Raw genomic sequence first — 69,671 nt, 5'->3', positions numbered from 1 at the left:
ATCTCATCCACTCCCTGAGGAAATACAATCCAAGGCCCAGTTTTATTAAACAAGTCAGATCACTGATCTCTGGCCCAAAGTTTTCAAATAAAAACGCACAATTTATTCCGAGGAACCATTTAGTGGTTTTCTTTTAGTTTTCTTTTAATAGTTTGCAGCAATAGATTAAAATGTTGAGTTTTCTAAGATGAAAAGATGGAGAAACCAGTGTGTAATTGGCCACATGTTTAGTTTAGGGCTGAACGATTTTGGAAAATAATCGAATTGCGATTTCTTTTCTTAATATTGTGATTTAATGCAATTTTTTTTTGTTCAGTTTAATTTATCACGTGTTTTAAAATATATACAAACAACAAATCAATTTGTTTCTTCACCATGTGGATTAGTTGCTAAAAGACCCACAGCATCAAAACGCAGAAATGATTGCGTTCTGCCTACAATATATTTCAACCAAAATTGCAATTTTGACTTTTCTCTGCATTAACCACAAGCAACAAAAATGGCCTCTAAATAAAAGATGTTTGTAAACAAGGGCTATTTAAAACAAGAACTTTTAATGTTTCTATTGATCAGAATATTATTCAAGAGAACAGCTTTTAATTTAATTGGACATCAATCCTTGTTGAACATAAAGTGCAACCAACAAGCAAGTCTATGTATTAAACTGATTGACCTGTACTTAATGCTATGTATGATTACATAAACTCTAAAACAAGTAATACAATTAGATTATCTCACTGCTGCAACTGTCTTCCCTTCCATGTGGAGGCAAACCCACTTTAAACATTTTACTGACACCTAAATAATACGTCTGATTCCCTAATTGTTACAAAGCTAAAAATTGCAGACCTCTGCTATTTGGAAATTGCGTTTTTTTAAATCACGATTATATTGAAAATGCGATTAATTGTTCAGCCCTAGTTTAGTTTCTTTTCTCTGCTTAGGTACCAAGCTAAAACACAGCACGGCCACCGTTATTATGGACTACAAAGCCATGTAAAAATGTGGAAGTTGGCCAATTTTAAAGAATCATCTTGGAGAACTTCAACATGCTTTAAGCCTGAACGCTGAGGCAAAGTGTTGCTGTGTTTTCGTTCCAAGTTATTCACACAGATTTTCTGAGAGGATTCTCAGATTCTTTGAATGTGGGCTGCGGTCCCTCATGTTCAACGCAAAAACTTTAAAACAGAAAAATCCTGGATCGGGCTAAATGATCCAAGATGCCCTGAATAATCAAAAGAATCCATTTCTCACCAGTTTTCTTTGTCTTTAGCAGCTTGGTTTTCCTCGTCGTCGCTGAAGTTCAGTTTCTCGGTGTAGTCGACCTCCATCTGAGCTCCTGAGCAGCAAACGGGACATGATTCATGTGAAAACTCAAAATGGTTTTTAAATCTAAAAAATATTTTTCCCAGTAAAGCTACAGACCTGCCCAGCCTTCATCAGTATCCGTGTCTAAATTGTCGAGCTCCTTCAGCTCTGTTGCACTGATGATGGAGGGTCTGTCGGGGTCTTGGAGCCAGGCCTGGGGGGGCGGCTGCTGGGGCCGTGCCGGACGGGAACCCCTGAGGATCCAACGGAGCGGAAAGCAGAAACAAGCTTATAAATATTTTTGCTCAGGTTAAGTTTTATGCCATTGGGTAGATGCTGGTGAATAAAACTCACTTCCCCCCCTCCTGAGGCACGGGGTATCTGAAGTTGCCCTGGCCTGGGGCAAACGACATCTGTGGGTAGGCGTGGAACATCTACAACACAAACCACCACCGTCACGCAGAGTAAAACAAACACAAAGCTGCTCATGGCATCTCTGTCACATGCGACTTACATAAGGTGGCATCATGCTCCTGAATGCCGGGTCAAAGTGGGTTGGCACCCCTGCAGGAGGCTGCTGCCCCCCGTTAAGTTTAGGCTGAGGGGGGGCAGCGGCGGGGGGGCACCTCTCTCGCCCATCCCTTTTCTCCCGTTGGACTTCGGTTGTAGTGTTTCGGCCGGCTTCCTCGGCTTCAACGGGAGGAGTGGAGGTACCGAGGCTTGTGCTGCCCTCCTCCTGAGGCTTGGTGTCCATCTCAGGGGGGCTGGATGCAGTGTTCAAATTCCTGCCTCCGCCTTCACGCCAACTGCCAACATCTAGAAAACAAAACGAGGGAGGTGTCGATTATTTTACTTTTGGTGAACGTGTCTAAACTGAGCTCAAGTTGGAGTGGTTAAAATAGAAATACACGTATGATTCAACTGAAAGCGTGAGCAGATCTTCTCGTCAGGGTTTTCAGACTTCCCAGTCCTTAGGAAAACATTTTAAAGCAGAAATACAGAAACTCCGGGCTCAGGCCTTAAATATGGAAGAAAGGATCGATCGATTGACACATGCACACAAATGGACAGACGTCTTCATGCACTGAAGACTCAATGCAATCTGCTGGGTTTCCTTAGATAGGAAACTTTTTCACCAATCTGGATGATTTGATTGAATTTGACCTAATTAAGTGCCTTGAGATGACATGTTGTGAACTGGCGCTATATAAATAAAATTTAATAAAGTGATAGATTGTAAAAAGCTGGAAAGATGGATGAAAGGACAGGTGGACAAAGACAAATAATGGACAAGCACAGCATTTGACGGACAGATGAAGCCGCGGATGGATAACTGGATAAATTTCTGGATGGACAGAAATTGATGGATAGATGGTTGGATGGATGATTATAGAAGAATGGATGAATTTAGATAAATTGATGAATGGATGAGGGACAAATTGTAGATGAAATGATAAATGTACAGAAAGGGATGAGTGGATGTTTGGATGGAAGATAAAGAAAATATAAATGAACAGACAGACGAAAGGATGGATAATGGACGGATGGATGGGGGGCTGGATGACTTGATAAACAAATGGACTTCTTGGGGGGGGACAGACGGGTGAAGGACGGGAACAGATAGTATAAGATGGATTAAAGGCTGGATAAAGGGATGGACAGAGTAATGAATCGATGGGAGCATTGATCGTTTCGACTACAGAATGACAATAAAACTCACAGACAGAAAAAAAGACAAACTCTCTTCTGATCTCCACGCCGCTGAGGAAGTTTGTCAAGGAAAATAAATCTGCCGACAAACATGGGTCCATTACAGAGAGATTACTAAAAATTATATAAAGTAAAAAAAAAAAAAAAAAAAGAAGATTTAATATGAGGGCATTACAAATCCCAAGTCTGTTTAAACCCGACGGAGGAACAACAGATCTGACATCTGCGAGGTTGCTTCAAACAAAACTTTAGTGTTTCCATCTGTGGTACAAATTACAAATATAAGAACGTAAGCAGAACTTTAAAGACATGCGCGCTTTGAGAGGGTTAATCTTTCCCTCCCTCCCCCCCTCTAGGTCCCCTTAAACTACTTAGTCCAACACAGCCTGGTGTATGTGTGTGTATGTGTGTGCCAGAGTGGCCCTACTTTGTGGTCTGAGGCTTGGGCCCGGTCCATAAGGCTCTTCATCTTGACCGTCCCCTTTCTCTGCTTCACCAGCTGCCTGCAGGCTGGGAAACTCTTGATGAAAATGGGTGCTTACACGAGGAGATCCTTCAATAAAAAACAAAAACAAGCGCATCGTTAGAAGGTTACAGATAAAACGTCTCCCTGAAGGTGGTGAACAACAAGTAAAGAGGCCATACGGAGCAGAATCCACACTGGATATACGTCACCATCATTTAGTCACATTACAACCACAAACTTCAGCATGTTTTATTCAAATTGTATGTCAAACAAATAAGGAAAACACATTTAAAACACTGTTCTGACCTACAGGGACGAGTGGTAGGAAGAAATCGGCAATGGAGCGGCTAGTTCAAAGACCAACAATGATGTCAGTCTCAAGATGTGCAAAGGAAAACTTTGCACCCAAAAAAACCTGCAGCTGTAAGCGTAGTGATGAGGGCTGTGGTAAGTGTTGACTGAGGAGGGCCGGGTACGAATCCACAGCAGCCTTTCTACGTTTCTATTGGTCAAACCTCCTGATAACGTCTCATTTTCTTTCCAATTCACCATTTAGCGCTACTCTGTTCCAGCTAAACACATAAAAACTTTGTGGTTTTAACTTCACTAAAAAGTTTAAGGGGTAAAAATACATTTGCAAAGTATGTGGAAACATTGTGCATCAACAGCTTACACTATTGACGACCTATAAAGTCAATGTACCTCTTGGTTTAATATCACAGACTGCCTCTCAGGTCTGGCAGGTTAAAACAAAAACATCACGTCTGAAATTTCTTCTGTAGAGAACTTCAACAGAACTGAACCTAAAAGCTCATTTGTCTTTATAAATCGGCCCAATGGTCACTTTGATGAGTCTAAAGCTGAATATTTATTGTACTTTATCATTTCTGCCAAAGCCCTCCTGTTTCACACAACAGATGGGGCTGAAATATAGAAAATGTGCGTTTTGGGAGGGAATTTGTGACTTTTGGAGCAGCTGGTAATGATATTTACCATCGAGCTGCGGCGGCTTGTTGTTTGCCCAGGAGCGGCTTCCCCCTGTAGACGGCTCTTGTGACTGGAGTGGTGCTGGTTTGCTTTGCGGTGGGGGGGTTTCCTGTTGCCTGTGGTGGATTACAGCAAATTTAGACAAATGCTTTTTATCAAAATCACCAAGTATTTTATTGTCTTCGTCATCAAAAACATAGCTTTTTAGCTCCTATGCAGCTCAACATGCTAAATAAAGAAAATAGAAGTCCTCGGTTTACCTCTCCTCTCCCGCCTCAGCTCTGGACGCCCAGCCGCTACCGTCTTTGGGGACGATGTTGACGTTGGGGTCGTTCCCCTTGTTCTCCGCCTTCAGGCTGGGCAGGTTAGCTGGAGGGGGCATGCGCCGGCTGACAGCAACTTTGCCCAAACTCTGGAGGCCATGTCTGGCAGCCACTGGAGTGAGGACAGGAAAAGCAGCCATTTTAGGAGCTTTCAAAAACAGATGCAGGTCTGATTTTTATTTAAACTCATGTATGAGGCATCCGTCACCCTGCTTCCAACTCTAGCCAGGATGCAATCCGTTATGCATCTTCATACTAAAGGATTCTCCATATGGTAAATCACTCTTTATTGTTCTGTATCGACACATTGATACTGAAACCAGTGTCTTGATTTACTTTGGATAAAACATCAAATACTTTATTTTACCCTGGGAAACTTCTAAGCTGCCAAGATTGCAATTACCCACAACAGCGTTTCTAACCATTGGCGTCGGTCGGTCGAGACACAGCGAGCGACGGCGGACTCTTACCAGCAGTTTTCTGGGTCTCCAGAGATTTGCCTTTGTAGGTGTTGAAGAGGCTAAGGGTCGCATACTTTGTTTTGCCATCCTTTGCCTTGGTGCTCTGCCCTGACTTCTCTGACATTTCGCTGGAAACTCATTGAGTCTGGTCCTTTGGCCTCGCCCGCAGAACCAGCCTCCTAGAAGAAGACAGAGAGAAAGACGAGATCTTAATGTGGCGCACAGAACAAAATCAAGCTTTATGTCAGACTTTAAAACGCAGAAATTGTGAGATAAGGTGATGTTCCTACATGTTGACGGCCTCTCGTCAACAACCGCAGCAGTGGGGAAACAACAATTGGTACTTGGATGGGGACAGTAGAGCAGTCAAGGGCCAGAAAGTGAATTAAAAAGGAGGATTATCACAGATAAAAGACAAAGCACATTTGGGACTGCAGTGTCTTTCCTAAGCATGGCGGAGGTCATTTATTATTAACGGTGGATCGGTGTAACAGAGCTGGTGAGCATTGTGGGGAGCTGAAGGCTGCGTTCTGCTCAAAGGAGCCGGCAGCTCCGATCGGCGCCGTGTAAGCACCTGAAGTCGGCTCTGCTTGAAAAGAAAAGTTCAGAACGATAAACTTTATTGCATCTATTGGGCCTAGTTAGCTGCAGCTGGGCAGACAACCTTTTGCTCAAGTCTGGGTATCAAAATAATGGTCTGACGACGTTATAATAACATTAATCAATGCTATATTAGTGTGGCTGTACAACCGGTGATGCTGCTTAAAGGCATACTATGCAACATTTTTCAGTTAATTAATATGTTCCATACCGTTTTGGATGATTAAATGAGTCATTTCAGGTTGAACTAAGGTTTTCTCGGCCGCCCTGGTGGTCTGTGGGGAAAATACCGCACTTGCAATTGCAGGAGCAGTCGGCCCGCACCCACAGGCTCAGAAGTCTCGTGTGCATCGCGAGAGTCGGTCTTGCTTTACGGCGAGAACTGCTACACGCCCGCAGTGAAAGGTGTGCTCGTTGGTAGCGCAGTGGCGATATTTGTGCAGTTATCATGGCGGAACCAGCGAGAAAACAGCGAAAGCCCATGTTGGAGCAGGCAAGAAAGAGGAAAAGGGCTCTGGACAGAGAGAGGAGTCGTACACGGGTGAACATAGAAGGCTGCAAGGCTGACGCGGACCTCGCGTTTCTGCTGATGCGATTGTAAGTAACATTGTAGGGTTTCCCTCACGCTACCGCCTCGCCGACATTCCAAAAAAATAATAATAAAAAAATAAAACTAACTCGATATGCGCGCCGCTCCGCTCAGCCGGTCAGCGGTGCAAAGTTTGTCTCCCCCCCGCTCCGCTCCGCTCAGCCGGTCAAATAAACATGCAAGCATATTGAGTTTTATTATTATTATTATTATAATCTTTTTTTATGTTGGCGAGACGCTACCGCGGCGGCGGCGGCTGCGGCTTGGCGAGGCGGTGGCGGTAGCATCTCGCCAACATAAAAAAAAATAATAATAATAATAATAAAACTGGCGAGGCGGCGGCGGTCGCGGCTTGGCGAGGCGGCGGCGACCGCCTCGCCAAGATAGCGCTGCAAGAAGCTTGATGTTCATACCTTCACTGTGTTATTCATTGTTTGTACTGCCGTTTTTTCCACTTTTCGTTGCGTTCGCCTGTCTGCTAAGCTCAAAACAACCGCGCCTGGCTTGACGGAGGAACCAGAACAGCTGAGCATCTTTACGACAGTGCACTTTTACTTTCGCCCTCTTGGGGGAGCCTCGCTGGAAAATCAACCCCGGTTGCATAGTATACCTTTAATAAGAATTTAGATCAGGAACAATTTTTGTGCTTTTCAGTGAGAATGATGACACTTTAAAAGCAGTAATTTTACTACAGGTTATCATCAGTCTCTGTAGTGCAGAAGCCTGTGGAACAACAGATGAAGAGGCAACAAACTACACGCTTATATATTTATGACATCGTAGAAAGTCCTTTTAAAACATATAGAAAGACTGTTTCTCCCAGATGAATTCTCATTATTTATAAAGCAAGTAAGCACCAATACATTCATCACATTCTGTGCAAGGTAAAAAAAAAAAAAAAAAAAGAGCTTGGCTTTATTCAGCTGGAGAAACTAAACGAAGAACAAATGAAGTCGTGACGGAGCGGCACAATTAAATATTCACAGACCAACACCTTAGGAAGAAGGCATGAATCAGGGACGACCCCTGGAGAAATTCACTGCCTTCCTGTCTAACGAAAGGTCGGCTCAGGGAGCCGGAGCGTTAAAAAAAGGGACGCCGATCCGTCTCAGAGCGCTTTAGGACGACAGCCTTTGATATTCAGAAAACGGCACCCGGGCAAACGCAGCGCAGGGATTCATTGCAGCTGGAGTTTATGGTTTTATACACAAACAGCGGCAGAGAGTACGTTTAACAAGCCGTGCAGATCAGCCATCTAATAACCCGCGTGCTTTTTAAAACAGCTGCTACTTTACTGTCGAGTCAGGTGTTTAACAATCAAGCTGAAGGAAGCACAGAGATGTGTGAAGCCATTTGATGGAAACCCTTCGCTGCAGACGCGTGTCGACTGTATTCAAAATGACGACATGATGAGAGAGGTAGACGTTGGTAGGCGTGGCCCATTTCCTACATTTTACAGTTTTGGTCATTTGATGATGAATGATTGTCAGCACTCAGAGCTGAAACAAAACGACGGGTCCTGAGGAAAGCAGAACATCCGCACACCGATAACCAGCCCTGACTGCATACCGTATTTTTCTAACTTTAAAAGGGTGCACTTAAAATCCTTAAATCTTCTCAAACATTGATGGTGTGCCTCATATGTGATTAGCCATTGTGCTTACTGACTGATTTTATGTGGTACAACGCGCTCAAAGATCTGTTAAAATGTGTTAGTACGACTTTGGTTAGCAACAACGCCGCTCCGCTCAGTGGATATTCAGAGCATTACGGTACACTATCACCTGATCGGACCCCTGAGCTGTCTACAAGACTGCCTGACTGTAATGTTGAAACTAGAAGTACAATAATGTAAATTGATACACTGAGCTTCTCCAAGCAGGCGGTCACCAGGACACGAAGCATCACAGTGCCTCTCCGTTCTCACTGACAGGTGGGAGCCTTCTGGAAAAGAAACGGCTCTAGGTGCTCAGCTAGCTAATCACACATTTTATAATCCGTTCCCCCGCTTCGTCCCACTGGCAGGAAGTGTGGGATTTGTAGGAATTCCCCACAAGAAATGTAGACAACAGTACGCTGGACTATGAAGGGTAAAACGTCTGATGAGAGTCAGCGCGGAGTCAACCGAGTTCACAGTATGCGCACAGTACACATGAGTATGTGAGAGCCTGTGCCCGGAGTACATGCTAGCAATAATAAACCTAGTAAGTCAATTCAATATAAAAGTTAAGTTTATTTAGTTCTTATGTTAGAAACAGGGCAGTGTTGTCCAACTACTCTGTCCTCCTGACAGAGACGGATAGCTCTCCCTCTCAGGAGAGAGCTGTGTACGTGAAGGGGGGTAGTGATATTACACACTTAGGAAGAATATTTAGCGCACCTTATGGTCCAAGAACTTCAGTACCTTCTTTCAACGAGACATGAAACGGCTTCATCAGCAAACAGACACACAGAGGTTAGATTTATTTCTACCCAAAAGAAGCAGCAATCTGAGCCGGATACCCAGAGAGGCTGAACGCATGAAAGCGAGTTTTTTGCCCTTCTGAGCCTTCAGCCTCTATTGTCAAACATGGTGGACGTGGAGGGTCGTGTGCGCTTTAGAGAAAAACACCCCAGTGGTCAAAAAGACGCACCTTCTCTAAGGAATGAACACAAAGACGGCCGTCTACCTCTACCAATGGTAATTGTGCTAATTGCCAACAGAAGGTGCTAAAGGTCGTTGAAAAAGTCAACGGCAATCATTTCGTTTTAAAATACGTTTAGCACCTGCTGCTTTACAGCGCCTGATTTTTTTTTAAAATTTTTTTTAACTGTGAAGGACTTTGTTGCCCTGAGAAGGGTGCAATATGACTAAAATTGACTTGCTTAGCTCTCAGCGTGAAATAACCAATGACCAGATGCAGCGAGAAGCCAAGGAAGACACTTCTACTGCCGTTAGTTACAATTAGAGGATCTAATCTTCCTTTCAATAGTGGTAAACGTCAGAAAGCTTCAACGTCTTCACCACCCCCCCCATCATCATCATCATCATCATCTCACTTCTCCGCTCAACGGTCAAAGAGGGATGTCGGTGTCAGATTGCTGGCGTTCAGAAACCAGGTCATCCATTCCAAAAAAACTGTCCGATGGGAGTTTGCTACATTTGATTAGTGTCAAAGAGAAGTGGACAGTGACCGTCTTCAAGGGTTGATGGTGCGAGCGCCGACTACCCGAGCCAAAGCCTGCAAAGTGGAGCCTACAGTCAGTCTCTGCCAGGAGACCCCACTGAGGTCCCGCTGACGGGTTAGTCAATAAATCAAAGCTCCTGCCCCACTAGGCATCCCTGTTTCCTACCCATCGTTCACCTCAAAGCTGCAGACATTCCCAGACTTCTCTGCTTCTCGGTCCTTTGAATATGAATGTGGGGAATTTACACCTGGAAGCCGTTAAAAAAAGATAGATGAATGGATGGACAAAACAATCCGTGGATCAGAAAGGAAGAATGCATGGATGGACTGGATAAATGACAGAGGGCAGACAAATGGAGAGATGGGAGGAAAAGAGAGAATCTGACAAGCTGATAGATTAATGGACAGATAGGTGAACAGGAGAATGTAAAAGATGGATGGGTGGACAGCTCAGGTTTCTTTTCTCCACGTTTATCCAGACCTGGGAAGCTAGAGTCCCGGTCTCTCCGGACATGAATGTCTGGTCAGTGAGGAGGCGCAGCTTCCTGAATCAAAACCCACCAATTCATGTAATAAGCTCCTAAAAGAAGGACGGCCATTACAAAACGTGCTTATTGGGTCTCAATTTACTCCTAGTTAAACACGTAGAGACAAAAAACGACCCTAGAGCACATATTTCATTAATTAAGCTCAATAAAACACACAAACACAATTTTAAGGCAGATTTAGCAGCTTTTTAGGGGGTTTTCAGACTCGCTGACGGCTCAGCGGGCCATCCTTTCTCCATGAATCAAACAACGGAGCGGGTGGGTGGCTCATGCCGGCATGGGAGCGCAGGCCCTCCTCCGCCCAGAGCCCCAACCAGAGGACACCAGTCACGGCTTTTAAGGGCCTCTCTTAAAGGGGCCCCGGGGTCCCCGCCAACGCGGCCCAGCGTGCGTGGGGCCGACCGTGGCGCTGCGGCGGCGCAGGCCACAGGCTCGCGTCGCTCGGCGTAGTTTCGTTTCCTCGCCAGTCGCCATCACATCCACTCACAGCCCCGTCCGTATGCTAACCAGCTAGCGCCGTGCGGCGTGAGGGGCTTTTAGGGAGTCGAAGCGGCCGACTCCAGCGCGAAAAAAACACAGACCCACCTGCCGCCGCAGCTGTGTCCCCGGCCTCCTGTAAGGTCCCGTGCCCCCCGCTCCGAATCCGGTTTCGGCCTGGTCGGAGGTGAACGAGTGTCTGTCTGGCCGGCGGATTACAAAAGCTGGCTAGCCCCGCTTAGCTCTGGTCGCTAGCTGCCAACAAACCGCTGTCCACATGCGAGGGGGGGGCTGGTTGCTTTGTGCGTCCCCCGCCGCTTCTAGCCGCCGGTCTGTCCTCGTGAGCTCGGCCTTTGGTGCGGGAGGCGGCGCGCGGTGTTCTCGGTTCGTCCCGTGGCTCCGTTATCTCGTGCCTGACCGTTTTTCTGCTTGAGTGAGGCCCCGCTCGCGCCGCGGCCTGTCCCCAAAAAAATCAAAGATGGCAGACACTAGTTGCCAGATTTATCTGCTGTTATCCCCCCTTCAGAGCTGCCAGCAGGCTGCGTCGGGGGTTCTGACCACATAACCACATCCATCTGCTGCCTGCCATCTAGGTTAGACTTCCCCCGAGAAGCAGTTATTAAAATAAAATAAAATAAAATAATATAAAATAAGATGGAACTTAATTCACTGACATTTCATTGTACAGCCAATAGTTTACAGCAAAACCAGATATTGTTTTTCATGGCATCAACAGATTGGTCTAATTAGAGACAATTCAACTAGAAAAAATGCGTAAAAACACAACATTTAAATAAATTTGACAAGTTTAAGATATTGTGAAATTTAAATCTAAAACCAGATATTCTTTTTTCTACTGGTTCACCGTCCCCATGGTGTTCAGTTCCAAGTGGTCCACGCTGCAATACATTTACTGCCTCCTCCACAAGCTGTACAGTTTCACCTGCACATTTTAAAATGTGTTTGAGGAAGAAGTGGACATGTTTAAAGTTTGAGTTGTAACATTTAGCTATTTATTTAAGCCTATTTTAAAAATATATATTTTCTAATGTACCAGTTTTTGATATCTGTCACGACAACCCCCCTCAAATCTGAGCCAAATTTATAGACTTGGCATCATTGATCACTCTCATGGGTTGAATTGTTATTATTGCTACCCATCATTCTCTCTTTATGACTTTGTTGGACTATGATAAATTGCAATAACCTGGTCTACATTTGACCCTCTTTGAAACTGTTGTCCAGTTTGGGAAAAAATAATAACAATACTAAATAAATTATATATAAGTAAAACACCAACAGGAGGCAACTTTTTCTCCAGCTTGTCTTCTAAACCTAATACAGTTTAATATTTCGCTTATAAAAAGCCCCTATAATATTTTGACAATTCTTCCACATGTCATTACATCTATTGTATTGGTGCACTCATAAAAAATAAAGTCCTTCTTATATTATGAAAAGCTTAAGACATTCTGTTGATTGCATTTTGCAATACTTGAATATCTCAACCTGGCAACCCAAACTCCTGGGAGTCACGCGTGGACGGGATCTGTTTCCGGGTGTACCGGCGAATCACGAGCGGCGCCCTATTTGAACATCACAGATTTACTAAATCAGTGTTGATCTTTCTCTCTGTTGTGGAAATTATCCCAGAAGAAGTAGCTGAATATTTTCATTTAGTGCTTAAGTCTGAGTGAATGTGAATGAAGCAGAAATCAGATCTCAGTCTATTTGATGGGAACTTAGGAGCTTCTTTGCTGCCACATTTTTTAAACATCCCAGGTGTACATACACCCCTGGGATGTTTCACATTTAGTTCCATAACAACCACAAACCTTAAATATAATGAGACTTTATGTGGCGGACAAATGTATTTGTGCAAAATGTACAGAGCAATGCCAGAACAATAGCAAAATACCTTGTGAAGATGCTGGCTGAAGTTTAGTTTCATGCCAGTCCAGTGCAAAAAGTTGTTTACTAACATGAAAAGAAAGACCTGTCCTTTTGGGCAAGAAATTCACATTATTTTGGACTTTTAACAACTGATCTGCTCAGTCTTTCAATCATGACAGAGTCAAACAGTAACTAACTTCAAAAACAAGAGTCGGTTTCAAAATTTTAAGTGTATTTTGGATTTATATTCCACGTAAGCAAAATTATACTTAAGCATATATATATATATATATATATATATCCCTCATTATCATGATATTAGGTGTCTCCATGCAAACCACACTGTGACCACAGAGTTTTTGTGACCATCTACAACAGGGATTATCAACCTCTTTGAAAATGGGAGCTACTTCATCGGTACTGTGTCACAAGAAAGGCCTCCAGTACTGACCGTTGAACTAGAAGAGTCAGAGCTCACCAATAAACATATTTGCAATGGTCTTTTTTTTTTAAAGATATTGTCAAATTTGAATCTATGTAAATGCAAGTGTGATTACAAAAGTAGAGCAGCTCTAAACCTGATTTAAAGGAACTCAGTGTTTTGGCTGATTTGCAGTTTTCTGGAAGTTTGTTACAGATTTTTGGAGCATAGGAACTAAATGCTGCTTCTCCATATTTGGTTCTGGTTCTGGTTCTGGGTTTGCAGTGTAGACCAGAACCAGAAGACCTGAGTGATCTGGAGGGTTGATATAACATCAACAAGTCTGTGATAGATTTTTGTGCTAAGCCGTTAAGTGATTTATAGACTAACAGAGGTATTTTAAAGTCTATTCTCTGAGATACAAAGAGCCAGTGTAAGGACTTTAGAACTGGGGTGATGTGATCTATCTTGGTTTTAGTATCCTGGTTTAGTGAAAACATGAGCAGCAGCGACCTGGATCTGCTGTGGTGGTCTGAATTTCTCTAGATCTTTTTGGGACATCAGTCCTTTAATCCTGGAAATGTTCTTCAGTTGATAGAAGGCTGACTTTCTGACTGTCTTTATGTGTCCTTGAAGGTTCAGGTCTGAGTCCATCACTGCACCCAGATTTCTGGCCTGATCGCTAGTTTGCAGTTTGTAGAGCTTGTATTCACAGTCTCTTGATAATGTGTTGTTCAGAGAAAAATCCACAGTAAATTTCCACTTTGGCACCCAATGCTTGTTTTAAGAATATATAGAATGTGTCTGTTATAATTCAACCCTGTAAAAAAGATTGGCCCAACAACATAATTAAAGGTAAAAAGAAATCTATTTGACATTTTTCACCAGGACTGATTAAGTGCTAGCAAACAGAACAGTCTTGTGTGCAAATATTCACCTAGGTAGTAAGATTCACTCAATATGGACAGAGTTTGTGTTTATACAAGACTATCTTAAACTTTTAATGCAAGAAAGCACTCATTGTTAAACTCTAAATGTGACTCCATCCAAGCCTGGATGTGTAGAAGAATACCTACCCAGAGACCTAAAAACAAATAAAGCTGAGGAGAGAGAGAGAGAGAGAGAGAGAGAGAGAGAGAGAGAGAGAGAGAGAGAGAGAGATTTTTTATAAATGTTTTATTTAATTTTTTGATGGAATAACACTGAAAATATGACATTTTGATACAATGTAAAGTAGTAAGTGTACAGCGCATACAACATTGTGAGTGTAATTTTCCCTCCAAAAAAAATTAGTAGACACCCTGTAATGTTTAAACAGCTGCCAATAGATGTGAACACCCTTAAGTCTGAATTTCCCATTTTCCTTCCTTGGTCTCATGTGACTCATTATTGTTCCAAGGTCTCAGGTTTGAAGGGAAGCAGGTGTGTTAAATAAGGTGTTATCGCTCTCCCACGCTTTCAAAATGGTCACTGTAAGTTCAACATTGCACCTCATGGCAAAGAACTCTGAGGATGAGGGAAACATACATAATTGTTGTTCTACATAAAGATGGCCTAGGCTAAAAGAAGATTGCCAACACCCTGAAACTGAGCTGCAGCACGATGACCATGGTCCTGAGGACCATGTAGCGCTTTAACAGGACAGACAACCAAAGAACCCTAGCGCACATGCTCAGCTTGCTTGTCCACCAGGTGAGGTGGACAAAGACAAGTATGACTTGCCTACAGTCAAGCATGGTGGTGAGAGTGTCATGGTGTGGGGCTCCATTAGTGCTGTGAAACACTGAAGCAGAGAATAATGGCCCTCCCTTTGGAAACTGGGCGACAGTGCAATGATTCTCACAGGACAACGACCCCAAACACTGCCTCCAACACGACCACTGCCTTGCTAAAGAAACTGCGGGCTAAGTTTCTGGACTGGCCAAGCTTGTCTCTAAATCCTGTGGGGCATCCTCAGCTAGAAGGTGGAGGAGAGCAAAGTCTCTAACATCCACCAGCTCCCTCATTTCGTTGTGGAGGAGTGAAAGAGGATTCAGGTGGCAACCTGTGAAGCTCTTGTGTTGCCAGCATTAATGCCTGTGTGTTGAGTTATTTTGAGGGAAACAGCAAATTTACGCCGTTCTACTGTATTTTATATTGTATCAAAGCATCATATCTTTGTTGTCGTCCTTCGACAAGATATAATAAAACGTACAAAAATAAAAAATTAGGGACGTGCTAATTTTGTGAGATACTTTTTCATAGATTCTAGGGAATCAGTGGAGGATGACTACTTTATCATTCATTGTCTTCCTTCCTCTAATCGCTGTCTTGTATTTGAGTAAAGCAGCACACTAAAGGTTTGGATTCATCCCATATCAGTAAGTCATGCATTGCATGTGTAGCACATCATATTTAGTTCCCTGAGGGAGTTTCCTATCACATGCTCACAGTGTGACGGGGGGCACGGCGAACCACAACAATCCTGACCTTTTCACACAGAGTTGTCTTCGTCGTTAGATGGCGCCATAAACAAGTGTACAAAATCTGAGGGTGCTGTCCACCCTGCAAATAGGCTGGTATACAAGATTGATCTGCAAATGTTTCTACTCCTTCAATTACAATTGCAACACAGATATCGAATTCAGAGCTTGAAAAATAGTGATTATTTCCTTTAAATCGTCAAAATTTTTAGTTACTAAATGTCATAAAGCAAGTAGCTACAGCTTGTTAAGTCTGCTTTTTTGTGCTACATCTACAGCTGTTCAAGTGTGTTTACTAGATCCTTTGATAGAGCTAAACGGATGTTTGTTGGCAGTCCATAAGCCAGATACAGCAAACAAAGCCAGAGGCCTGATCAAAGATCTCTTCAGTTTCAGCTTATCAAAGAGCCTTTTCTGTCTGGTTTGTGCTCTGTCGCCAACTCAATAAAATGTTACTTTCCAGGATTCCTGAGACAAAACCGCCATTGACAGAAAAATCAGAGCATTATTTTTGAACGTGCAGCCTCTTTAAGTTGTTGCAGTGCGTTAGTCTAAGAGAGCGGACAAAGCAAAGCGTGTCTCTGACTCTGAGGGGATGCAAAACAGATTGAACCTTTAGCACAGTGTCAGCAGTGTTCAAGCCCATTGCTCACACCTGCGCCTATCAATGCTTTAAGGGGTTGGATTTTTTTTTTTTGGTCCTTTTGATACCTCTCGTAATAATACCACATCAGCATGACATTGTACAAATCTATCTCTTTGTGTCTCTGGGAGAGGCACACAAGATCAACACACGGTCCGCACTGATCATAAAAAACCTCAATGTTGACCTACTTTGAGCCGTCCTTATCAAAAGCCTGTCAATGATAAGCACACAGCTGCCCTGTTACCCTAACCCCTCGTTCCATATGGAGGAGGACTGTTTTTACTTTACTGAACACAAAATTTAGGACTGCAAGGTTAGAAAACGGGGGTTTGCTTTGGAGTTTTTTGATAAAAATAGGAATTGATATTATTTATTCCTGGTATGCTCTTGAGCCATCACTTCTCTCTTTTTTTAGTCCGGCAGGCAGCCTGTTAAAGGGTTTGAGATAGTTTGCCAAGGGAAGATGTTAAAAGTTGACTAGTTACATGAAAAGATTGGGTGTCCTTTGGCTTTAGGTCTAAACATAGATTAAGAGTGTTTTCAGATGAGAAACCTCAGTCTGGGATCGAATCAGAATAATACATTTATCAACCTTATCTACGTAAGAATCTATTTATGCATATTACAACAATAAGCCTAAAAAAATACTTTTTTCTAGATAAAATATGCTGATTAGGCGAAGAATGTCGCGCTGGTTAGTTGTAGAGCGGCTGTGGTTACAGTAAAATGAATGTGTGGAAAGATCCATGCAAAAGTTTTTCAAAACCCATGAACTTTTTCCACATTTTGTCACATTGCAAACCAAAAATCTTACCGTATCGTACTGGGATCTGGGTCAGACCAACACAAAGTGATGCATAATTGAGAAGTGGAAGGATATTTGTTTGTTTTTCCGCTACAGAAATTATTTTGCTGCAGTTACCGCTACAGGTCTTGTGGGCTATCTCTGTCAGTTTTAGACATAGAAAGACTGCAGTTTAGTCTATTCAAGCCCTAAAACAGATCTATAATTGAATTTAGGTCTGGACTTATACTGGGGCTTTGTAATACACGTGACATGATTTTCTATTGATGGTAACTGTTCCATTGGAGCGCTAGCTGTTTGATCATCATTGTCCTGCTGGAAGGTGAACCTCCATCCTAGTCTCAATTAATCGGCTGCCTCTAAAATAGTGTTTTCTTAGATTATCCTGTATTTAGCTCCACTTATCCTCCCATCAGGTATGATCAGCTACCGTGATGCTGCCACCATAATGTTCATGTTCATCGCTGTTTTTGCATGCAGGGCAGAAAAATTTTTTCGTTCTCATCCTATCAAAACACCCTCTTCCACACGTTTCCTCTATCCCCTTCACGCCATAAGGCAGACCCACAATTGAGATTGTCCAGTTTACTTTTATTTTCTTGCATTTGCAAGTCTGAGACGTCTGTAACATAAAAATGTAACCGAATGTGTATTGCAGTCTGTGGTCACAATGTGACAAAAGGCTCATGACGTACTTTGGTATGTAAACCTGAGCAATGAACAAAGAAGGAAGAAAAAAACTTTAACATCACATTTATTAGTCATATTGTATACATAATTGCAAAAGATGGTTTCAGAGTGCAAGCATAAAAAAAAAACAGTACTTATAAAAGGCTGAATTCAGGTATTTAAAAGTTATATATTGATTTTCATATTTTTTTAAAGCGACGCAAAACCAAAAAAAAAAAAACCTGTCAAGCAGAGAGTGTGAAACTTGACCTGAGAACAGAGGCTGTAGTGTGACAGATTCTTATCATTACACAAACCATGGACTGCAGGAGTAGAATCGTATACACAAATGAGCTATTTGGTCAAAAAAAGAAACAAAAGAATTCTGAAATCATAGTTTTATAATTAGCCAGTTTAAAAAGCTCTTTAGTTGAAAATCTTGCAAAGAAGTTTGTGAATTAAAACTAATTAAAGGCAAACTAATCAGTAGTGACATCAGCATCAGTATGTGGGCAGGTAGGACTTCATCCTGTCCAGCAAAGCAGCAGGATCCTGCAGGAAACCCGGCAGGCTGCTCCTGTGGCAGTAGGCTGCCAATCCCACCGCGGTCGCAGACAGAAGCAGAGGCCACTTCAGAGACCTACGGGGCTCAGGGCTCATTGCACGGCCTGGTCTGCATGGGCTGCGCCACTCTCTCCCACTGGGTAAGGATGGCCTGGCGGGCGCCGGCCCACTTCCCAGGTCCCTTAAGCCGATACTGGTACGGGGTGCAGGGGCCGAGCAGCAATTTCAGTCCCAGCCTGGGATCAGTCAGCAGCAGCCTGGAGATTCTGGGTCGGACTCCCACCAGGTCTGCAATCTCATCCATGTAGTCGATGTAGTCAACCTGGATGGTGTGTCTCTGACTGCTGACGTACCTGATAACGAGGCTCAAGTTCAGCGTGTGGTGAACATGACCCTGTGCTTTACAACGCTAGGTTATGGACAGAGGGTAATAAAAAGTGCAAGAAGTGTTACCTTTTAGCCATGTCGTCCTTTTTGGACTGGATGTCTCTTTGCATGCCGCCTAACGAAGGGAGCTTTATGCAGCCTGAACAGAAAGATTTGCTTTATTTTGCAGAAAGGTAATTTAGTCACAACAGACCACAGAGAGGAATACAGAGACGCACTCGTCAGATTTTTTTTTGGCCCATTTCCAATCTTCATATTTCTGAACATTTGAACTGAGGACACATTTCCGACTATTTTCATTCATCTTTAAGAAGTATAATAAGATATAACAATTATAATATGTTTTCCTCACCCTCCTGCAATGACCAGTCTTTACTTATTTATTCATTAACAAAATGATTGTGGAGAAGGATAGCGTTTAGCGCAGTTAACACGTGAAGCATTACATACCTTTCCACATGTGTTCCCTAGAAAACACAGATCTTAACTCAGGACTTCCAAAAAGGCTGCCAACATTTCCAAACCCAGCATGTTCCCTGACAGGAGGTCGAAAGCTCAAAAAGGGGAAGAAACTGGGAAACTTTCCTGTACCCTGCTCCGTCTTCCTGTTACACATGGGAATTCTTGCTCTCTCCTGCAGCCAAACTTAACGACAGACGTGTCACGTCCTAGAAAGTACAGCTTCTTCTTAGAAAACCTCCTGCATCTTTTGTGCTTCAGCTGACTTTTTAAGATTTTCTTCCCTTGGTAACATCTTCCACAATGAACAGCGTTACCGTCAAAGCAAAGGAGCGCTTAGCTGTGGTGCCTTCACTGGTTGCATTCAGGGTCAATCGAGCTCAAAATCGCTCCAATCTGTTTACCAACAGATTTCTGTCATGTTCACAGCTGCTGCTGTGATTCTGTTCCTGTTGCTGGATGCTGACGCTGCTACGGATTGTTCCAGCAAGTTCTCCTGACTTCATCAGACACCTGTTACTGCCATGATTATTGGCTGAGCTTCCTCTGTGTGTGGCGATATTTAAGCCCGCCCTCTTCTGTGCTCTAGTGCCAGATTATTGAAAACCTTTGTGTGCGTAGACCATCCAGCACTCCTAGCCTGCCTGCCTGTGAGTGACCCTGTTCGTGTTTTTGGGATTTCCGCCTGTCTGCCTCGCCCTCGTCTGACTCTCCTCTTAGTTCTCTGTGTCTGGACAAAGACCTGTGCCTGTTGCCTGACTCTCTGCCTTTTTGCCAAGCCCTCCTGTACTTTTGTCGGATTGTCTGTGGATTCCTGGACCCAGGGCTCTGCCTGTTGAACTGCCCCACTGGAACCTCGGCTTGTGTCTGTCTGCCTGGATATGACGCCTGGACTGTCTCTGGATCCCTGCCCCTTCTTCCAGCAGACTGAGGGAATTAATTCCTGCCAGCAAAAGCACCTCTGGACTACATCATAAAACCCCTTTTGGATTCTGTGCCACTTCTCGGATCCAACCAAGAGGTGCCAGTTCCAGTTCCAGTTGTTTCCCGTACCGGCTACACAAAACTTTAATAAAATCTTTGAACTTTATTCTGGTCTCAGTCGAATTATCGGACCCAGAATCTTAACAATTTCTCAGTGCATCTCTTACAAAAAAAGGGGGAAATAAATATTTTTTCTTACCTTTAAAGACTCTTGTGGCCCATCGCGCCTGCATCTCACTGATAGGCATGATGGCTCCCAGGGGCTGCACCAGACCAATGATAGCCAGCGTGGGGCGCTCCAGCTCAGGTGGAAACACGTACTTGTACAGAGATGCTTGGTTGTCAGAGACTGGCACCACATTAGAGGCCAGGAAAGGAAAGGAGAATTTGTAGCCCGTTGCAAACACCTTCAAGACACAAAGGAAGGTCGTTAAACCACGTCTCGGTGCTGCTTGCTGTCTCAGTTTGTACACGCAGAAAATGAAACCCACCACAAGGTCAACATCATCCACCACGCTTCCATCATCAAACTCAACGCTAGAGCCGTGAAGTCTGCGGATGTTGGGTTTCACCTGGACCGTCCCAGACAGGATGCGGTTGGGAAGTTCATCGTTGACCGTAGGATGTTGACTGAACAACCTGAGAATCAAATGAGGCAGTCCATTAAGTGACTAAACGTACAATTTAGCTGCAGAAATGATAAGGATTTCACGGATAACAGCTGAAGTAAGGCAAATTGAGAGATATATGCGTTGGTCAATGTCAGTGCAGTCTCCTGAATGTGCAAACAGCCAGTACCTGTGCTTGGGCTTCAGATTGTACAGAGAATGGTTGAATCTGCTGTTGAGCTGCTTCTCTCCTAAGGAGCAGACAAGGCCGGAGGGAAGGATGTGGCGAAGGGTATTCAGCCATCTGTTTAGGAGCATATCAAGGGGCATCCCGTTGTCTCCCACTCTGTTCAAAATCCAGGCTCCTCTTCGAGTGCTCAGGTAAAGCTACCAGATAAATGACAAAAGCAGGTTGTCACTTTTAGGTGACTTTCATGTGAATAATACAGAGAGTTTAAGAAGATTTGCGGTTTAAACTGAAATTAATATAAAGCTGTTCCACTGTTTTTTTTTCTTTTAATTCAGCTAGACCAGATGAAACGGGTCCTCACACAAAGCCGCCACTTTAAATGTTTTTCCCTCTGTAAGAAAATTGTGCAGCATCATCTTGTTAGGCTCATCACAAAATGTTTACATGACAAAATGGGAGGGGGGGACTATTTCCCCCCAGTTTGTTGCGTTACACCAATAAACCTGAGTGTTTTTTTTTTATTGAGGAGCTTTTTGTCATAGACCAACATAAAGTACAGCAAAAAATGTAAGTGAAAATAGTACAGGTTTGCATATTTGAAAAGAGCGGCGCTTCGGCTCCTCTGTGTCAAGGCTTTGGTAGATCGGCCTTCTTGGAGTAGAGCAAAAAGTTTCCTCTGGGGGGTATATTTACCGGTGGGTCATGTCTTCACCTTTTTTGATTATTCTGCTCTGAAAAACCTTTCAGGCTCAGTCAGGTTGGCTGGAGAACATCTGTGAACAGAATTTTTCCAAGTACCGCCACAGTCTCTCGGTTGCATTCAAGTCTGAACTTTGACTTGACCACTAACAAAAATAAACCCTGAAACTAATAAATCAGTCTGAAGAACATCTGGCTGTACGTTCAGTTAGAAAATCAACCTCAGCCCCAGCTTTGAGTCTTTTGCAGCATCTAAAAGGTTTTTATCCAGGACTGCTCTATGTTTAACTCCATCCGTATTTCTATCCAAGGGCTGCACAGTGGTGCAGTGGGTAGTGCTGTTACCATGCAGCAAGAAGGTCCTGGGTTCAAGTCCTACCTTGCCCTGGGTCTTTCTGCATGGAGTTTGCATGTTCTCCCTGTGTATGCATGGGTTCTCTCTGGGTACTCCAGCTTCCTCCCACAGTGCAAAAACATGACTGTTAGGTTAATTGGCCTCCTTAAATTATCCTTAGGTGTGAGTGTCTGAATGGTTGTTTGTCCTGTTTGTCTCTGTGCTGCTCTGCGATAGACTTGTGACCTGTTCAGGTTGTACCCCGCCTCTCGCCCATTGACAGCTGGAGATAGGCACCAACACCCCTCGCGACCCCATGAGGTATAGACGTGTTAGAAAAATTGACAGATGGATGTATTTCTATTCATTCAGACCAGCTTCCCTCTTCCTGCTGCCACCTCCTTGTTTCACTATGGGGATGGTGTGTTTAGTGGTGATGTGTAGCACAAGTTCCAGGACAGATAGTTTGGTTGAATAGACTCTTAAATAGGTTGTGGCAAACTGCAACCAGGACTTCTTCTGGCATTTCTTTCAAGTATGGCTATCTTCTCGCCATTTTTCCATGAAGGCTAGGCCACTCCCACCTGAGCTCTGGATCTCTGCAGTTCCTCTGACTTGCAGGTGTTGCCACGCTTTCCATTTTTCTAATGATGGGTTGATTGTTTTTCTAACACATAAGTAGTTCTAAGCTACAAGTTAGCCCTGAAATGATTTCAGTCCAACCTGCTTGGTGACTCTGCTCAGTTCAACTGCAATGTCTCCACCGGAGTTGCCTATTCCGATCACCACAGCCTTCTTATTTCTCCATTCCTCCGGGGTCTTGTAGTCTCTGCTGTGGAAATACTTTCCCTTGAAATTCTCGATGCCTGAGACAAAGAAGACAGAGGATGCAGATGCTTTAACATTGCTCGGCGCTCTCTGTGTTATTGCTAATGCAGTAAACCATAATCAGACTGTTCAGTTTTCACAACATGAATAGTCGTGCTGTATCAAAGGTTACCAAGTTTTACAACCGCACTTAACATGCAATATCAAGTCTTAGATAAGGATAAGGTTATTTATTATATGTTCATTGCCTTGCAGAGATTTATAATCAGCCCTATTGATCTCATGTTTACCTTTTTGTTACATTACAACCACAAATTTCATCGTAACCTATTGGGATTATATGTGACAGACAAACAAATAAGGTGTTAATAGCTGCACAATCTCCAGCAGGTTTTCTTTCAGGACTGCCCTTTATTTAGCTCCTTCCATTTTTCCCATTGAGTCCAACTAGTTCTCTGTTCCTGATGAATAAGTAGCCCACAGCATGATGGGGCCCTCACTATAAGGAGGGCCGTGTGAGGTGTTAGGTGTTCTTGCACACAGAGGGCTTAGCAGGTAGACCAATTTTGGTCTCATCTGAGCAGAACCCATTCTTACACATATTTTCCATGTCACCGACATTTAAAACAGAACTTTCTATACTGTAAATTTCTATTTTAACAACAGCTTTCTGCAGAACCAAGGGTGCCCTGGTCCAGCCCTTTCCTTGCTATCGTATTACAACACACACCTGAACCAAATGGCATGTATCAGTCATTTACCTCTGCAGAGGCCTGGCACTGAGCCGTGCATTGGATCAGCTGTGTCAGAGAGGGAATGCATCTAAAAGTTGCAGAACAGTAGCTGTCCAGGACTGGACTGGAATTGCCATTAACCACAAAGGCCAGATTTGTGGAGAGACGACTAAATCTTGTCCGGACTAAATCTCCCACCTGAGCTGTGGTACTGTGCAGCTCCTCCTAATTCATTTATGGACTTCTGGCCTGCCTCTCTGATTAGCTCTCTCTTTGTGCGATCTGTCCCTTTCAGTGGAGAACCATTGGCTGGTAGGTTTTGGACTTGTGCCTCATTACAACTATTTTTAGAGAATGGGTCGATAGCGGGTAAACTGTGAGATGTCCAAAGTTTGGGACATTTTTTTTTATAACTTAAGTCTGTCACTAAGGAAGACTAGTTACAAATTCAGGTGTATTCTGAAGCCAAGTGGTTGCAGTAGATTTCATCTATTTAGGCGTAACAGCGTAAAGGGGGACGAATGCAGACGTGCGTCACACTTCTCAGGTATTTGGTCACAAAAAAAAGGAAAACGATGTTTCTTTATGCACTACTTTTTGCAGTTCGATTACTTAAAATACACTAAAATTTATTGTTCAAATGCGACAAAATGTGAAGAATGTTCAAAGGGTATAAACACTTTTACAACGCGATACCTGGGAAGTCATGGAGGGGCAGGTTAGGCTGGCAGTGATGTCCGATGCAGATCATTACAGCATCAAAAATGTGTTTCTCTTTTTTGCCATCCTTGTTCTCCGTCTCCACATCCCACTGTCCTGAACGGGAAAAATCGGATCTCTTCTTTATGTTCAGCACTCTGGTCTGGGATACAGATAGACAGAAAACGTCAGCCGAAGAGCTCATTTGCACACGTGAGAGAGAGAGAGAGAAGGGTGAAGTTGGCAACGCGTCCTTACATGAAAGCGGATGTGCTTTGTGAGCTGGAAGTGGTTCGCGTACATCCGAAAGTAGTCCATGATGAGGGAGTTGTGCATGAAGTTTGGAAAGTGTGCAGGGATGGGATAGTCGCTATAGCACATCATCTCCTTGGAGGTGTTAATGATGACAGAATGGTAGATGCTGGCCCGGTCCGGCTCTGGATTCTCCTGCAGTGACAGACAACTGAGGCTTAGGCACAGTTCGGTTAAGCCCTACTGTGTAAGAACAGGTCCATCTCAATTCAAAAAGCAAAACTCGTTTATAATCCTGTTAAGCCCCAAGGGTTTTAGGAGCTATTTCCATCTGAAATTACGTACCTGATATAAATCAAGTACAGCCCCACAGTTATAAAGCCTAAATGCAAACATTTGGTGACTGCGTAAAGATAAGACATAAAAGAGTATTTTCCAGTGGAATCACTATTGTAACTGTTACTATGCTCTGATTTATTCATAATTGAACAAAGAAAAAGAAAATCCAGTTTTTTAACCTTGCCCAAATATTTGTCTAAATAAACATTACAAAACACCGTGACAATCCTTTTCAAAACCCTGGAAAAGCCTCATATTTCATAGATCCACATCTTGACTACAAGCACAACAAAGCTTGACTGAATCAATATTAAAATTAAAAACATTGATGGTTTTAGTAGGCAGAGTGCCAGGTGGAGCTGTGATTTTGGCACAATTTATCCAAACGGACCCAAAACTGTGCCAAATGTGTTTTTTACCCCATGAAAGACAATCTGATCAAATAAAAGTGTTTATTTTTATTGTTGGACAGCTTCTGCGTATATCATAGCCTTTGGCTCATAGCATTAACCCCACCTATCATCAAAATGTACCATTGTGCACACCATAAAAAATAATAGAATGATAAGAAAATTAACTGAATTGTGTCCTTTTGTCTCCAACTAGAATAAGGAAGAATAATTAATAAAGCAGAGATTTAAAAAAGCAGTGTGTAGGTCTAGGCTATAACCCACATTAATAATTCAGTTAGCAAAGTTTTCAATTGGTGCTGAATTTTAATAAATTTGACCATTACAGAAATGTAAATAAGTACACACACACACACACACACACACACACACACACACACACACACACACACACACACACACACACACACACACACACTGGTAAATATCGGTTAATATCAATATCGGCCCACATTTTCATATTGGGCATCCCTATTGTTTACATATGTTCTACAAAAGAGCAATTACAACCATAAGATAAGTTATACATTGATGAATTAGCAGACATGTAATTTAAGGCAAGGCAAGGCAAATGTATTTGCATAGCCCATTTTAGCACAAAGACAATGCAAAGTGCTTTACATGATTAAAATATAGGAAAATAAAACAGAATAAAAGCAAGTTGGAATAAAATGTAGAAACAAAATAAAACATGGAAAAATAGAAACTAAAAGCAAATATTAAAAACTAATGATGTTTCAGTAAGACAGTTTACCTAGAACAGTCAAAGACAATCCTAAACAAATGTGTTTTTAATCTTGATTTAAGGGAACTCAGGCTTTCAGCACTTTTACAGTTTTCTGGAAGTTTGTTCCAGAAAAGTGGAGCATAGGAACTAAATGCTGCTTCTCCGTGTTTAGTTCGTGTTCTAGATATGCAGAGAAGGCTGGAGCCAGAAGACCTGAGTGGTCTGGAGGGTTTATACGCTGATAACAAGTCTGTGATGTATTTAGGAGCTAAGCCATTCAGAAATTCATAGACTAACAGAAGTATTTTAAAGTCTTATCTCTGAGATACAGGGAGCCAGTGTAAGGACTTTACAACTGGGGTCATGTGCTCTACTTCCTTAGTCTTAGTGAGGACGCGGGCAGCAAGGCAAGGCAAGGCAATGTGGCATGGAGGCGATCAGCTTGTGCTGTAATATAAGGGCTGATAGTGGCCTTCATTTCACCTGCATTGTTGCTTTGTGGTCCCATCTCTTCATCTTGACAATGTCCCATAAAATAAGTTTCAGTCAGACCAGGTTGCTGGCCAATCAATCTCAGTAACAACATGGCCATTACACCAGCTTTTGGTACATCTAGCAGTGTGGGCAGGTGCCAACGCCTGCTGGAAAATTATTTCAGCATCTCCTGTCCATAAAGCTCGGTAGCAGCTGAAAGTACTCTAAAGTTTCCTGGTAGACATCTGGGCTGACTTTGGACTTAATAAAACACAATGGACCAACATCAGCGGATGACATGGTTTCCCCAAATCCTCAAAGTCTGGAAACTTCACACTGGACCTCAAGTCACTTAAATTATTTGCCACATCACTCTTCCTTTAGACTCTGGGACCTTTATGTCAGATTGGAATCTTATTAAAAAAGAAAATCATCCAGGAAGAGAACTTTGAACCATGAGGCACCAAGTCCTTTCCTCCATAACATACGTAGAAATGATTCTGAGACTGTCTCTGGCATGGCACAGCCCATACCTTGCATACATCTCTGTGAGGGGGCTCTTCAAGCAGCGCCTCTGACACACGTTTTCCTTCCACTCAACTTTCCAGTGTGACTTGGTTACAGCTCATTTAGTTATAACCTTTTTTTGTGGTTTACCATGTTGAGGGTGTAACTTTTTTGTCTTATTTACTATTTTAATTTTCTGAAAGCCAGAATTGATTGTTTTCCATTAACGGTCTGTAAGACAACAATCATCAACAGGATATCCCGATTAACCCGACACTCCGCTACGCTCCAAAATGCATGCGTAAAGAACCCACCTTGAACCTCCAGAGACCACCGATGTCATCGCTGCTCTCGAAGCAGACGGGCTCCAGCCCCTCGTCCAGGCAGCATTTCATGCAGACCAGACCCGAACTCCCCGCTCCCACCACGGCCACACGGCGGCTCATGCTTCAGCGCTGCAAACCTAACCGGAGCATGGAGCAGAAACTGTTCATCCTCCGGAACATCAACACGCGTCCACGCAGCAACGCGACGCTTGCATTTGAAATCTGCACGATCGGATTATAGTTCTAACCCACTTCAAAAGCCTCGCGTACACCCCTCACATCAACAATCGATTAAACTATTCGCAACAAAATACGGACCAAACCAGCGGCTTTATCTTACTTTTCTACATAACTGGAAAGGGCAAAGCGTGACGCTCCGCCCTCCCCGATTGGTCAGAGCAAAACAACAACTTCTGCTCTGAAGTTTCGGTTTGGCACGTCCAGAAAACAGCATCCATCTTCGGTAAAAGTGCCAGAGAATGGGATCTAAACATCTTACCTTCTTGGTTCTCGGAGGAAACCCGCTATTTTTTTTGGTGTTTTGCGTAACTGCGACGTGGGTGGAGTGCGCACACTGAACCTTGGCTCTTCTCTGAGCTGAGGGAGGGAAAGTAAACAGACTTCCTGGGCTGGGAAAACGCTTTAATACTCGCTACATTTAACAATCATTAAACGAGCAGCTGGCGACACCACCCTCCTGTAGGAGAGTCAGCTTTCAGACATAATGCAGAGGCTAAAAGGGTCACACATAAAAAAAAAAAGAGTAATTGACTGGAAGATATTTTATGGTTTGGTCATATTTACAGTCAATACAACTGTTGACTCAATGACTTCAGATTTAGGATATTACATGCTTATTATTTTTTTGTTAGGTGGGTAATATGCCAACCAAGCCTGTTTTGAGAATGTTTTTTGGTTCAATACAAAAAAAACAAAAACAAAAAAAAAACATTTTCAGATTGGCACACAGCACATTATTGAAAGAACTGCAGACCTATAGAGAAACACGGGAATGGCGGTATCATGTTTCAAAGTTTCCTTTTTTTCCCCAGAGAGATCAGAGGTTTTTGTCGAGGTGGAAGAAGTTATAAAAAGTCCCAAAAGCAGTCCGCTTGGACCGAAAACCTTCAAGTATTTATAGTCCCATTTTTTTCTGCTTCTGCTGCATGCTCCCCTCTGCGAATCTGTGTATTCCTCTCAAGTTTCTAATAGTCTCCATAGTATTGCTAACGACCTCTCCCGGCCCTGCAGCTCCCCATTAGCTGCTGCCAGTACAAAGGTCAAACTACCAACAGGCAGTCTGAATGAGATCTAATCAGCTCAACATACTGTGCATCTTTTCCTTACATGCTACCCTTGCAACATCATTCATTTTGCAGTCATTGTCATTCAGGTCATGTCTTATTTCATACACTAAGAGTAACCACTCAATATTTCATTTAGCCAACAAACAGATGCTCACATTCACCTTGTTTAGTCAGTTGAGCCGAGAAATGTTTTTCTATTTGAGTCCTGGGTCAATGCTTTATGGAACCATTTTTCATTGCAGTTACAACGAAAGTCTGTTGTGTCAAGTCTTTTCCAATTTTCAAGATAAAAGTGAAGAATGTGGTTTTTTTTTTGTTTTTTTTTTACCTATTTAGTTTTTCACATAATATCTCCAGTCCTGTCAGTCTGGACACAGAGGATAAATGAACATCAGTTCTCAAATCTCTCAGCAGCTTCTCAGTTGGACAGGTCTGGACTCTGATCTGGTCATTCCCCTCATGCGTATGCAATAGTGTGCAGCTTTCATACTAAAAGCTGGCTGTGGTGAGACATTTTGAAACTTGAAACGTCAGGTGCCTCGTGTGAGAAAAAAACTCACCCGAATTCACTGAAATAAAACTCCATTCAGTTTTATTTGACCCAAGGAACGCAAAAGGCTCCGTTAATAAACAATCTATGGCATCTCTGGCTGTATGTTTAGTGTTGCTGTTCTGCCAGAAAGTGGACCTCCATCCCAGTCTTATGCAACTTCTACCACCTTTTCTTTCTATGATTACCCTGTAATTGGCTCCACCCATCTTTCCATCAACTCTGACCTGCTACCCTGACTGATAAAGAGGAGCGCTGCCCCGGCATGATGCATGTAAGATGTACGTGAAAAGACAATAAACGGATAAAAGAAAAATAAGCTGTGCAGGCTTTTCATTCAACTTCTCAGTTAGCTGCTCTTTCTTGTGTTTTAATATGAAATGAAAAAGTCGGTTTAAATGTGTGGTTGTTACATAAAATGTGAAAATGTTTACTTTTGTAAGGCAATGTGAAACCACAGAATAACAGTGATTTGCTGTGCTAAATATTTGCTCAGGGTAGCTTATAAAAAATAAACAAAAAGGCACAATGAGCACATTCAGACTTCTTATAAAACTGTTATTTGCAGGCAGAGCAGCAAATGTCAAGAGAAAAGGTAAATTCTTTATCTTTTGAATCCATCTCCACTTAGCTTTAAAAGTGTAACTATTGCACCCTGACTGACAGTCTCTGGTAATGATTACAAGCCTCGTGCTTGGTGGTATTCCAGGTGTTGCACACTGGTTGCTGCTTTAAACATGCGTTGGTAAATCATGACACAGCATGTCTGTGTTTATGCAACGTAAACAATGACTAATCTAAATTGACGTTTGTCCATCCAGGGCTACGAACCGATTCACTAAATCCACATTTGCTGCGTCACATTAAGTGTGACTTTTTGTTCAGGAGGAAGTTCACATCAAGACTTTCAATCAGGACTTTATTATGCAGGAGGAGCGCTTCGACACAAGTACTTCTATTTATTTTGCCAGCAAAGGCTTAAAAAAAAAAAAGATCGCTGGGCAATGAGCTGACTCTTCCTCTCCAGACTTTACAATTACTCTTTATCTTGATAAGTTTTTTATACACCCTTGTCTGCTGTGTTAGATAAATGTTGATCAATAAGCCCAGTTAGAAATGAAAAAATCCTAACCATATGGTAACAACCACATATTTGACACTACTTTAACACGGCATACTCAAAACCATTTCTAAATAAAATAAACCAATAATTGATGTAAATGTTTGATCAGTTAAATGAAGAAAAAATAAATAAATATGAAACTAGAGAATACTGACAGACATTTAGAAAGGAACTGGACCGAGTTTTGATGAAAGGTCTCGATACTGATAATGTTCTGCTAACGTCTTACTCTGTTCAAACCCAAATATTTGGATTTTACCCAGTTTAAACCTAAAGGAAAAGTTTGGAAGAGAGCAAATCGATTGGCACAGTCAGAAAGGGACGAAACAGCATCCAGTGACCATTTACTTTCTCTGAAGAGACTTGAGTTTCTGCAGCTCTGCAGAGGTGGAGGTTTCCAAAACACTGTCAGAATATCTTTCTGATTGGAAGCTGTTCAAGCTCCTGCTTCCCAACCAGATTACAGTTCTCAACAAGTGCCGTACGATCATTCACCTGAAGAATTACTGAGAGTTTTTCCATAAAATTATTATGATTGTAAACATTGCATGATTTAAAGATAGCTGGAACATCTGCAAGAGGAAAAAAAACTGCCTAAACTTATATTACCATGAAGGCATCTTGCAAATGCCTCTAATCAGAGTGGGAACAGTGCCCATAAATATGAAGAAAGTCAGATTTCTCAAAAGTCTTTATTGGGACATACCGCTACAGTGATGCACTGCAAAAACAGAACTTAAAATAGGTAAAATGTTCTTAAAATTAGTGTATTTGTCCTTGATTTGAGCAGGTAAATAAGATTATTTGCCAGTGTAATAAGATTATTGCACTTAAAATAGGAACAACTCATCTCCGTCACCTTATTTCAAGTGCAGGATGTCTAATTATCTTATTTTGGGGGTCAAAATACTCATTCCATTGGCAGATAATCTTTTTTACCTGCTCAAATCAAGGACAAATACACTAATTTTAAGAACATTTTACCTATTTTTAGACCCGTTTTTGCAGTGTGTATGGTAAAAATGATCAAGAAATGGACTGACGGAAGGCTCAAGTACTTCTAAAAAAACCTCCATTTCTTTGAAACTGCCACATTGGTATATTGTGGCAATATATTGTGGGAAATTAGAGGGAACGAAACGGAAGGTGCCAATCGCAGAACAAGTAAGACAGCAGGGCAGCTCCTGCAATAAAAGCCATCAGGATGCTCAGCCTAGACGTCGTCTCATGTTCTGGATCGTCTGAAACCAGTCTGGTTCTGAAAGGCCGAACGATGCGCTGCGTCTGTGTGAGAATAGCTTGACGGGCTCCAGCCCAACTCCCGGGTCCGCTCAGGCGGTACTGGTACGAAGTGCAGGGCCCCAAGAGGACCTGCAGCGCCAGTGTGGGGTCTGTTAAAAAGAGCCGCAGTATGTCTGGCTTTGCTCCCACCTGCTCAGCCAGAGAGTCCATGTAGGACAGGTTGTCCACATATATGGGGTTGCGCTCTGAGCATGCAAACCTAACGGAGATTTCAATGAAAACAGAAAGTTAGTCCAGGTTGATTACGGAGATCAGCTTCAGCACTTACAGCATGAACACACTGGATGAGTTAGTTACTTCTGGTGCATTGTTGCCGTTTCCGTCTCAGTTTCCTTCATCATCATATCCTCTGCTGGGAGGGATATTAAGCCTAGATGGGACATATTTAATGAAAAACACAGATTGAACGGATAGGTGTGTGCGTATAATTTTCACTTTTATCTTTAGCCTGGCTATTACTAAACTTGCAGGATGTTTCTCTCTTGTACCGACCTTTAAACACTCTTGTGGCCCAGCGCGCCTGCAACTCCGCCATGTGGTTGATGGCACCGAAGCCACTGATGAAGCCCACCACTGCTAGCGTTGGCTGGGCAAGCGCAGGTGGGATGACGTGCTTGTAGAGGCGCAGCCTGTAGCCGCATTTAGTTTGAAGTTTCGGGGGCAGGAAAGGGAAGCAGTAGTTGTACCCTGTGGCAAACACCACAACATCCACCTTTGAACCAACCACACACACACACACACACACACACTTAGTAAATCTCGGTATAAATCATGTTGTCACTAAAATGTCATCAACGTAGAATACTGTTAACGGAGATGCCGTCGCAGTTCAAGGGATGGACTTCCTGATTGTGCCGTTTCTTAAAATGGTTAATATAGGTAGTCCCCTGACGAGGCAGTCTGTGCAGCAATGTTTTGCACAGAAAGAGTTTGCCCGCTTCCTGATTTCTTATTTTCTTGCACGTTTGTCACACTTAAGCATTTCAGAACACCAAACAAATTTAAATATCAGTCAAAGACAATACAAAATAAACCCAAAATGCTGTTTTTAGATCAAAGGTGTTTATTATTAACGGCATAGGGGACAATCTTTTTTCGGCTTAGAGTTTCCCGGGGATCATCTTTTCTATTGGCTGTCCTACATGCCAATCATTGTAAAGCGCTCACCTAATGCCAATGTGTGTGCTCGTTCCTTGCTAGTTTCCGCTTGCCGGCTAGTGTTTATGTATCCGGTTAGCTTCGGTGTTAGCCGTTCATTGTAGCTTCGCCACACACTGGGGCTTTAAGTTATCTTTAATGAAAGCCTTTAAAAACTGCATTTTGTGTTTACCTGTGTTGTCTTTGATTAATGTTGAAATTTGTTTGATGTTGTGAAACACAAACATTGCCGAGTAAAAAAAAAAAAAAAAAAGAAATCAGGAAGTGGGCTAACACTTTACCACCACAGCATATAAATCTTGTACATCATATATTTATGCGTACTTCTAGTAAAACTGTTTCAAATCTGGGTTTACCCCACAGAATTTAGACAGTTATTGGAATTTTTTAATAATGTTCGGTAAAAGCGAGACTGTGTTGGTTTCTGCAGCTTCTAGATCTGTAGCCCTCAGATTTCCACAATCGTTGCTGACGCCAAGGTGCAGATAGCAGCCCGGCTGCTCCTTCCCACAATGTTTAAAGGGTTGGTCATCTGCCGCATTTACAATAACTATGAAAAGATCTTTTAGTAGATACTCAATGGGACATTTAGGAAATGGAAATAATTGTGGGAATCCAGACCAGAAAACAGGAAATATACAAAGGGAGCCTCCTGAAATTGTTGTTAGCAAGTTTAGGTGGTAAACATGCAGAATATTTACCTGGTCTATGATGCTCCCGTCAGCAAAGACCACACTGGTCTCACTGAACTCCCTCACAATGGGTTTCACCTGAACACGACCCGAGATGATCCGCGCCGGCAGGTCATCATTCACCACTGGAAGCTGTGCCCAAAACCTAATGGGGAAGGAGTCTGGATTATAAAATTGGAGGCATTTATGGATTGCATCTGACACAATGCATGCATACAATCTGTATGCACTGCAGTCAGACGGTTAATTTGTCCACTATGTAGTTACCATTAAGCTGAATCTTGAAATATTAGGTCACATTAGCAATTAAAGTTAAGCTAAAACTTCTTGCAATCATCTGTCCTGTAGCTCCACCACTTGGCCACACATTTCTATAATCCAATGAAGCATGAAGAGGGGGAAAACAAAAAATAAACAACCCCCCCCCCCAAAAAAATAAATAAAATAAAACAAAAACAACCTTAAGTGTAACATTAACAAAAGAAAAGTCTTGTTAAGTCGTCATAAATTACCCGAGTCACTGTTTTTCTACGAAAACCCTAAAAGACAGGTTTTGCAGTGATTTGAAATTGAATTTGAGGCAACAATGTTTCATGCCACCTGTGTTTAGGTTTGAGGCCGTATAATTTGTGGTCAAAGAATTCATTCAGCTTCTTCTCCAGCATCCAGTTACTCCATGTGGGAAACAGCTTAACCATCCAATAAAGCAGTCTGGAACTCCAAGCAACATCAAAGGGAAGGCCTCCTGGTCCCACACGGCCAATTACCCACGCTCCTGTCCTGGTGCTGAGGTACACCTGCCGTTCACAGAAGGATTTATTGGGAGTTCAAGCGTTTCCTCAGCGAGATCTGTCACATAAATTTACACATGGGTTTTACCCGCTCTGCAACTCTACTGATATCCACAGCAATGTCACAACCAGAGTTTCCAATTCCAACCACGACCACTCTCTTCCCCTCCAGACCCTTGGCGCTGCGGTATTCCCAGCTGTGGAAATATCTCCCCTTGAAGCTCTCAATACCTGTGAAGGAATGAGGGGGAGTCAAGGCCACTGGGTCCCAGTAGAGACGCACTGTCGGAAAAATTTAAGCTGAATAAGGAATAGCTGACATTAGGTTACCTGGGAAGTCGCTGAGCGGCAGATGCGGCTGGGTGTAATGTCCCGTACAAACCATGACGGCGTCAAAAACCTGCGTCTCCCTCTGACCCTCTGAAGTCTCCGTCTCCACGTCCCACTGCCCTGTCGCATGGAAGTCTGGCCTCTGCCTCACGCTGATCACCGTTGTCTGAAATATAGTCATATTTCAAATAATACGTCATCTTCTCATGTCTTTACCATTTTGAAGAATTGAAAGAAGTCAGCTTCTGTGCCTTTTTGTATTTAGATTCCACAAAAACAAAGTCACGGATAACCAATTTAATGAACTCTGAGCAATTAATGGATTGTACATATTTAGAATCATGTTAGTGGTACTAAGAAGTGTGGCACCAATGACAACTAAAACCTGTTTACATAGGACACTGAACAAAAGGCACTAGAAATAAAGCTTGACTGTTTCCAAATTTATCAGCATGAGATTACACTACTGCAGTGGCAGATTACTTTAAAGTTTTTTTTTGTAGTGTTTTTATACCCTTTTTTACCAGGGGAAGCTTTAACTGTGGTGGGTGCCATTTTTATAAAAATGAAAAAAAAAGAAAAGAAAAAAAAAGAAAAATAATATCTATCTATCTATCTATCTATCTATAATTTATGTGACCGTAACTAGGCCTAAACAAAGAGGTGCATAATTCTTCACACCATACTCAGTTCTGGTTGAGTTTGAATGTACTTTCACAGTAGATGCTTGGATTTAGCCAAAACCTGGAGTTCACTAACCTGCCAAATGATGTGCTGCAGCAGTTTAAAGGTCTGAGCGTAAAGGCGCAGGTAAAGCAGGATCTCGCTGTTGTGCATGTTGTTGGGGAACTCTGCAAGAGGGGGGAAGTCGCTGAAAGCCATCATCTCTTTTGAGGTGTTAATTATCACCGATTTGTAGATGTTTGCACGCCCAGGCTCTGGCTTCTCCTGAAGACAAGAACAAAAGGATTTTTTTTTTTTTTACTTTACAGCATAATAAACTTTGAGAAAAATAATAAGTTAGTGTTAAGTCAGAAAACACGATACACATCTTTCGTTTTCTATCCCAAACCTACAGAGAGCCCTTTATATAGACCAAAGTAATAAACTAGACAACATTAACAAATTTATTCCAAAGAAGCTAATGTTAAAATAATTTTACAGGTAATTGCATTGTACCAATTTTGGTCCCTCACCTTGTATCTCCACAGTCCCCCAATATCATTGCTGCTTTCAAAGCATGTTGGCTCCAGGCCTTCGTCCAAGCAGGCTTTAATGCTGCTCAGACCACAGGGGCCGGCACCGATCACCGCCACCTTCTGAACCATGATGGAGAGCAAGAGCTGATGCCCACAGCAGAGGGAGCCCCGATCTGTTCGACACGAGTAAACTGCAGCAAGAAGCAAGTTCAAAATGACAGACAAGGGTCAGCAGTTTTCTAATTATTAATTAGAATTTACAGTATGCACACCTTCATGTTTCGTTGGTTGGTGCAAAATACTCAATTACCGTAACAAAAAATAAGTTGCTCCTCTTTCATCTTTTAAAACCCCAAAGCTACATTTAAGATAAAACTTGATCAAATCAAATGGAGCTATTGGAAAACGTTGAAACAGATGTGACAAATGGCATCTTGTGTACCTTAATACGCAACGACTTAATGGAAATAAAATACTTGACATTCTTTATGTGAATTTTTGATAAATTCCAATCGTTTCACTGGGTTGCTGTAGTTTCATTCACCCCCCCCCCCCCCCCCCCCCACCCCGCCCCCTTCAGTTAACACATGATATTTAATTACATCTCAACATGTTGAAAGATGTAAGATTTAGTTCAAAGTTGAAGAGGAAATTTGCAATATCAGGAGACCGGACAGAACCCCTACTTGCAGTTTCATTATAGAACCACAAGAGGGAGCAAGAAACAAGCATGAATATACAACTAAACAGAAATTCTCACACTAGTTTCTAAGGCACATTGGTCTTTGGTTGGAGCTTACAAATATATTTATTAATTTAACCTTCAACGCTACAAAACTTGAAGTAATTTGATGTCATGGACAATTTTAATACCGGAAAGACTCGTGAATTTTGCTTCATACAAAAAACGCTTGAGCTTCAAGTGGCCTTTTTTTCAAACATGCTCCTCCACTTTATAAATGTAGGTACTGAAACTGAAATCTTAAGTTGGGCATTTGCTTGCATATACTGTATCTCTACCAGTTTAATCATGTCACTTTGTTAGCTTGGGGCCGCTGGGGGCAAAAAACTAATCTTCTTAGATTAATACTAACTTTCGGCCAGTCTCTCACATGATGAATGGAATTTAAGGATCGTGTCTTGCTGTGATAAGAGAGATAGTGACTGTAAGGCCTCGTGTTTAACCCTGGGTTGACGTGGATGTGCTATATTCTTCAATCAGATTTAAGCACAACAAAGGTTTTTGTGTTAAAGGAAAGCAGGCTTAATATAAAGAAAAACAAGGTTCCCTTCACACAATAGAAAGAGCCACCATTCCACAAATACAGAAGCAATGACGTTCAGTTTTTTATTTTATTTTTTATTACAGGACAATATTTTTTAGAGGATCTTACTTAACTGTGAATGACAAAACAAATGCCTGTATAAACGGAGTGTTCAAATGTCTGTAATTCAATGTTTAAATTCTTGATGAAGAAATAGCAATGAAGAAAAATGTAGTCAAGAATAAATATTTACCTAAATCACTTTAACCCTGATCATGCAGACTACCACTACTCTTCTTAAAAATCTAGTAAGTTTTCAATGTATTTATTTAGAAAATCATACAAGCAACAAGTTTAACACAAAATTGATCAGACTTACCTTTTCTTTACAGGAAGAAAGAAATGTGGAAAAGCTGCATGTCTTTCTATTTAACCGCTCACTGTTGTTTCACAATGCACAGATGCCTGATGATCGACCAGCTTAAGCTCTTGAAGCACATCAACACGAAAATAGATCAATTCAGCTCAGCTGTTGATGCAAAGCGGGTGGGTTGTTGGCTGATTAGATCTGCAGGTCTTAAGGATGATTCAATTAAAGTTTCATTTAAATAGAAACACAACAAAGGTCAACCATTGTTGCTATTTACATTTTTTCCTGTATTGTTAGCAGGAAAACTCAAAAAAAAAAAAACAGTGTATAGGTTTGGGGGTTTAACTACGTTTTAGTGGCACATTTTCCAAGTAGTTTGGTTTAAAGGTGTTTTTATTTGTTTTAAGTGGGGTTGCAAAGTTGTAAGATGAGTGATGGCCTAATGAGACTTTATGATGCTATGAACACATTTGAATGTGGAGGTAAAGATACATAAAAATCCCAGTTCACTACGTACCTCGGTTTTAAAGTCACGTACGTCTTTGGTGTGCTTCGATCAAGAGAGACACGTTTTCTACTTTAATAGCAATGAACAAATATAGTTTTGATTTGTATCTTATTGAGCTCACCATTCTTAAGAACCTAAGAGTGGTGAATATGTTTTCTTGGTTATTTTAAATGAACAAGGTTTGGCTGATATTTCCAGGATCCTCTGGTGTTTTGATTTTCTTTCATGTTCGTTTTCTGGTATTTCTGGCATGCAAAGGATTATGGGATTCCTCATGGTTCCTTAGCACCAGCGAGGGACACCTGCGAGCTCCCTATGCCAAAGGAACTATGACAGGAAGCATACAGGCTTCCTTTCCTACCTCCTCCTTTACAGCACTTATCATGGCGAACACTGACGCACTTCTGCTTTGGCTAAAGTCGTCACCAGTTAGACCTTTTTGAATGCAGCCTGTGTTTATTATTCATCTTCCCTCAATCTCTCCGTTTCGTCTTCTTAATTGCATTTAGCTTCTGCCTTTTTTCCATTAAAGCCTTCTACTCCCCATGCTGCTTCCAAGCTCTTGTCTGGGTTTTGGTCCTGCTACAAACTAACAATACACGACAAAGATGTTCAATCCTTGGATAAATTATACAAATATAAAACCACCTGAATATGATCAACTTTGTTATTTAGGAATTTGAAATAAATAAGTCTCCTCATGTAGTTGAGAGTAAAAAAAAAATGTTTTAACAACTTTGGAGTGGTTTTGACAGACACATGTAAGATCCAGTGTAATGGTTGTCCCTGAATGCATCTTACAAGTTCAACTGCTGGGATTTGCCCTTTTCTTACACATGTCTGATACTACAGGCCACAAGAAAAATGCTTGAAAACCTTCATTTTGGTGCTTGTTTTTATCTCAATTATCACTGTAACTAAATAAAAAACACAAGTTTATTTAAATGGTATACTTTTGTAAACTTGCGCAAGAGACAGTTGCTCTGAATACTTATTACTGCACATATTCTGCATATGTCCAGCTTTAAAACAACACTGTATTCATTTGGTACACATTCCTGTAATGGTTAACAATCCACATAAGCAGCACAGTACATTTTGGGCACATGTTTGTGCACCGTTACAATCCTACCTTTGAACCATTGTATTAAAACAGGAAACTTTGTGCACCACAGTGCTCCACCTACTGGCACACCTTTTTGTTGTTTTGCTGTTGACGTTCAGGTCCATGTGCCAGTTAAACTATGCAGTAGCTAGTTATGCAATGACACCTTTAACGTTTTTCTAAACTCTGGCTGAAATTGACAACTGAATAAGCTAAAAAAAAAAAAAATGAAACCTAAACAAAAAGAATAATGGGGTCATCTGATTTGGAAAATTTACTCCACTTCTATTTAAAAGGGGGACCAGGAGAGTGTGTTCCAACTACATAGGAATCACACTCTTAAGCCTCCCTGGTAAGGTCTATTCAGGGGTTCTGGAAAGGCGAGTGTCCGTCGGATAGTTGAATCTCGGATTCAGGAAGAGCAGTGTGGTTTTCGTCCTGGCCGTGGAACACTGGACCAGCTCTATACCCTCAGCAGGATCCTGGAGGGGAAATGGGAGTTTGCCCAACCAGTCTACATGTGCTTTGTGGATCTGGAGAAGGCATTCGACCGTGTCCCCCGAGGGATCCTGTGGGGGGTACTCTGGGAGTATGGAGTACCGGACCCTTTAATAAGGGCTGTCAGGTCTCTGTACGACCGGTGTCAGAGTCTGGTCCGCATTGCCGGCAGTAAGTCGGACTCGTTTCCGGTGAGAGTTGGACTCCGCCAAGGTTGCCCTTTGTCACCGATTCTGTTCATAACTTTTATGGACAGAATTTCTAGGCGCAGCCAAGGTGTTGAGGGGATCCGTTTTGGTGCTTGGTTCTTACGACCATTTAAACATCAAGCTATCATGGTTCCTTGCCACCTAGTGACGATCTGCGGTACTGCTGCTCCCTAGGATTGAAGGAGGGAATCAAGCAAATATAAATGGCGGCGCCCGTAACATTCAGGAAGTTATGCTTGGTTATAATTGTGATATTTCGTTGTTTGCAGAGAGTCAGGCAAAGAAGGCAACCTTTGCTAAATTTACTTGACAGAGTCGGCTTTTGGGAAGTGGATAAGACAAACAATAGTCTAATCAGGGCTTACAGACGCAGGAAACAACGACAGACATTGAAGTTCATCCCACTGCTAAGCAGAATTATCACTGGGGGCACTGCGAGGCATTGCAGAGGGTCAAGGAACAAAAAATGTATATTGGTTTTGACGTACACTCAGACCAGTGGCGTGACCAGGTATCTTTTGTACATGCTCAGTAAAGAAACACAAAATAAGACAACCCAAGACAAAAGGATCTCTGATTCACTGTGTAGTCTCTGTTTAATGTAACCGACTCTATGCTGTTTCTTCTCTACTGAGTGATTATCAAATCTAATCAAGTGTTTCAGGTCAGTCAGTGAACCACAAGTCCTGCAGAAAACGATTGCTGCCACCCAACATCTGAATAACACGTTGGACCAGTGGGAAAATCTTATTTGACAAAAGTACAGCCACTACCACAGTTCCTGCACAACCCATTAACCAGGGAAAACAAAGGGCAGGTCTGCAGGCCTCTGGCTCTGGTACCACTCTGGTTTTGAAAGGCTTAGCAACCCGCTCCCACTGTGTGAGGATGGCTTGTCTGGCTCCAGACCACTGCCCAGGCCCTCGGAGGCGATACTGGTAAGGAGTGCAGGGTCCAAGGAAGATCTTAGCCCAGAGGACTGGGTCTGTTGGGAGCAGCCTCAGAAGATTTGGTTTAACACCGATCTGTGAGAAAAAGATTATTATTCGGTTATCCTCGTATAACTGACGAAGAGTTGGGAGGTACTCACCTCCTTGGCCATGAAATCTAAGTATTGGATGTAATCCACCTGGAGAACAGCTTGTCGTGGGTTAGGATAGCTTCAAAAAGCCATTAGAAAGCAGGGTTAACAAAAATATTCTGATTTAAAATTCAGCTTGGAGTATGAGGATGATGATACCTGTGCATGTTTAATCTCTTATCTGTCTCGATGACTTCCAGCATTTTCTGCTTCGATGGAAGGCGGGTCAAACCTGAAACCATAAACAAGCCATTGGACACTTCTTCATTGCTCAAGGAATTCACTGTGGCTTGCAGTGGTGTTTGCTGATTTTTCTAACAAGCCTCTGAGGCCACATTTGTAAGTCAGTGTAGGTGAGTATATTGTGTCTACCTGAAAACACCTTCACGGCCCACCGGACATGCATCTCCACGATCGGCAAAATTGGTCCCTTTGCTTGGAAAAGACCCATGACGGCCAGTGTCGGACGTTGCAGAGACGGAGGAAACACTCGTCTGAAGGATGTCAAAACATTTTTTACTTCAAATGTAAAGCCAATGATTCAGATATGCTAAAGGTACGCTCATAACTGTTAAACGTTTAAAGAAAAATAACCTTTACGAATTATTCTAAGCAAACTGTAAAGGTCATAATGGATCCGATGCTGTTCTGTGACATATCTTGTCTGTACACTCTTTAAACGCTGTACCTGAAACCGTTCTGAATATACTTACTTGTACAAGGTCAGCTCGCCGTGTGGCCCTTCCGACAGAGCCGAGGGCAAGAACGGGAAGGCGCCTTTATAACCTGTGCAAAAGATCACGGCATCGATGTTCTCTTCAACCGTACCGTCCTCAAACGCAACCCCTGAATCCTTGAACCCTCGGATGTTGGGCTTCATGACAAGAGCTCCCTGAAGAATTCGGCCGGGAAGATCATCATTGATCAGAGGCTTTCTGTCCAAAAGTCTGGGAAAGAAGACACAAAAAAAAGAGGAGTTTATTGCTGATTGTTTACAGACAGCCATGTGTTAGCATCTCTAGATATCTTTATTGTTTCTTCTAGTATTGGTCAGATTATTACTGAGATTACACCAGTTTACCTGGGTTTGTGATTGTGGCTTTTTTCCTACGTTTAGTTTTCATATCACCAAATCTGGCTCTCTTTAGCAATATTAGAGAATAACGATAATAAGATATTTGCGAAACCTCACACAATGTTGTTAAGTGATTAAATTCAGCAAGTTTGTACTTGTTCACTCTCGAAGTTATACTTAAAAGTTCTCTATTAATGTATTGTGATTTTTTTCCCGTGTTTAGTGTTAAAATCTGAACGGAGCCCATACTCTGCTTCTCAACGTGGTTAGCTGGACTACAGAAATAAAGATGATTCCTATGAATGTGACCTCAAATTATGAAGTATTATAGAATAGATATTATATAATAATAATAATAATAATAATATTATAGATGAATATAGGTCAGACCAAATGAATATTATAGATTAATATATAGATGAATATGGAAAGTGAGACAGCAGAGGTTTAATGAAGAGTTTTAGGACTCTTTTTTATTTTTTCCATTTATATATAATATTCATGTATATATAAATGAATATTATAGATGAATATAGGTCAGACCAAATGGTACCTTAGTTTGGCCAAAAGCTCTTTCTCAAAATAACTCAATCCTACAACAAAAAAATTTCATAAACTTTTAGACTGTTGTTGTATAACGCTCTTTATATCAAAACTAGCTGTGGCTGTGTCTGACTTTCTTATATTAGGCAAGAGATCAAAACCATCGATTTTATGTCCTTTTTCAGTTGTAAGGTTCAGTAGAACGTATTCTAATGACAAAATTGTCAATTTGAAGGGAAACTGCTTTGATTCAGTCAGATGGTTAAAATACCTCGGGTGTGCAAAACAACGCAGAGTAGACAGTTTAAGGCAAAACGCTGTAGGCAGGATAATTCTTACATCTGTGAAGCTTGATGTTGCAGAGAAAGAACCATTTTTTGTTTTCTGATCTAAAGCTGCTGTCTCACTTTCCATAAATCCTGCCATGTTGTGAAATGTGCTATATTGGTCTAAATAAGAGGCTCTGAAGGACATTTAGTGGAATATAAAAAACATTTATATTGCTTTTAACGCATACTGAGACCAGTGGTGTGACCAGGTACGTTACTTTTCTGCCATGTCATTAATATATTACCCGATCAATATGTTTAAAAATATTTAATAACAGGATTATCTGATTTCCTGGGGTAAAAAATGAATACTCTCTTAGTGCCGCCAAGTGGTCAGCCAAAGACAAGATTATAAGACGAAATATCTGAAGAGCGTAGGGTGATATTAAGTCGCTAACGGTATTATTAGTTCACTGCTCCAAAATTTTAGTAAAAGTTATAATGCATCTGTAGAACTGGTAAATAATGTGTATTATACATAGTGTGTGTGTCCCAAATGCTCCTGTGTTGGAATATTTCAGTAGGCAAGGCAAGGCAAGGCAAATTTATTTATATAGCACAATTCAGTACAAAGACAATGCAAAGTGCTTTACATGATTAAAATATAGCAAAATAAAACAGAATAAAGGCAAGTAGGAATAAAATATAGATAGAAAATAGAACAAAAAAGTGGTGATTCAGTTAACTAGGACAGTTGAAGGCAATTTTAAACAAATGTGTTTTTAATCTTGATTTAAAAGGACTCAGGCTTTCCGCACTTTTACAGTTTTCTGGAAGTTTGTTCCAGATAATTGGAGCATAGGAACTAAATGCTGCTTCTCCATGTTTGGTTCTGGTTCTAGGTATGCAGAGCAGGCTGGAGTCAGAAGACCTGAGTGGTCTGGAGGGTTTATACGCTGATAATAAGTCTGTGATGTATTTAGGAGCTAAGCCATTTAGGGATTTATAGACTAACAGAAGTATTTTAAAGTCTATTCTCTGAGATACAGGGAGCCAGTGTAAGGACTTCAGAACTGGGGTTATGTGCTCTACTTTCTTAGTCTTAGTGAGGACGCGGGCAGCAGCGTTCTGGATCAGCTGCAGCTGTCTGACCCACTTTTTAGGCAGACCTGTGAAGACACCGTTGCAGTAATCAATTCTACTAAATATAAACGCATGGATTAGTTTTTCCAGATCCTGCTGAGACATCAGTCCTTTAACCCTGGAAATGTTCTTCAGGTGATAGAAAGCCGACCTTGTAATTGTCTTTAGATGCTTTTGGAGGTTCAGGTCTGAGTCCATCATTACTCCCAGATTTCGGGCCTGATTAGTGGTTTTTAGCTGAAGCGACTGAAGCTGTGTGCTAACTTTTGATCTTTCCTCTATTGGTCCAAAGATTATTACTTCAGTTTTGTTTTTATTCAATTGGAGAAAATTTTGGCACATCCACGTATTGATTTTTTCTAGGCATTTACTCAGTGCCTGAACTGGTTCATAGTCACCTGGTGACATAGTGATGTAGAGCTGTGTGTCATCTGCATAGTTATGGTAGCTGATGTTGTTATTTTTTATTATCTGAGCTAGAGGGAGCATGTAGATATTGAAAAGGAGGGGACCCAGAATGGACCCTTGGGGAACCCCAAATGGGATTTTTGTCATCTCTGATGTAAAGTTACCTACTGATACAAAAAAGTCCCTGTCCTTTAAGTAGGATTTAAACCAGTTGAGTGCTGTACCAGAGAGGCCGACCCAGTTCTCCAGGCGTTCTAACAGAATGGAGTGATCGACAGTATCAAATGCTGCACTAAGGTCCAATAGTACCAGCACAGTGGTTCTTCCACAGTCTGTATTTATATGGATGTGATTAAACACCTTAATAAGGGCGGTCTCTGTACTGTGGTGAGCACGGAAGCCAGACTGGAAAACGTCAAAGCGGCTGGTCGTTGTTAAGAAGGTGTTTAATTGTTGAAACACAGCTTTTTCAATGATCTTACTGATAAAGGGGAGGTTTGAGATGGGCCTGTAGTTCTGGAGTAGAAGTTTGTCTAAATTATTCTTTTTCAGCAGTGGTTTGATAATTGCTGTTTTTAGGGACTGGGGGAAAACACCTGACAGAAGGGACGTGTTTATTATCTGAGTCAAATCAGACGCTATGACAGGGAAAACTTTTTTAAAGAAAGCTGTGGGGGGAACATCAAGGCAGCTTGAGGAGGAACTTAACTGCTGAATTATCTGCTCTAAGCTTTTGTGGTTTATTTGGCTGAATTGGGACATTTTGTCAGGATAAGTTCCAGCTGAGTACGGCTTTGGTTCTAGAGTTGGTGTGGATGTACAAACTGATCCTCTAATTTTTAGGATTTTCTCAGTAAAGAAGTTAGCAAATTCATTGCAGGCCCTGGTGGAGTGGAGTTCTGAAGCCACGGACACAGGAGGATTTGTTAACCTGTCGACTGTGGCAAATAAGACACGAGCATTATTAATGTTTTTCTTGATGATCTCAGAGAAGAAAAATTCTCTTGCATTTTTCAGTTGTAAGTTATATCTGTAAAGTCTCTCTTTATAGATGTCATAGTGAACCTGGAGTCTATTTTTTCTCCACCTGCGTTCAGCTTTGCGACATTCCCGTTTTTCACTTCTAACTGATGGAGCATTTCTCCAAGGAGATTTATTCTTCCCGTAAAAAACCTTCACTTTAACTGGAGCAATGCAGTCAATGATGTCTGAGACTTTAGACTGAAAGTTATCTACTAGCTCATCTACTGAGTTGCAGCCCAAGGTTGAAGTATCAGAGTAAGCTTGAATAAAATTTTCTGTGGCATTTTCCTTAAAGGTGCGTTTTCTTACGATGTCCCTTCGGCTAAATGAGTCACTGGAAATGATACATTCAAAGGTAACGGAGAAGTGATCAGATAGGGCAACATCAGTTACATTGACCTTAGAAATCTTTAGACCTTTAGTGATGATCAAGTCTAAAATATGCCCCTGCTTGTGTGTTGGCTGTTTAACATGCTGAGTTAAACCAAAGTTTCTAAGTGTGTCACACAGTTCTTTTGCACTTCTGTCTTCAGGGTTGTCAACGTGAAAGTTGAAGTCTCCAACAATAATTAAAAAGTCATAATCAACACATATCACAGACAGCAGGTCACTGAAATCATTAAAAAAGTTTGATGTGGACTTAGGAGGCCTGTAAACATTCAGAAGCATAGTTCGTACCGGGCCCTTTACCTGCAGAGCCAAATGTTCAAAAAAAGTCGAATTTTCCCAAAAACACCTTTTTACACTTTAGTGAATCATTAAACAATGTTGCCACTCCTCCACCTTTCCTTTGCTGTCTGCTCTCACAAAGAAAATTGTAGTTTGGAGGAGTCGACTCCAGCAGAATGGCTGCTTCATTAGATTCATGTAACCATGTTTCTGTTAAAAACATAACATCAAGATTATTGTCAATAATGAAGTCATTAATTAAAAGGGATTTTCCTGACAGAGATCTAATGTTTAATAAACCCAGTTTATATGATTTGGTGGTTGATGATGTCTCTGTGGCAGGTTGCATCTGACAGTCTATGACTTTTAAGTACGACTGATTATTCCTGTCTGTTTTCCTTTTGCTTTTCTTATTTCTGCCACGTATCATAACAGATATTCCATGTTCTCCGTCAGGAGGCCCAGGCTTATGCTGGTGGCGGTCTTGACTGATAAACGTACAGCCAGGGCCTGCTGTATATCACAAGGACGTTATCCGAAGGTCTTCAGGACAGGCATGTTCTGTGATATGTAGAGGAGGAGGAGGATCTGGACCTCTGCGTCCTTTGGAAGATGCTGATTTAGTCACAGAACTGTGGTTTTCAGAATTAATATGTGGGGAGGATGTCAACTGTAGACCAATCTTAAGGACTTTGTTCATGGTGTGAGAAAAATCCAGGAAAGGAACCTCTGGGCTTTGTATATCTCAAAAATCTATGAGGTGATCATATTTTAATGGTGGGGCCAAACATTATTTTTCAGTGACGTCTCGCCTCCCTGTGCCGTTAAAACAAAAGCCAGATACGCTATAGTGTGACGGAGGTGTTAGACTCTCTATAGTTCATTGCCTGGAAAATATGACCCATTTCCCACATAGCCCAAAAGTCTATCAAAGAAGACCAATGTAACCCAGCCAACCAGGACTGGTTAGCACACTGTGGCTAGGATACAATGTTTGCATTGCATGCTACGCTAATTAGCCTGTATTGAGTGCAGCTCTGCTAAACTTTCCCTTTTTTCACATTATTTTTTCCAGGTCAGTGAAATGTCATTCATCATTGAGTAAATTTTTTAATTGCAATAACAGAGATTGCAGATCCAAAGTGAAACACCTTACGACTTTCAAGATTAAATTAAACCTTTAAAATAATCTTCCTCTTGACATCTGAGAGACAAACAGACCCTTAGATGATTAAGAGACAAGAGCATTCTTCACGAGTGTTAAACTGAGAAACACTATCACTTGGTGTTGTTGATAATCATTTATATCCATGTTTAATTTATGTAGTTAATCAGCAGTAGGTGAACATCAGATTTTTCATGGAACCAATTATTTCCCATAGTCACTTATTTTTGATAATCTCAACAAAGAAATTAAAGAAACAAGGTTACTTAAAGTACTTAAAAAATTTATAAATTAAGTGTATTGAGTAAATATGAAATTATAGAATAAGTCAATGGTTTTGTGACCAAGTTGATAATCAGTAATGATAATAATATTATATTATTAAGAGAAATTAAGCTTTTTAGCATTTTTTCTTTTCTATACAATGCTCTTTGAAGCAGAAAGGTTTTAGGGTTTTACATGTTTTCTTTTCTTTCTGTGTAAAGAACTTTGAGTTGAGTTTGAATGATGCTATATAATATTTCTGAATACTGTAAAATACAATTACAGCTAATATGGATAACTGAGACAAGATGGATGTAAATACTGTAAAAAATGATTGAAAGAACTGATGCACAATGATTGTAAGATAAGTTAAGGGGCAGATGTCATAAGATTGCTCCTCTCTCTGCTCCTTTTCATTTAAGATGCATCAATTTGATAGGGTTGTGTGTATGAATTTTAAAGTTACTTTCGAATGAAATAAATAAAGAAACTAAACTAAACTAATAATTTATAAATGCAATTATGAAGAACATGAAGAAGAAGTCTTGATTTTGCCTTAGATTAAATCATTTTATTGATAATTTGAGACAGATTTTAGACTGGCCAATGTATGGACAATTAAAATCTCTTAAAGCTGATGATAGTTGCTACATTGAATTAGATATTTACAGTTCATTCATATGATATCACAGCTACACTATAGCAATTTTCACATATCATCCACCCATCCAAAATCACCAGCTGCACTGAAATGCACATTCAGGAAACCAAAATAAGTGAATAGTATCAAACAGTGACATATTTACCTGTATCTGGGCTTCAGACCGTACAGTCTATGGTCATATTTCTGGTTCAGTGCTCTCTCTGCTGCCCAGTTGATTAATGTCTTGGGGAGCAGGCGCAGTAGGAGGCTGTTGAACCTGGAGATAAGTGCCATATCCAGAGGAAGGCCGTTATGGGCCATTCTGCTAATCACCCAGACCCCTTCCCGTATACTGAGAAATGTCTGAAGAGGGTTGAGGAATATAGAAGTGGAGAACATATGATGGTAGTATCAATGTCAATGTCAAAATGTTATTAAAATGTTATTTAAATAGCACAATTAAAAACAATAAAAGCTGACCGAAGTGCTTCACAATTTCACCAACAACCATAAAATAGCAAATATAACAGAACTGATCCCAGGGAAATCATTCAGTTGTGGTCTTTTTATCCCTGTTCTGCCTCTGCGAGCAACTCGTTTTGGTGCAGTCTCCTTAAACTTACAGAGACACCTCTGTATAGAGGTGTATCTGTAAGCACCTGGATCCAAGCGTATTTCTAGGCATTTCAATATGGCAGTCAATGCATCATTGCTGCTAAGTTTTACTAACCTGACAACAGCCAGCTGCATGTCTCGCTCCGCCTAGCTCCACTCACATACATCTGGGACACCGCGATAGGAATTGCCTTTACTGAAGGCGGGGCCTTATCAAAACTCCTTGCATATGATTGGATAAGCCACTTGTCTGTCATCTTTATCAACGTGCTATTTCAACCACTCACACCGAAGCTAACCCGTGACGCTGATGAGACCGACGCAGGAATTTTTTTTTTTTAATTTTTTTTTTTTATGTGTTTGCGGCTCTAGTGGCACGCATTTTATTGACAGTGAGCTGACAGGAAGAGGGGGAAAGACAGGCGGCAAAGCACCGCGGGTCGGAGTCGATCCCGGGCTGACCGCGTTGAGGACTAATAGGCCTCCTTATATGGTTAGCGCTAACCGCTAACCGCTCCGGGGTGCGTCCGCGGTGCGCGTCCGCGGTGCGCGTCCGTGGACGCGCCCCGGAAAACAAAACTTGCCAAATCCGGTCGGGAGAAGGGCGAAAACATGGTTTCCACCAACAAAAGCCTTCAGAGGCGTTCTCTGATGTTCTTTTAATGAAACAATATCAGATAGATTGGACAACACGGAAGAACTAGCAGCATCAATGTTAACGCTTGCTTCCTCGATGCGAGCCGCCATTGTTGTTGGAATCTCACGGTAACTTCTCCACTACGTCACATCCAGGAAACACCCGCCCTGCGTCCTGATTGGCCAGACCATAAATTTGGTTGGGGAAATCACTTTTAATGAGCGATGTCCCAGATGTATGTGAGTGGAGCTAGGCGGAGCGATACATGCAGCTGGCTGTTGTCAGGTTAAAGTTTTACTGCCATTTGGCCTGAATATCATCGGCAAAACAACGAAAAGGATCGTTATGCTGCCTAAAAGCTGGACGATAGCGGCGAAATGCTTTAATCTGTCTTTGCTTCTCGTCCTGTTCTTACCTTTTCTGCAGATCTGCTCATCTCTACAGCAACATCTCCTCCAGAGTTGCCAATGCCAACGATCACCACCCTTTTCCCCCTGAAGGAATCTGCATCTTTATATTCCCAGCTGTGAAGAAGCCTGCCAGAGAATGTTTCATGCCCTGGAGAAAACCATACGACAAATGACATCTCAAAGCAAAAGCTTTTATTATTTTGAATAATCAAACAGTACTAAGCTTTTAACGTGGATCAATGTGATTACCTTGAAAGTCAGACAGGGGCACGGTTGGCTGGGTATAGTGTCCTGAGCACACCAGAACTGCATCAAAGATGTGCTTTTCTTCCTCGTTGTTTTTGTTTACAGCCACTACATCCCACTGGCCAGACACTGAGAAGTCTGGCCTCTCTTTAACGGCCCTCACAGTGGTCTAAAGCATTCAGAGGATCACAGGCATTAATATAGAGGTTATTTGACCATGTAATAGAAAACAGCGACGACAGAGGAAGGACCTGGAAACGGATGTGCCGCAGCAGGTCGAAGTGCTCGGCGTAGAGCCTTAAGTACTCCAGCAGCTGGGAGTTGTGCATAAAGTTGGGATAGTCATCAGGCATGGGGTAATCACTGAAACACATCATCTCTTTGGAGGTATTTGCCACCAACGAGCGGTAGATGCTGGATCGCGCTGGTTCAGGCGACTCCTGTAGGCTCAGCAAAACGAGGCTGGGGTTGATAGGGGGCTTATCAACAGTGCACATACCTTTTGACTTTTTCACGTATTTCATGTCACAGTCATCAACTTTGATGTATTTTATTATGATTTTATGTGATAGACAAAATATAAAAAGGCGTGGGATGCATTTGTATTTAACCCTCTTTAAGCTGATCCTATTAAACAAAATCCAGTGCAAGCGCTTGTCTACAGAAATGAGCTAAAAGTCCATTGTCGTGAAACAATAAGCTTCGGTAAGATAGGACAATAATCGAGCTTGATATTCTGAAGGAAAAACTGTGTGCCATTCTCTTAATAAAACAAGGTGGTTGCAGTGCAAGGCGATCATGCTGTGGGAATGCTTTCCAATAAAAGTGAAGATTAGTGTCATGGCTTGTGGCGAAGGACAAAAGCAGCAGCAAGACATTGGCAGGCGCATATTGGAGACACTAATATTTAATGTAACTGAATCACACCAAACGTAGGAACCGGGACGGAAAACAGACAACGTCACAAGGAAGAAACTTAAATCCAAAAGGGAAGAAACAGACATTGCATACAACAGAGGTGAGTGAAATTTACTCATTAATGCTGGCTAAGGCTGCGGGAGAATAATTAAAGACGGTATGACCCTGGAACATAAAATTCATGTTCTTGTCTCTGGTTTCTGTTGTTTCCTTCCTCCGGTTGTTTCCCTGTCTGTGTGCCGCTCCTTGCCTTCCATCTTGACTATGCTCTGCATTTGAGTCCCTCCTTCTACCAAACCCGACATAACCAGGACAATCCTGGAAGAAAACCTGTTCGAGGCGCCAAAAGAATTGAGACCAGGGTGGAGTTCACTATCCAGGAGGGCAATGACCCTGAAATCAAATCCCGCTCTACAATTGTGTTTTAAGTCAAAGCATCTGTCCATGTTGTAGAATACCGCAGTCAAATTCTACATCTACATGCGAATGAGAAATCTGTGGCAAGACTTAATATAGATCTTCATAGATGCTTACTAAACTGTCTAACTGAGCTTGGGTTGTTTTGCTGAGAAGAATCAGACAAATAGTTGAATCTCTAGAGGTGAAAGCTGGTAGAGACATCACTGGTCTTGGAGTTTCAAGTTCAGCAAAAAGTGTTTCTACAAAGTATTGACTCAGGTTTGCTGAACGAAAGATTGCTGCACTTCAGATTTTGATTTAGAAAAAAAATCTTCAAAACTATGTATCATTTTTCATCCACTTTATAGTTTGGCACCACTTTATCCAAGTCTACCACCCACAATCCCAACAGAAACACACTGAATTTTATAGTTGCAATGTAACAAAAATGTCAAAAGTCCATGGAGTATAAATCTTTGCACGAGTCAGACAACGTTTGCTCATATTTCATACCATTAAGTAGCAGCTTTCCTAACTAGATTACTCCACCTGTTTAAGCGTTCCCACCTTAAATTTCCACAGGCCGCCGATGTCATCGCTGCTTTCAAAGCAGACAGGATCTAAGCCCTCATCCAAGCAGACTTTGATACAGGCCAGACCTGAGCTGCCCGCTCCGACCACCGCCACACGGCGAACCATCACTGAGGAGAAACGGAGCCGTCAGAGAGCCGTCTTTTACGCACCACAAAGTCGTCTTTAAAACCAGTCACTCTGAAGCGCTGTTTAAAGTTTCAGTTCTCATGTTTTTGTCCACTTCCATCTGCGGTAGAAACACCTCAAATGGTCCAGGAGGATCAGATGGAACCAGTTAGCATTTTCTAGACTCAACGAATGACAAGTGGGTTTTATAACCCCCAGAAAAAAAGAAGATAAGAAGGATTTAAAAAACATAATCAGCACAATAACATTCTTTTCATTTAATTTAACAATATTTTTCATATATTTTATATAGTTTGATATATTTCTAAAACCAATGATCAATTTTTCAGATATTTACTACCTCCAAATTCAAATTTGATGAGTAAAAAACGTTTCTAGTGCAATACCTCTAATGATTCAGCAGGGCAATTATGAACCTATAAACATAGATGAATAAATTGCTACTCTATAAATTATGACATTTTTTTTCCTCCATTAATCACACTTTTTTTTAGACTTACACGCAATGAAACTGATGAGTTAATTATGTACCTTAAATGCTGGGTTAATACTGTTAAGACATTAGTTTTAACTATTTCAAAAATAATAGCTAAGGGAAGAAAAGATTAAGTGCTGACCTTCCCTCCACCCAGCACTAGTACAGGTCTGGGGTCAGGAAAAGAGCATTTATCTCTGTAGACCTCACACAGCCGGGACACAAACTGTTTAGACTTTGACTTTCAGGTCGGCTCTTCAGAGCGCCATTTACAAAAATCAGTGTCCAGATCGATATCATGCATATTTGCACCAACACAACCATTTCATGCTGTTTTGTAGAAACTTGTATGCATTCATATTTAAAAGGAAAATATTTATATTTCCCCTTTTTGTACTGAATGTCAAATGTAAAAAATCAAATTTGGAGCTAAGCAGAAGCGAGGTCAAACTCCTTGTTGTATGAACAAGCATGGCGATGAAAGCTGATTCTGATTGTTTCAAGGTGAGCTTTTATTTGTAATCGACTGCAAAGCTTTGAGTTTGCTGCTTGTCAATCCATAGAAACTTCAATAAAGTTTTGTTCAAAACCAAAAAAAGTAAAAAAAAAAAAAAAGTGGTGCACTTCCTTGATGAGCTGTAAAACCTACAAGAGAGTTTGAAAGACAACAACAAACATCACGATCTGTTTGAGTTACTGAACAACACAAAAGAGTTAAGCCTCACAAATCCTTACTGCAAGCTTTCACCTCTCACTGCGATTGTTCACAAAGGATATCGGACGATGCATTTCTTGCACTTGGTTGGACTCCACAGAGACACAGATAAGCCTCTGTTGTGCAATTCCTTAACAACAGCGCTGCAGTGTGAAAGAAATGCCACTTGTGCACAACTGCTCTCACCTTCTGCTGTGAGCTGGGTCAAAGAATCTTGTGCAGCAGCCGCCCGATGGGAAACAGCCTGTAAGCTGTGCCTGTAAAGTGAGCTGCTGTTTGCTATCTCTGAAGTGCAACAGTGCGGCAGAGGAGGGACTTTAACCCTCTGTGGTGCAGAGGGAATGTTTGCTTGACTAACCAGATGGTACGCTTAATTTTCCTGTGCTTCCAGAGGGTATAAGCAGTCTGTGTTATGTCTTCTGGCCTGATAAGATATTTAGACTAGACTAATATAACTGTTTATCTACATCTGTTGAATAAATGCACAAGCACATGAACTATATGATCTCAGTATAGACTGACTCTTTTATATGCTGCCTCATCATTTAGGTTATCTTGTACATGTACATCTGGGTCAGTTTTTCTGAATTTGGATACGTCGCAGGGTTGCATTGCAATAAACTGGACTAATTTGAGCCAAACATAGATTCTACAGTGTTGTGGCAACATATTTGCCCCCTTACAGCTTTCTTCTGACGTTTCTTGTATCCCACCATCACCTCTTTTACTGCCAAGATAGCCTGGGTAATTACAAAATCCATTTCTCGAAACGACAAATGTATTCTTTGAGAGGAAAAAGCTATCCAAATCACTTACTGAGTACCAGACCCTGGCTATTATTTTGTTAACTTCATGTAGTGAAACATCAGACCTAGCACTTACTGAGGAACCAAACTTTGCTTAATCAGTACCTGACCTTTAACAATAATTACTCAATCAGTCTGACTCTTATCCAGTAGTAAGCAGTACCTTTTTTTATCTCTTACAAATAAAAAATATCCTCAACTGATCCGTTAGATAAAATTTCTATGATATAGTGGTTAATAAGGTTTGGCTGTGTGTTCCCCAGTAAGTACAGGTTAACTACCCTTTAGTACATGATTAGTTCCTAGGGTGTTCCCTAGTACTTAATTAAATTAAGTGTAAATATTGTGTTCCAAGTTGGTAATTACCATTCCATTAAGATTCACTATAATAAACTGGATTAATACATTATCACTACTTGGTGTGATAGATTTCAGATAAAATATTACCTCACTGATCTAATCTTTTTTGGAATATTATAAATATTATATCTTCCATTAAAACACCAATTTGAATATGGCATAGAGATAACCTGAGTAAATACTAAAAGCAGCTTTAAAATTATGATCTTAAGCTAACCAAACTGATTTGACACTCTAGGAAAAAGTATTTGCCCCATTGTTGGAAAAAAAGCAATGACTCATCAAAAAACAAACAAAAAAAAAACAGTTTGACATCCTTCAGTCTGGAAAGGTTAGAAATCCTTTTCTAAAACGCCAACAGACCAACGTGAAAGTGATTATCCACAACTGGAGACAAATGGAGCAGTGGCAAACCTTAACAGTAGAGGAAGAACTGCTAGATACCTTCCTGTTCATATTAAAACAAAATCCCAGTAATATACACTGAAGTGTGTGGCTGTAGGTCAAAAGGTGCAAGGGTTAAACAGAGCTGAATACTTCTGTGAGGCACCAGATTCATGTGATTCTGACTGTAGGATTGTTTCGTTTCAGGATGACCTGAAGGAACTTGGACTTCTTTCTCCTCCATATGACTGAATATGAAATGGGCCTGTTTGTGTTGCGAACTCCTTTTGTTTTTTGAATCGGATGCTGTAATAATAAACTGATGGGAACTGATTTGGGCCTTTTCTGGCCATTTTCTTTAACGTTCTTTAATTGCTTTTTAATTGATAGACAATGGAGGGCAAATTATAGAAAGAAGAAATAAAGTCAATCAAACTCCCAGTGCAAACGTTGTATTTGCAGCACCCGTTACTTTAATGCTCCTTTAAAACATTTACTCATTTGACAAATGTTTGCTGTTCACTAAAAACATCTCAAGGTAGTATTACACATTAAAACATAATGAAATGTAATATCCAACAGATAATAAGAAACATGTCACAGTATTGTAATGGTGGAATATTTATGGTCGTTACATTATTTGGTTATTGGCGCAGGAGCAGAACTATACCCAAAAACTGTGCAGAGCTATTGAGGTGTATTTAATTTTTATATCACAAGAGGAATTCTTGGAGAAGTCAAGGTGAAGATCTTAAACCTAAGAACACTGTACAGGCGTTCAGGCATGGCGGTGGTAGCATCATGGTTATGATGAAGAGCGACCTCCAATTCTTTACCTCCGATTAGTTAATCTGAGTTTAGTTGGGCTTTAAACATAATTCAGTGTTCCAAGCATACAAAGTATCCCAAAAACCCAGCAGAACCGGGTTAGAAATAAAGAAAGCAGCGTAACATTATCACCTGGAGTGGCCTCGACCTCAACCTGTTTGAAAAGTTTTAATCAATGGCTAAAGCCTTAATCTATGGCAGGAACACCTTGCTGCCTTTATTCCCTTCGCCCTGACTTCCTGTGTCGCTCTTTTTCTTTTACTTCCATTGTTCAGGAAGGTGGGTTCTGATCCTGGCTCCAAATCTGATGACGCATGTTGAAATAAGAACAGCTGCATAGTAAAATCACAGTGAAAAGTGCTACATTGCTGCGTTGCTCGATGTTTGTCCCCTCCCCCGCTAACCTTCCTGACAAGAGTTAACATCAGGGGTTGTAAAACAGGGAGTTTTTCAGACTGTTTGTGGACGAAGTTTGGACACCAGGGTGGGGATGACGGTTGGATGGTGAACTTGGACGTAGTAGACGGCACTTCCTCCAGCCACCATCATCAAGCTCCACTTGATCAGGCAGCCCGCCCATGAGCTCTCATCTGGGCCCAGCTGTGGAGGCAAAGAAACGATTACGGTCCTGATTTCAAAGAGCGTACTCCAAAATGAATTTCAATGAATATTTATGTAATCTCCTCAAGCTAAATTCCAGTCACTTTCATCTCCGTTCCACCAGGTGGCGCTCTTACCAGGTTACAATGGTTTTTACTGAGCTGGGGAAGAAATCCTTCTCTTACTTTGCTCCATGGTCTTGGAATAATTTACAAAACTTGCTCCATTTAAATGATCTAATCCCATTGAATGAATTTAAAGCCATGTTAAAATGTCATGTAATTGAAAAATGTAACTGCCCTATGTGACCTGTCTTTTCCTCTATGTGAGATTTTATCTATGTTGTACTTTTGTTTGTATTTCAACTGGTGTGCCGTCTTGGCCAGGTCTCCCTCGAAAAAGAGATCTCAATCTCAAGGGACTTCCTGGTTAAATAAAGGTTAAATAAAATAAAATGCTAACATACAGCGCAGGACAGGGGTTTACATTTACTCACCAATAAGCCGGGAAGTCATAATGATTCAGGGCTTTTAGTGAAATGCTCTTTTTGTTCACAGTGAAAAGATTATACAACTTCCATCATTTTCTAAAGGCAATAACTAGTTTGAATTTTTTGTGGATTTTCTCTAAAGCAAACAGGATCAAATAATTACACGTACAGGCTCAGATATATAAACACACCCCAACCACTTTTCAGAGTAATCCCCCATAGTAAATTGCATCTCAGCCAGACTTTTTTTATAGCCATCCTCCAGCTTCTAAAATAGTTCTGACTGGATATTTGACCACTTTTCCAGTGGAAATGGTGGAGATCATTTAAACAGGCTAGTTTACTGATGTGGGATTTTAAGCAGACTTCAAATATTGAAGTCAGCTTAAACCTCCACTAATATTTATCCAAATATTAGCACAGGTACTGTAAATATTTGAGCTTGCATTTACATTTTTGATTTTCAGTAGAGAAAATACCCATTTAATTATTTTAAAAATCAGCGCGTTCTGTGTTTTATTCTACCCTTAAAAAAGTAACTGTTTAAAATAAAATCCTCCAAAGACAAAAACCGATTCACGCAGAGGAGGAGTGTATGTAAACTTCTGACTGGCACTGTTTATGACGCTGGTTTCAGACCTTTCGGGTTCTCAGGGGCTGGTACATGCGATCCAACTGGGTGAAGATTGCCCGGCGGGCCCCGTCCCATTTTCCAGGTCCCATCAGTCGGTACTGATAAGCCGTGATGGGTCCCCAGAAGACCCGGCTAAACAGGGGGAAGTCCGTGAGGAACAGCCAGAGGAGACTTGGGCGAACTCCGATATCCTTCGCCAAGTCGTCCATGTACTCGACAAAGTCCACCTGCAAAGGTGTCAGCCTCGACACGACGTAGCTGCGGGAGGAAAAAAGTGTACACTTCAAAAACTTTTTAAACAGACCTAGAAGCTTTGCTCTCAGACTTGTAATTCTAAGAACCTGTCATTTGGCATTGAGTTAGAAGACATAAAAAAAAAAACATTGTTTATACTTTTTCTCTATATTCTTGGTGTCCTTCTCAACAGCCTTGATCATGGACGGGCTTGAGGGAAGCTTCTTGTGTCCTGGAGACCCAAAGAGAGAAAGATGACATTAAAGAACCAGACTTCCAATGGGGTAAAAAGTTATTTGACCCATTGCTAAGTTTGTAAATTTGTCAATTCAGCCTGAAATTAATGTTTATAGGTGAAAGCGCATGGAAAACACAGCATAAAAGTCATATAATGTGGAGTGAAATAAATATTCGATCCCCAAGCAAAACACAGGATAATACCATTACTGAGTAACCATTACTGACAGGCACAGTTATGAGACGTTTTTTTTTTGTTTTATGGTTGATAATCAGATTTTTTACACGGCTCAGAATAAATTGTCGCCTATTCCTCTTTGCAGAACATCGCTATATCCTTCAGGTTTCTTGGCATCCGTTGTGAAACTCGGCCCTTTATCTCCCGCCACAGGTTTTCTATCAGGTTGAGGTCATGACTCCATGAGCGTACACAATATGCTTCTTGCTGAGCCTCTCCTTTGTTGCCCTGGCAGCTCCGTTTTTGGGTCACCGTCATGTCTGGAAGGAGGTTTTCATCCGAGCTGTACGGTCCACGGCCCCGTTCATTGTTCCCTCAGTGCAGCGGGGTCGTCCTGTACCCTTTGCAGAAAAACAGCCCCAGAACGTAACGCTTTACCCTCCTTCTTTTGACAGCAATTTGGTCTTGGCCATGGCGTAATTCATAGAGCAAGCGTGCGTTACACACATGAGAAGATCAGGAAAGTTGGTAGTTAGTTGACTGTGCACAGCTGTGTCACATGGCCACCAGCCAATCTGTGGCCCTCACAATCTAGGGATCAAATACTTATCTCACTCAATACACTGAAGAATTTATTTAACTTTTATTAACTTTTCATGCATTTTTAGACTGATATTCTATATATTGCCATAATCTGTAATCAACCATAAAAATAGGAATTTGTTCTTTGTAAGTGGACAAATTCACAAAGGGGATGGCATAATTATTTCCTCCACTGTATATGTGCTCAGGTCGAGACAAGTGGCGCTGATTATAAAACGTAAAGATGTAGCACAGTGGTCTCTGTTGAAATGAAGCCTCACCACTGAAGACACGGGTGACAAAGCGGGCCTGCATCTCGGCTTGTGGCATGATGGCTCCGTCGGAATGGATAAAGCCCACGATAGCCAGAGTGGGGTGCTCCAGGACCGGGGGGAAGACATGTTTGTACAGACCCACCCGGTGCCCTGACTTGTACATGACGTCGTTTGGCAAGTAGGGGAAGTCATAGTTGTACCCTGTGGCGAACACGATCAGATCCACCTGTAGGAAGGAAAAACTTTAGTTCAAAGCACTTTCCACGAGGAAACGACAACGTGCGGCGCATCTGATGACGTTGTCCGCTAACATTTTCCGCAGCGCTGCCGTCGTCGAAGAACACGGTGGAGCCACGGATCTCTTTCACGTTTGGCTTGACGAGGACCGACCCGGACAAAATCTTGAAGGGGAGGTCGTCGTTGATCACTGGAATCTGACTGAAGAGCCTTTGGACAAGCAGGAAGGAGGAGAAAGGATTTAACAGTGGCCTGCGAAGATGATGAAATCCTCTGAGAATCCAACAGAAAGACATTTAACATGTATTAATTTCAGAAGACAGAGCTTCTGCCACCCAGCTGAGTTTTTTTCCCCCCGAAGTGCAATCAGGTAATCACAGGAGCAGTCAGGGTAATTATCTTACCATCCTCAACCGAACAGTCACAAGAAATAAATGCTTCAATCACTCGTTTCGCGGCAATCTTAGAAAATCTCATAAATGACCCTTTGAGCTTGATCAAATGGTGAAATGGTATCTAGAGTGAATTTACATATTGCTTTTCTAGTCAGAATGGCCTAATTGTGGTGCTTTCCACTGATGGCACCCTGGGAAACTGAGTCCTTGGATGAGGTGTTCTTGTTTACAACTGTTTACAACTCAGTTCAAGCGCTGAGAGATAAATTAAACTGTAAGGCTTTTAAAATCTATAATAATCCATCATTTAATGGGAAAGGTATAATCTGAATGTCAGACTGACCACTAAATTAATTGGTTATTTCATTGATTATTGAGATATGAGCCTGATTGATTTATTAACCATCTTTTGCCTTTAGAAAAATACCTATTAGTCTCGTAAAAAAGGTTAGAGTGTACAAAGAGCAGCATCTCTCTAGATCACGCATCTTCAACCTTTGTCAACTCCTCCCTAACGGAGAGGCTGTGCAAGGACCCCCCCCCCCCCCCCCCCCTGTCAGTGGACAGTTCTTATCTAAATGCGATTTTCCCCCCAATAAAAACATACGCTCTTATTAAAAGTAGTTTTCTTCTACATATTGCAGAGCAACATCATGATAAAAGATAAATTTTGTTTTCAAGGCTTTTTTTGCCCATTTTTTTACCTTAGTACCTCTAACTGTGCAGCGCAGAGTAAATCAAAATGGATTTATAAACTCCCTACCTTGAGGACTCTGCTTCAGCACAGCCGAATCAAACAATTAGGTCATTAGCAGGACTTTGTAGATCTTGACGTAATGACCTCTGATCCAAGTAAGCTGGACAAGGGACACTTGTCCAGAACAGCACTTTGAATTGTCTTGTTACTAAAAAGTGCTTTATAAATAAACTTGCCCTGCCTTGTAAAAGCTACAGTGCACTGGCTGTCGTGGCGTCCTATGAATTACAAATGTAGTCTAGATTTCTGTCCAACTTTACACCAAGCATTCATGCAAACTTGCACAGTTTAGACTAAGTCCTGTTTCCTGCTGCAAAAAGGGGCTTTGTTATACTACAGAACAGATTATTCTGGTTCTTGCTGCAGCAGTTGAAGTTGAAGGGAAGGGCAAACACGTGTTGGAACTTGAGTCCCAGATAAACGTAGCTGAGCTCCTGGTTGGTGGTCCGTGTCACAGCAACGAAGTATGCGCGCCCGTTTCCCACAGTGCGGATAATATTTTACATCTTGGTCCACATGCTGGCCTAAGGGAGCCTGAGCTGCCTGTGACCTTTTCAATGTTTTTTTCCTTTAGCGCTCATGTTTTGGTTGTTTTTTGAGCATGCATCTTTCCTGAAGAACAGAGTCAGCGATCCTTTACATAGCAGGTTAGCACGGTTTCATAATGACAGTGTGGGGAGGTCAGCGAGGAGTTTAAAAAAATAAAATAATGTTATGATTCCATTGACAAATAGCCGTTTAGTTTTTATGAAAAAAAGGGATCCACTTTCAGCACCCTACCTGTGTTTGGGTTTGAGGCCGTACACAGCGTGATCATACATGGCGTTGAGCTTCTTCTCCCCGAGCCAGTTAAGAAAACTCATGGGCAGCAGCTTGAACATGATATGGACAAAGCGCGTGTTGAACCTGTCGACCGGTAAGCCGTTGTCAGAGACCTGACGGATGACCCAGGCCCCACTGCGGGTGCTCAGGTACACCTGCAGAACAGATTCAAAGACAACGGGCAATGAAGTTGTCAAGGAAAGCACGCGGCGCATTTTATAGGTAGTACAAGCCTTAAAGGCAAGGCATGTGATTGGAAGTATCCAGAAAAGTCTCCCCGACCTGCTCTGCAACTCTGCTGCCCTCCACGGCGATGTCCCCTCCGGAGTTACCGATGCCGATGACCACCACTCTCTTGCCGTGCATGTCCTCGGGTCCCTTGTAGTCCCAGCTGTGGAAGTATTTGCCTTCAAACGTCTCCATTCCTGGAACATATTGGAGAAAAACACTGCCCAGTCCATTTTCCTTTTGATTAATAACAAGGGTATTTCGCGTTAATACAGCTACATGTAAAAGTATCCATACCCAGTGAGATTTTGTCATGTTACAACCTTATTGGATTTTTGGGGGGAATCTTAAGTGAAAGACCAGCAAAAAAAAAAAAAAAAAGCCAAGCTGAAGGAAAAGTATTCTTGAGAAGAGCTACTTTACGCCACCATTTTTTGGTGTATTTACAGTGTTAAGATGGAAATGTCTCTACCAGCTTTGCACACCTGAACTGACATGTCTGCCCATCCTTCTTAACGGCATAGTTCAAGATCAGCCAGATAAGCCTGAGAGCGTCTGTAGGCATCAGTCTTCTAGCGATGGGTTCTGTACTTTGACCGGGCTTTTCCAACATATGATATGCTTGGACCTCAACCATTCCTCTGTAGCTCTGCGTGTATGTTACGTCGATTTCCTGCTGGAAGGCGAAGGCCCGCCCCAGTCTCAGATCTTCTGCAGAGTCCAGATTTGTGGAGAGAACAGCACTCTAAGAGACGTTGGAATATTCTTTTGTTTAACCTAACTCTGCTATAAACTTCTCCACTTCCACAGGTGATGTGTTCCTTGGTTTTCATGTCGCTGTTTGTTCACTAATGTTCTCTAACAAACCTCCAAGGCCGTCATAGAACAGCTGGATTCATACTGAGATTAAGTTACACCTCAGAAGGCTGTAATTAGCAATTAAGTGGCTTCTAGGGGCATTTGCCTGCACAGATTTTTAAAAATTGGGTAACAGAATAAAAGGGAATAAATTATGGTATATACACACTTTCCTTTCATACTTTTATTTGAAAACATTTTTTCCTCCATCTCATATTTAGTACTTTGTGTTGGTTTGCTGGTAAAATTCTAATTGGGTGCATTCAAATTTGTGTTTAAATTGTTACAAAATGATAATGATACCTGGGAAGTCTTTGAGAGGCAGGTTAGGGTAGTTGAAATGACCCGAGCAGCAGATAACTGCGTCAAAGACGTGCCTCTCCTCTAATCCATCTTTGTCCTCCGTCACCACCTCCCACTGGCCGGTGCGAGAAAAGTCTGGTCTCTGCGTGACTTTCTTCACTGAGGTCTTAAAGGTATAAAAAAATGAGACCAGGGAAATGTCAATAAATGCACGTGAACAGCACCAAAAAATGATTGGATGAGGTCCAGTCACCTGGAAGCGAATGCATTGCAGCAGTTTAAAGTGCTCTGCGTACATCCTGAAGTACTTCAGGATTTTAGAGTGGTGCATGTAGTTGGGGTAATCAGCAGGGATGGGGAAGTCGCTGTAGCACATCATCTCCTTCCAGATATTGATGGTGAGGGAGCGATATATGCTGGCTCTGTTGGGCTCGGACACTTCCTGGGAAAAATGAGAGGATGGAGAATTGAAAGTGAAACCCTGAAAATCTGCAGGGTTCAAACGATCTCATCTGCAGTATTTTTCCCCCCACAGCAAAGACTTGCCTTGAACTTCCAGAGTCCCCCCATGTCGTCGCTGCTTTCAAAGCAGGTCGGCTGCATGCCCTCGTCCAGGCAAGCCTTTATGCTGGTCAGACCAGAGGGGCCCGCCCCGATCACTGCGACTCTCTGCACCATGATGGAGCTGCAGCAGGACAAGGAGAAAGAAAAAAAATGGAAACATGACACAATGCACACTTAGGTGGATAACATTTATTTTTTTTTGTGAAAATCTAAATCTAGGTTTTCTTATCACTTATTTAAATGAATAAGTCAAATTAAAGCAATGGCATATGTCTTAGATTCCTTTTAAGTAAACCTTTTGTTAAAAAGACAGTAATGGACCCCCATCCCCCACCCCAGTTTTACAATTTTACGGTTTTAACATGCACCCTACATTATTATGTTGAATCTTTTTCAAGCTCTTTACCAAACTTGCAAGTACAGATGATATCAAGGTGGTCGCCTAAAGCAGGAAAACATTTTATGTAAGGCCAAGGAAATGTTTCCCCCTTCTGCACAGAAATCCTGAATTCAAACTTATTTTTTTCCAAGGAACAACTTTTTATGCACGTTGTCTAAAAGAAGCTGCTTGTTTTTCCCCCTATTTTCAGAAACGGTCTCTTTTGCAATATACTTACTGCTTTAAGCGGCGCTTTATGATATTCCACAGGTAAGACTCAACTTGGACTCTCGGTAGTTGGAACGGAGACAAACTTCGAGGAACTACGGAAGCCGAGAACAGCCGTACCCGCTATGCATTCTATTAACTCGCGTGCGGTTTTCTCTATGCAATATTTGCAAATGTTATCACGAGACTGGAGCCAGTGTATGTGGTGGCACCGGGATTTCAGTCGCAGTTGCTTTCTTTTCGCAACATGTTGCTACAGTGCCGCCCTTCTTGCCTTCTGATCAGTTTCGACTACTTATTCAATTAATGTTCGCGTTACGCATAATAGACGTGTAATTATGGTGCATTTACGTGCCACTCGTAATCTACAGCATCCTAAATAAATTGGGTGAAGTATGAGACCTCATAGTGAAGCTGTTGTTTTTATCGGCAAACGTCTTGCTCAGCAGCTCCTAAATGTGACTCTAGCTATGTGAATTGAAAGCATCAGCTGAGTATCAGCTTTGTTTCATCACGAAATCGCACCAAAAGTTTTGGTCCAAAACACCGTTGTGTTGCAAAATTAGGGCATATATTGGAAGAATATTTGGAATTGCATCTTCTGTTAGGTTGTCACCTTAAAATTCTTTAGGGTTCCAGCTCATGATTTGGGACTATATTTCACATTTTAGATGAGGTCTGAACTGTTTATTATTTCTCTGAATGACTATAGCTCCCCCTACTGTTTTACTTCGTCCTTTCATTGCGCTTTCCTCCTCCATCTGACTCCCTTTGCCGATAATGTCATGATTCCAGGTACTTTCTTTTTAAATGAGCAGAATAATAATAATAATAAAAAACTGTCAAGCAGCATTTTGTGTATTATTTTATTGCTACTAATTTGTGAAATTATTAGAACACACATTTCTGACCTGTAGGACTGGTTCTACCCTGGAAACCAGCACCTTTGATTGAATCCAAAGTATCACCTGACCACTTACGATTGAAACATTTCTAGATAATTTTAAGTTTTGAGGAAGATGGAAAATATATTAGCAGAGATAGGCCTTCTTGGCTTGTAGATAAACACTGATGCCTTTAATTGCAGCCTGAGTCGTAAAACAGGTTTCCCAGAACCCACAGAAGGAACAAAGGTGGGCTTTGGTTTTAAATCACATAAATTAATTGACCTTTCACATACAAATTGCTATATCAGATCTGTGCTCTGCCCCCCTTTTTTTTATTGAACTCATGATGCATCGTCTTATACTACTTTTGATCTGAACAATAAATAATCCACATACTTTCTCCAATTCTAAAAATCTCGCAGTTGTATTTCATGCAAAAGTTTGCAAAAGATTCTTGATCTTTTTTGCATGGTTGATAACGCAAACAGGATAACCCTTACGTATCTCTGTACATTGAAGGTACCCCTGGCCATTGGTTATTTATTCTTGAACGATGAGCAGACTATAATATATCAAAAAGTGACACAGAATCTCTGATGATGATTTTTTTTTTTTTTTTATGAAAAAGAACTTTAGCACAATCCTTCGATTTCCCTTTGGTCAGAACAAAGTATCATCTAGTGCATTTTCTTCTTATTAAAATCTCTGATGAAAACGTATAAACTATTGTAATGTTTCAATGCATTGCTTGCAATGTTTTATTTATATAAATATAAACTTTGATGCAAAAAAAAAAAAAAAAAAAAACAATGCGAAATATAGAAAGTTTTGGGAAAACTTCATCCCTTTTAATTCAACTCATTAGTTTAACAAACGTGCATGTTAGAGTCAAAGGGTGGCAATTGTGAAATATGACATAACTTCAATGTAAACGTAAACGCACTTTGCAGCGTGGCTCACCGGTCAGTAGTTGTGTCTCTTACCTTGTGCGCTTCTTAGCTTGTCTCTGGAAAAGGGACGGATCTCATCAGCGCGCCCACTTTTATACAGACCCGCCGCTGACTCTTTTTTTCCCCTTCCTCTCTCCTGGTTGCAAAGAAACCAACTCTATCTGCCCAGTCTGTGGATGAGAAGAGCATATATACTTTCTTATTTATCCATCAGAAAAATATACAATCAATCAATGTAAGGAAGTGGCTTTTCTTTTCAGGATTTAATTAGTTACGCAGACGCAGCCTGCTGTAAATTAATTGCAGTTTTGGATTATGCTGCTCAAAGGGGGCGGTCCGGACTCAGATGACCTGATCCGCTGCTGCCGGGAAGACAAACGTTACAAATACGGCCAACACACTTTGTTTAGGGGTCGTTTTTCATCAAAGAAATACATGGAGATATGAATTATTCCGCTGTGAGCTGTCCATTCACGGAGCCTGTGATGTGCGCCGGGGTGGTGCGCGCGCTGTGCTCTGTATCCAGGCTTTTTGAGAGGATGCGCGCGCACGCCAGCGACCAGGATGCGCGCAGCGCTCTGTCAATAGACAAACTGCAGATGACTTAAAGCAGACTGTATTCGTAGGGCTGCTGTACATCACAGAGGGTGGGGGTAAAACAACAACTAAAAGGTTAAAGTTAAAGGACATTCTGCAGAGGGCTGCTTATCTGTCCAGCTGCATCATCTGTCCGCATGTTGTCTCCTGGACTCAACAGGTCTTATAACCCTAATTTTGTCTCTTCCTCAACCACCCAGTCCTTCATCACAATGATTAAAAGTCAAGGTCGGCGTCAACTGACTCAGTGATTGCGTTACAATTCTCAAATCATTTCACATGAACCCGATTGCGCTAGCTTGATGTACAGTAGATGGAGTCAATAAATTGGTTAATGTGTACAAACTTTCCCTGCTTATGAATGTCAACTATTCAGTTAGCTGTGTTTACTCGGAGTTTACCTATGATTGCCTTTCAGTTTGTGTGCTCAGACAAGACAGTTCTTTTGACAAAACTGGGACTAGGGTCATGTCCTTTGTATGCGTTTTGCAGACCTTATTGGGCCGCTGTGTGACATGAGGTCCTGCTCCGTTTCAAGAGATGACTACAAAGAGGCTCTGTTAAAGATCCATCTACAAGATCCAAATGCTGTTTCTTTCTATTCAGTGTTCCCGTGGACGCATGACGGAGACATGATTTCAACAACAAAAAACTGAAAAGCGGATTCTATTCATCCATCCATTTTCCAGTACACCACTAGTGGGGTCGCGAGGGGTGTTGGTGTCTATCTCCAGCATTCAATGGGTGAGAGGCAGGGTACACACTGGCCAGATCGCCAGTCTATTGCAGGGCAACACAGAGAGAAACAGGACAAACAACCATTCACATACACACTCTCACCTAAGGACAATTTAGAGAGGCCAATTAACCTAACAGTCATGTTTTTGGACTGTGGGAGGAAGCCAGAGAGAACCCACACAGGGAGAACATGCAAACCCAGAGCAAGGGTAAGACTCAAACCGAGGACCTTCTTGGTGCAAGACAACAGCACTACCCACTGTTCCACTGTGCAACCCGGATTCTATTCAACCCCCTTAAATTTGACCCTCCTCTGGAAATGTAAATGCTGTTGACAGGATGCAGCAGTGGTCTGATTGTTGGACTCTTCAGGGTGTGAGTCTGATAGGAGTATGGGATGATCCTTGATTCTGATTTTCAGTTTAATAAACAAGTCAGTGGTCAGTAGTCCAGTCTAGCTTTTATCAGCTGATGCTTATTTTTAAAGTCAAAGCCTACCTTCCTCATGATTCCCTTAAGAGAATTATTGGATGACTGCAACTCCCCCTGTAGTGGGATTGACCGGTCTTCAGCTGGTTCAAAATTCAGCTGCCCTTCTGCTAATGAGGTCAAAATGACATGAACACATCAGCCATAAGCAAACATCACACATAAGTAAAGGAATTTCAGACTTTTAAAGGCACCAAGAACTGCCCCCCTCAGCAGGGTGCCGTTGCTATAAAGCCTTGCTTCCCACAGACAGTCATCCTCAGTCCCGCTGATCCTGGAGTGACATGGGGGGGATTCTCTTCGTCCTCTGCGGAGATGAGGATCTGACTGGGTTTGGAGAGCTGCCGGCTGGATCGAAACTAAGTCTGCAGTCTAGCTTCTGCGTAACCAGACGCCGAAGTAAAGAATCGGTCTATGCCGAAACCAGCCTTGTGTTTTGTTCCACCCCAGCTGAAGCAGGAAACTGATTCCAGGCAGTCCGGAGCGGCCTCCCGCCTGCAGCTGGCACAGGACCCATTTCCCCAAGCTGAGAGCAACAGCTGAGCTGAAATTGTCCGCTGCAACCGGGTCAAAGACTCGACTACAATCCGGAGCCACCTGCTCCGACCCCCACGTTTTGGCTAGGGTTAGGGTTACATTGAATTGTTTGCCCTGAGGTTAGCCTCAGCTTCTGTAACGTGTGTTTTTCTGTGCAGGAAGTATCTGAGCCCAACAGAGCCAGCATCTACCGCTCTCTTTTATGGTTATAACAAAGGTTATCTCCACAAGGGTTTTATACAATGTTGGGATATTGATGTTTGTGTTTTCCGGTCCGCTCATTACGACCAGAATAAAGCTAAGGCTTTTTAAAATTAGCGCCGAATGTCCACTAGCCTAAGTGCTATTAGCTTCCGGAACATACGTTCCTCACGGATGCGCGACTACGGTTCATTTCAAACATAAGGTTTGTTTCGTTTTGCTCCACTATCGTTCAATAATAATAATAATAATTGAACATCATTGATCTCACAATGGAGAAATTCACTTCTGCATCGTAAGTCATCCCCTTGGGGAGCAGTGGGCTGCCACTGTGCGGCGCCTGGGGAGCAATCTGGGGTTAAGGGTCTTGCTCAGGGACCCAGAGTGCAGGCTGGGGGGGTTGAACCGGGTACTTGCAAACTTCTCAGAGCGCAAGCGCACTGCTCTAATCACTAGGCTACCACTCCCCCGATAGTGCTGGGAGCGTTATTACCGCATTATTATGGAATATTAATGTTGATTTAATGGTGTTTTTGTATAACTTTAGGATTAATTCATTAGCGACCGATCGCTACGGCGCCGCCTAGCTTCCCAGAGGAATAATTGCATTAATGAAATCAAACGTTCCTAAAGTTTACTGAGCAAAGCATTCTTTTATCTTTTGCTTAGTAGTTTTAGTTAAGTTTCACTGGCATAGTAGAGAGGATTTGTTGATTGAAATATAGTGTTAATTCAGATAAACAGCATTATATAGTGATGTTCTCTGGATCTTCATTTTACTTCTGTTAATAAAGTCTTGAACTTGACGAGTCACTAATGTATTCTATAGGTGTGCAGAGTTTGCTGTTAAGAGAACGCCAGTGCATCCCTTTCAACTATTGTCCAAATCTCAGACCTTGGGTTGATATTCACCGAACAATACCTAACAGACAGAGAGTTATTTATTAAACATTAAATAACTTTAAACAGTGTGTAATAGAACAACACATGCAAAATGCAATGAGTAGGGAAAAAAACTAACAACGCACATCACCCTAAGAAACACCAACCTCATGGTAAAACAGGGTGGCAGCAATATCATGTGGAGAGGCTTTCAAAGGAGCTATATAGTGGACAGTCTTGGGAGCAAAAAAATGTTAGAGGCTGTAATAGATTTCAGACTGTGGTGTAGGTTCACATTTCAGCGAAACATCAACTCCAAAACACCCAGCCAGAGTTACAATGGAAAGGTGTAGATCAAAGCCCCTTCAGGTTTTTGAATGGCCCAGTCAAAGTCCATACCTAAATCTATATGTGCCAATGTGCTCTCCATTCAATCTGACAGAGTTAAAGGTTTTGCAAAGAGGAATGGTCACAACCTTTACTCTCCAGATATACAAAGCTGATAGAAACATGCTTATAAAAAGTTTGAAAACCATGTAGGATTTTCTTTCTGCTTCATAATTATGTGCCACTGAGAGTAAAGTTCTAATATAATTTGTTAAGTTTTGTTGTAACGTGACTAAAAGCAGAAAGCTTAAAGAACAATTAATATTTTTGCAAGTCATTGTGTCCAGTGGCCTTTATGACTGCCAGGATAAAAATGGTCAAAATGAAGTTTGGAAAATCTACTCTAATGGCCTCTCAGTTACCTAGAATTTAGCATCTTTCTTGACATTTCAGCATTTATCCGCGATCAAAAATGCTTTTTCAGTGCAATGCAAAGGCGGATTCTGCTAACTTCCAGGGGTCTAAGTTCAAAACCCTGATCTTAAAACTCTGATTGCAGTCGGAAAAAGGCTAGTTGGGGCTGCTTTCACGGCAAACCCCCCCACTCAGGTTTAAAAATCACTCGGCAGTTAGCGATGATTTATTGGGTTTATTACCAAATCTGTGGGAGGAATACAGTAAGAAAGATATGAGGATGTTGGGTTATGTGAGGGAGGGGTAAGATAATGGCACAGTTGGAAAAAGGCATCCAGATCACAAAGGTAACGTGGAAAGAGCAGGTCAGACTTTGCCCAGGCTGATGGAAA

At 41.7% G+C, this 69,671-nt stretch overlaps 5 protein-coding genes across 11 annotated transcripts in view; all 5 read right to left on the bottom strand.

The window, feature by feature from the left end:
* The window catches only part of prrc2c (proline-rich coiled-coil 2C), a 33,337-nt gene extending 22,208 nt beyond the window's left edge, over window positions 1-11,129 (bottom strand). For 2 of the 4 annotated variants that reach the window (XM_036141419.1, XM_036141421.1), the window contains exons 1-10: window positions 10,745-11,128; window positions 5,265-5,434; window positions 4,732-4,906; window positions 4,478-4,587; window positions 3,446-3,571; window positions 1,823-2,124; window positions 1,663-1,742; window positions 1,426-1,571; window positions 1,255-1,339; window positions 1-14 (exon numbers count right to left, since the gene is read on the bottom strand). The exon at window positions 1-14 is cut by the window's left edge and continues 152 nt beyond it. In XM_036141419.1, the coding sequence (XP_035997312.1) occupies window positions 1-14; window positions 1,255-1,339; window positions 1,426-1,571; window positions 1,663-1,742; window positions 1,823-2,124; window positions 3,446-3,571; window positions 4,478-4,587; window positions 4,732-4,906; window positions 5,265-5,379 (1,153 nt within the window). In that variant the 5' untranslated portion in view covers window positions 5,380-5,434; window positions 10,745-11,128. Of the gene's footprint in view, window positions 15-1,254; window positions 1,340-1,425; window positions 1,572-1,662; window positions 1,743-1,822; window positions 2,125-3,445; window positions 3,572-4,477; window positions 4,588-4,731; window positions 4,907-5,264; window positions 5,435-10,744 lie in introns of all 4 variants that reach the window. The other 2 variants (XM_036141420.1, XM_036141422.1) reach the window with 2 other exon arrangements.
* A 6,608-nt stretch (window positions 11,130-17,737) lies between these two features.
* On the bottom strand, window positions 17,738-27,665 carry LOC105928910 (flavin-containing monooxygenase 5). Its single transcript, XM_012866447.3, is given in 11 exon segments — window positions 17,738-18,183; window positions 18,185-18,449; window positions 18,550-18,622; window positions 20,126-20,333; window positions 20,418-20,565; window positions 20,725-20,921; window positions 22,481-22,623; window positions 24,016-24,181; window positions 24,277-24,465; window positions 27,042-27,190; window positions 27,553-27,665. Coding segments are annotated over 10 exon segments (1,671 nt in total). The 5' UTR covers window positions 27,174-27,190; window positions 27,553-27,665; the 3' UTR covers window positions 17,738-18,033.
* Window positions 27,666-31,154: 3,489 nt separating this feature from the next.
* On the bottom strand, window positions 31,155-37,447 carry LOC105928830 (flavin-containing monooxygenase 5). 2 transcript variants are annotated; one of them, XM_012866341.3, is made up of 10 exons: window positions 37,150-37,447; window positions 35,503-35,696; window positions 35,066-35,254; window positions 34,307-34,472; window positions 34,065-34,207; window positions 33,786-33,982; window positions 33,195-33,330; window positions 31,828-32,047; window positions 31,633-31,705; window positions 31,155-31,534 (listed from the first exon to the last, which is right to left on the bottom strand). In XM_012866341.3, exons 2-10 carry the CDS (start codon window positions 35,632-35,634, stop codon window positions 31,159-31,161), a joined length of 1,632 nt encoding a protein of 543 aa, XP_012721795.2. In that variant the 5' UTR covers window positions 35,635-35,696; window positions 37,150-37,447; the 3' UTR covers window positions 31,155-31,158. The 2 variants fall into 2 exon arrangements, with proteins under 2 accessions (XP_012721795.2, XP_035997311.1); XM_036141418.1 differs by having other exon boundaries at window positions 35,503-35,678.
* A 2,460-nt stretch (window positions 37,448-39,907) lies between these two features.
* On the bottom strand, window positions 39,908-53,171 carry LOC105928915 (flavin-containing monooxygenase 5). 2 transcript variants are annotated; one of them, XM_012866455.3, is made up of 11 exons: window positions 53,065-53,171; window positions 51,536-51,669; window positions 49,903-50,091; window positions 49,655-49,820; window positions 49,411-49,553; window positions 47,907-48,106; window positions 41,255-41,488; window positions 40,914-41,035; window positions 40,701-40,773; window positions 40,551-40,620; window positions 39,908-40,485 (listed from the first exon to the last, which is right to left on the bottom strand). In XM_012866455.3, the coding sequence occupies exons 2-11, from the start codon at window positions 51,665-51,667 to the stop codon at window positions 40,126-40,128; spliced, it is 1,689 nt and encodes a 562-aa protein (XP_012721909.2). In that variant the 5' UTR covers window positions 51,668-51,669; window positions 53,065-53,171; the 3' UTR covers window positions 39,908-40,125. The 2 variants fall into 2 exon arrangements, with proteins under 2 accessions (XP_012721909.2, XP_021174086.2); XM_021318411.2 differs by lacking the exon at window positions 53,065-53,171 and adding an exon at window positions 52,889-53,051.
* A 1,702-nt stretch (window positions 53,172-54,873) lies between these two features.
* LOC105928901 (flavin-containing monooxygenase 5) lies at window positions 54,874-65,241 on the bottom strand. Of its 2 annotated transcripts, none has more exons than XM_012866437.3 (11): window positions 65,128-65,241; window positions 62,633-62,771; window positions 62,340-62,528; window positions 62,087-62,252; window positions 60,980-61,122; window positions 60,656-60,852; window positions 58,798-58,933; window positions 58,493-58,712; window positions 57,374-57,446; window positions 56,986-57,238; window positions 54,874-55,856 (listed from the first exon to the last, which is right to left on the bottom strand). In XM_012866437.3, the coding sequence occupies exons 2-11, from the start codon at window positions 62,762-62,764 to the stop codon at window positions 55,707-55,709; spliced, it is 1,659 nt and encodes a 552-aa protein (XP_012721891.2). In that variant the 5' UTR covers window positions 62,765-62,771; window positions 65,128-65,241; the 3' UTR covers window positions 54,874-55,706. The 2 variants fall into 2 exon arrangements, with proteins under 2 accessions (XP_012721891.2, XP_012721892.2); XM_012866438.3 differs by lacking the exon at window positions 65,128-65,241 and adding an exon at window positions 63,268-63,365.
* Between the last annotated feature and the right edge of the window lie 4,430 nt (window positions 65,242-69,671).

The sequence above is a fragment of the Fundulus heteroclitus genome, chromosome 9 (genome assembly GCF_011125445.2).
Source record: "Fundulus heteroclitus isolate FHET01 chromosome 9, MU-UCD_Fhet_4.1, whole genome shotgun sequence".
Taxonomy (NCBI): Eukaryota; Metazoa; Chordata; class Actinopteri; order Cyprinodontiformes; family Fundulidae; genus Fundulus; species Fundulus heteroclitus.
Note: the sequence above shows the minus strand (reverse complement) of the source record. Positions and strands in the feature narration are given on the sequence as shown.

What these genes read in the sequence shown, in the direction of transcription:
- LOC105928915 (XM_012866455.3), bottom strand. Translation starts at nt 51,667, where the DNA reads ATGGTTCGCCGTGTGGCGGTGGTCGGAGCGGGCAGCTCAGGTCTGGCC. An exon ending in GCCCCTGTCTGACTTTCAAG is followed by an intron (nt 49,554 to 49,654) that starts GTAATCACATTG and finishes GGTTTTCTCCAG; the next exon opens with GGCATGAAACATTCTCTGGC. An exon ending in GGCCGTGAAGGTGTTTTCAG is followed by an intron (nt 40,774 to 40,913) that starts GTAGACACAATA and finishes TTATGGTTTCAG; the next exon opens with GTTTGACCCGCCTTCCATCG.
- LOC105928830 (XM_012866341.3), bottom strand. Translation starts at nt 35,634, where the DNA reads ATGGTTCAGAAGGTGGCGGTGATCGGTGCCGGCCCCTGTGGTCTGAGC. An exon ending in GGCCACAAGAGTGTTTAAAG is followed by an intron (nt 31,706 to 31,827) that starts GTCGGTACAAGA and finishes TGTCCCATCTAG; the next exon opens with GCTTAATATCCCTCCCAGCA. An exon ending in ACGGCAACAATGCACCAGAA is followed by an intron (nt 31,535 to 31,632) that starts GTAACTAACTCA and finishes AATCTCCGTTAG; the next exon opens with GTTTGCATGCTCAGAGCGCA.
- LOC105928901 (XM_012866437.3), bottom strand. Translation starts at nt 62,764, where the DNA reads ATGGTGCAGAGAGTCGCAGTGATCGGGGCGGGCCCCTCTGGTCTGACC. An exon ending in GCAGCAGAGTTGCAGAGCAG is followed by an intron (nt 60,853 to 60,979) that starts GTCGGGGAGACT and finishes TCTGTTCTGCAG; the next exon opens with GTGTACCTGAGCACCCGCAG. An exon ending in ACGGCAGCGCTGCGGAAAAT is followed by an intron (nt 58,713 to 58,797) that starts GTTAGCGGACAA and finishes TCCTTCCTACAG; the next exon opens with GTGGATCTGATCGTGTTCGC.